The 70,143-nt window shown below is 39.3% G+C and overlaps 7 protein-coding genes and 1 long non-coding RNA gene across 16 annotated transcripts; 5 read left to right on the top strand and 3 right to left on the bottom strand.

Annotated features, from left to right (window-relative positions):
* Positions 1–7,645: 7,645 nt before the first annotated feature.
* On the top strand, positions 7,646–10,451 carry LOC122090690 (BTB/POZ domain-containing protein At1g63850-like). Its single transcript, XM_042660359.1, has 2 exons — positions 7,646–9,162; positions 9,245–10,451. The coding sequence occupies exons 1-2, from the start codon at positions 8,065–8,067 to the stop codon at positions 10,184–10,186; spliced, it is 2,040 nt and encodes a 679-aa protein (XP_042516293.1). The 5' UTR covers positions 7,646–8,064; the 3' UTR covers positions 10,187–10,451.
* Positions 10,452–15,246: 4,795 nt separating this feature from the next.
* Positions 15,247–22,431, top strand: LOC122091451. Of its 4 annotated transcripts, none has more exons than XM_042661405.1 (5): positions 15,247–15,661; positions 17,363–17,459; positions 17,594–17,920; positions 18,020–20,601; positions 20,700–22,431. In XM_042661405.1, exons 2-5 carry the CDS (start codon positions 17,457–17,459, stop codon positions 22,084–22,086), a joined length of 4,299 nt encoding a protein of 1,432 aa, XP_042517339.1. In that variant the 5' UTR covers positions 15,247–15,661; positions 17,363–17,456; the 3' UTR covers positions 22,087–22,431. The 4 variants fall into 4 exon arrangements, with proteins under 4 accessions (XP_042517339.1, XP_042517341.1, XP_042517340.1 ...); XM_042661407.1 differs by having other exon boundaries at positions 17,363–17,489; XM_042661406.1 differs by lacking the exon at positions 15,247–15,661 and adding an exon at positions 15,683–17,242.
* A 942-nt stretch (positions 22,432–23,373) lies between these two features.
* Positions 23,374–27,430, top strand: LOC122091005. 2 transcript variants are annotated; one of them, XR_006143786.1, is made up of 4 exons: positions 23,374–23,534; positions 23,791–23,962; positions 26,664–26,741; positions 26,851–27,430. It is a non-coding gene; the product is annotated as an uncharacterized LOC122091005 (long non-coding RNA). The 2 variants fall into 2 exon arrangements; XR_006143785.1 differs by having other exon boundaries at positions 23,374–23,962.
* On the bottom strand, positions 27,255–29,574 carry LOC122091004 (phosphoglycerate mutase-like protein AT74H). Its single transcript, XM_042660804.1, has 5 exons — positions 28,737–29,574; positions 28,490–28,609; positions 28,122–28,335; positions 27,769–27,849; positions 27,255–27,667 (listed from the first exon to the last, which is right to left on the bottom strand). Exons 1-5 carry the CDS (start codon positions 29,311–29,313, stop codon positions 27,559–27,561), a joined length of 1,101 nt encoding a protein of 366 aa, XP_042516738.1. The 5' UTR covers positions 29,314–29,574; the 3' UTR covers positions 27,255–27,558.
* A 7,988-nt stretch (positions 29,575–37,562) lies between these two features.
* On the top strand, positions 37,563–41,122 carry LOC122091157 (homeobox protein BEL1 homolog). 4 transcript variants are annotated; one of them, XM_042660998.1, is made up of 5 exons: positions 37,563–37,757; positions 38,904–39,549; positions 39,619–40,004; positions 40,206–40,266; positions 40,344–41,122. In XM_042660998.1, the coding sequence occupies exons 1-5, from the start codon at positions 37,753–37,755 to the stop codon at positions 40,860–40,862; spliced, it is 1,617 nt and encodes a 538-aa protein (XP_042516932.1). In that variant the 5' UTR covers positions 37,563–37,752; the 3' UTR covers positions 40,863–41,122. The 4 variants fall into 4 exon arrangements, with proteins under 4 accessions (XP_042516932.1, XP_042516931.1, XP_042516934.1 ...); XM_042660997.1 differs by having other exon boundaries at positions 38,898–39,549; XM_042661000.1 differs by lacking the exon at positions 37,563–37,757 and adding an exon at positions 37,819–38,613.
* Positions 41,123–53,044: 11,922 nt separating this feature from the next.
* LOC122091686 (probable receptor-like protein kinase At5g24010) lies at positions 53,045–56,186 on the top strand. 2 transcript variants are annotated; one of them, XM_042661746.1, is made up of 2 exons: positions 53,408–53,576; positions 53,678–56,186. In XM_042661746.1, exons 1-2 carry the CDS (start codon positions 53,542–53,544, stop codon positions 55,767–55,769), a joined length of 2,127 nt encoding a protein of 708 aa, XP_042517680.1. In that variant the 5' UTR covers positions 53,408–53,541; the 3' UTR covers positions 55,770–56,186. The 2 variants fall into 2 exon arrangements, with proteins under 2 accessions (XP_042517679.1, XP_042517680.1); XM_042661745.1 differs by having other exon boundaries at positions 53,045–56,186.
* A 3,642-nt stretch (positions 56,187–59,828) lies between these two features.
* On the bottom strand, positions 59,829–61,877 carry LOC122092077 (probable receptor-like protein kinase At5g24010). Its single transcript, XM_042662389.1, has one exon. The coding sequence runs from the start codon at positions 61,609–61,611 to the stop codon at positions 60,184–60,186; it is 1,428 nt and encodes a 475-aa protein (XP_042518323.1). The 5' UTR covers positions 61,612–61,877; the 3' UTR covers positions 59,829–60,183.
* Positions 61,878–64,613: 2,736 nt separating this feature from the next.
* On the bottom strand, positions 64,614–69,386 carry LOC122091618. The gene is made up of 3 exons (XM_042661634.1): positions 67,989–69,386; positions 66,679–67,221; positions 64,614–64,879 (listed from the first exon to the last, which is right to left on the bottom strand). Exons 1-3 carry the CDS (start codon positions 68,910–68,912, stop codon positions 64,775–64,777), a joined length of 1,572 nt encoding a protein of 523 aa, XP_042517568.1. The 5' UTR covers positions 68,913–69,386; the 3' UTR covers positions 64,614–64,774.
* Positions 69,387–70,143: the final 757 nt, after the last annotated feature.

Raw genomic sequence — 70,143 nt, 5'->3', positions numbered from 1 at the left:
AATGGTCTATTGTCTTAAGTCTAAGGGTGTTAATCGATTCGGTTTTAGTTCAAATGATTCGGTTCAATTCGGTTCACATATATTTTGGTTGAAACCAAAACTGCACCATTTACTAAACGGTTGCACTTTCTAAAACCACAATCATTTAGCAAACAATTTCGATTTCCAAGGTTTTTAAACGGTTTTGATTTCACGGTTTTAAATGGTTTCGGTTTCGATTTATTCCATGCGGTTTCTAAACGGTTAACAATTGATTTGCTAGTTTATTCGCATGTTTACTAAAATTTGCTTTTGGTGTTACACGATTCAATCTTGAGAATGTGAAATGCAAACCATTATGTTTTATTAAAACAACCAAACAACTAAACAAAAGAAAATATCTTGATAGAAAATAGTTTCAAGCGCATCTAACAAGTCAGTAAATAATGCTTGCAACAGGGATTTTCTTCTTCTCCTCCCCCCCCCCAAAAAAATAATGTGTTATAATATTATAAAATATATATTTAATATGCCATGGTATAAGCAAAAATTGTATTTTTATCAATATACACTCTACTTAGTGCGTTGGATTAATTTAATCGACATTCAAAACAATGAGTAAGCTACCTTTAGAATTATTTGTAGGCTTGCAGCACTCAATCTATGAATGAAATGAGATACTAATGATTTTTTGCAACCACCTTATTTAATCTTTAAATGGGTTAATAGGATCGGTGTTGACAGTTTAAACAGTTCAATTTTCACGGTTTCAATTCAGTTTGAAACCAACGGATTAAATGGCCCAGTTCGGTTTCAACCCATTTAGCTAATTGACCTGAAACTTAAAACCATAACTGAACCATTTACTAAACGATTTTATGATTTTGGTGTAAAAACTTGAATTGCTTTCGATAAATGATTTCAGTTTCAAATTCACATCCTTTAGTTTTAACTGAAATTTTCTTCACATAAGGGTTTTTAACCTGTTAATCGTTCAAAATTACTACTCCACCAGTGATATTCCCATACCCAGTTTTCTACATACAGGGAATCCCATCTGCTTCAATTTTCTTTTCCTTTTTTTCATGAGCAACAACACCTACGCCCTACGGGTTGTTTTCTGTGCATAGCCTTTGTTTAACCGTCCACCTCTCTCTCTCTCAGATAGAGATAGAGAGGCAGTACTGTGTCCGCATATGCTGTCTGCTTGAAGTCATATTACTTCTAATATTTTATCATAATCTTCCCCCACCCCCACAACCACAGAATCTTTATGTCTAAAATTACGTTATCTTCTCTTGAAAGTGGCCACTGTGGGTTGTACTCGGTTTTTGAATGTTGATTTAGATTTTTTCGTTAACCTGTCTTCATCAATCCTTTGTTCTAACTATCTCTATTACGACATTTATTTAACATACTAACCTTCCCTCTCAAATCTAATCTACTCTTAATCCAGACTCCCATGTACTGTCCCATCTATACCTTAAACTTCAAAGAAAATACTAATAAGGCCCTTCAAAGGTGTTTATCTTGTCAGTTAGGTTTGGGACATACAATCTTTCATTTTTTTTTTGCCTTTGTAATAACAAATGTAAATCAATCAAGGACACTGAAATGGGTTTTTGAAATTCATTTTTTTGGAGGATTTTTTTTGCATTATAAATTTTTTCCAATGAGACTTGATAAATTTGTCCTATTGGGTCTTTGCACACCCAAAAACAATTAACAAGGGCTAGTTGATCAAATAACTTATCTTTGTGGTAGCCTTTAAAATTATTTTCAATCATTTCCCTTCTTTTTGGCTCCCCTTTGTTCCTTTAAGGCAACCATTAATAAGGGTCTAGTTCATACCCTTTAAATAAAGCTATGACTTTTCTTTTGTCCATCTCCCAAAATGTGAGGGGGAGAAAGAAAGAAAAGATCAAAAGAAAGGCCATACCTATCATGTTTATTTTATGGATTTGATTTGATATACTAGACTTCCCTTGCACTCTAAAATAGAAGGGAAAGTTTGTTTTGGTGGTGGGGACTTGGGGAATGGATCCAAGTTGATAGCAAAGGCTTTTCCACATCTCATGATGTGTGGGTGGGTGGAAGGGTGAATGGGTTTGATTTCCATGTCCACATTTGTGATGAGATGATAAAGACATTAACCGACAATGGGTAAAGTGCAGTGGGACATGAAGCCATATGGGGATGTTGGGTCTTCTTTTGTAGTTTGTATCGAACACTTTCTCTTATGTAAAATGTGATTTGTAATGTATCTAATTCAATCTATCTATACTTCCACAATGTGACAAGATAGGAGCCTTTCTTTTTTGCTTGGTTCTTGACCTTCAACTAGTTGAAATTCTGACTTCTTCTATTTCACTTGACTAGTTATTCACATTAATGATATTGTCTGGTTCATCAATGTTCCTCGCCTTTTCCTTCTCATCATTCTACTATTAACAGTCTCTTTTAGGAGTTAAATAAAGTAGGATACTAAGAGCTAGAGATCCAAGTTTGGCCCTGTATGCCCAAGCATTTTTCAGCCCATGAACTGAGCTAGGGTTGACGTGTATATATATAAATATAGATAATGTTATCATACATTCAGTCAAAAAAATAGAGGTTACTAGGATTAATTCAGCCCAGCCCCGCCCAATGAAGCTTAATCAAGCCAGTTTGGGTTGGATTGGATTGGGTTGAGCTTGGTAGGGGTGGGCTGGCCTAGGCTGCGATATCCCAGCCCAGCCTAGGGCTAGGATGGGGCTAAGTTGAGCTAATTGAATAAAAAAATATTCACTTTTAGAACAGTTTTTTCCTTCAATGATGGTTAAAAGAAAATCTATTCAAAAGATCAAACCCTCAAATTCGGTATTTTGGACCTTTGTCAATAGAGGGGAAGAGTAAATAATGAAACTTATTGTTCCAGAAGTCCAAAGTATAACATCAAATCACCCTAAATGAAGATTCTTTCTTCACTTGGATGAAACTTTATTCGTTTGTTTTCATGTAAAGAGGTATTAAAAAACAAGTTCCTGTAAAATAATATTTTTTTATTTTTATTTCAATATAAGATGCAGAAAAATGCATTGAAAAATAAAATTGTAAAAGAAAATCATTGATATGAAATTTTTTACAACTAAGTAAACAAAGGTTTAAAAGAAAATAGAGCTTTGGAGTTTCTTAGCACTCCCTTCCCCTTTTTACATTTTAGGGATTGGAATTGCTTGAAAAAATATCTCTACTTTTAATTATATTTTTTGGAAAGTACGAGGGAATGGCTATCCATCCCATTTAGTGGATTCCTTCAAAACTCCTGGTGGGCTTGCTTCCAACTTGTCCTATGGGTTGGGTTTGACCCAAGGTGAGGTATGTTGGATCTCGCTACCAGGCCCACTGTATATATAGTCAACAAACTGAACATCTACATGGTTTGGAGGTCAGAGGTGAAGAGGGACACCAATGGGATGCAAATGTAGCAATACGAAAAGAGAAAAAGATTTAGGTTAAGGCAGAAACAAAATTGTATCTGTCAATCATGTTTGAGTAACGTGAATAACATAAGATCAAACCCTCGGCCCATGAGAAAGCCTACAAACAAAAGCCCAGGAGTTGAGGTGCATTTTTCTTCTTGATTCCTGACTATGTTGCTATATGGGCTTTAGCCCTTGAATCAACCCAACAATTGATCAAGCAAGATTGCTTTGTGGGCTCTGGGCTCTGATCCTGGGTCAGCCCAAGCAAGATTGCATCAAGCCTCTCTCTCTCTCTCTCTCTCTCTCTCTCTCTCTCTCTCTCTCTCTCTCTCTCTCTCTCTCTCTCTTAACTCAGACGTTCGATGGTTAGAAGGAGCTTTGAAATAGTCCAAAGGCATTTCGAACTGTTGTAAACGGATCGGATATGGATCGAATGTGTTCGGATCCAGATATTTTATGATCGGATATGGATATCCCTAAATGAATACAAATGCTAATTGAATTTGGATTTTCAACTATCCGTTTACTCTTTGACTTGTGTAATCCTGACCTTCCTCCCCCAATGAATGTAATTTGCTCTTAATCCATCTTTCTAGGTTGTTTTAACTCTTTTCCTCGGTCCCTAGATCCTATTTAAACTTCAAGTACCCTCAAAATCATTAATTGATTATTTAATCGGATTGGCTAATTATTTTTTTGGATAATTCGGATTTTAATCTGGATACCCTTATTCGGATATAGATACCCCTAAACAAATACGAATGTGAATTCGAATTCGAATTTCGACGATCCATTTATTTCCCTGTTTCGAACTCCGTAAATAAGAGGCAAAGAGAATAGTACACCCCAGTGGCTAAATCATATTCATCAAACATAGCTAAGTAGCATAATATTGGGATATTGTTTACACTTTACACACCAAACACAATTCCATGAAGTATAGAGGGGGGCACTTTTGCATTTTTCTTTCTTGACCAAAGTTATTTTTTTCCCACTTCTTCTATAGGCTTCGTCTTGTTGCAAGAAAAATTAAAGGGAAGAGAAGTGAAAAAATTGGAAACTTTGGTAATCATTATCAAACTTAAGTAACATGATTGTATACACTACTTAAATTCCTTATCATATTTAGTAATGATATTTTAGATGTAACTATTATTTTAATTTTCAAATCTAAGGGATCTAGATGCAAAGTAAAGTGGATTTTTAAAATCAAATATGGAATTATTTGGAAAATGGTAATACATTCATTTGGGACAAGTAATGATTGCAAAAGATTTCTTTTTAGGTTTAAAATTTTCATTTCCCTTTAAGTTTTCATTGCAACCAAACGGGTTGCAAGTTTAACCTAACAATCCTAAGCCCGATCGAAGCCCACCTTGAGCCCAGAAGGATGACTTGGGATGTCCAGTTTGGGATGTCCAATTTTATTCATGTTCATCATATTCTCTACTCATTCTCTTAATTTTCAATGTGGGAGCACTCATGGGCCTTGCTCGCTTGAGAGATTGTCCCATGGCTAATCAATGGATCAACTCCTCTCAATTTGCACTGGTAATATTATGGTCTTTGGGCTCTTGAACTTTTTTTACGGTAAGATGGGCCCTTGAACTTGCAAAAGAAATAATGTGGGACAACAAAAATAACTATTGCTCCAAAGGAGAAGAAAGGACTAACGGAATAGACTAACTTCTAATCCTACAATCAAAATTTAAGATAAGAAAAGGGAACGAGAGCCTATAAATAAGAGGGAGAAATGGTGAATATTTTCAAAGTTGATTATTTAACATAAAGGGATGTCTTGGTTGGCAATGACCAACACTTCACAATTGAAAAGTCACGCGTTCAATGATACCCTAAGGCCGGCAAGGTCGAGTCAAGGCTGAAATATATCAACCTAACATAGAACCGGATTGGTTTGGCCTAGGTTTTAGATAATGTGGCCCAATCCAACCCAACTCAACCCAATCCACCCTACCCCTAGTTATCCCAATATTAAGATACTAGTTTTTTTTTTTTGGATAGGTATCCCTCTCCCTTTCTCTTTACCAGTGGAATTTACTGTAGCTTTATAATTACAGAGAGGATGGGAGTTTTTTGCTGCACTAATCCTTAAAATAAAAAAAGAAAAAATCAATAGAATCACAAAGGATGGGCCCAGGCTTGGTGGTTGACTAGTGAATAGGATTCTATCCTCTGGTCAATCTACAAGTCCACGAGGTGAAGACAGGAGAGTACACAAGGCACTCCCTAGTCCCTTCCCCTCTCTCATTTAGCTGTAGTTCGCATTGGGCGGTTAAATAGATAGGATAGGCTGGAAAAAAAAAAAGGAGCTAATCATCATTACACTCTTATTCCCTATGGCCAACTGACAGTATTAATGTCATGGTGAAGAGAAACCTAGTCCCTAGAATTATTCAAGGATTTGTGTGTTTTTCGCTTTTCTACAATCAGATTTAAGGCCCTAAGGCCCTATCATCTCATAAATTTGTTGGCAGGGTTTGAGGAGAGGGGTGGAGAGAAAATTTGGATTCATGATCTTTCACAGCCAGAGCAAGAATCTCACCTCTGAACCTCTTCTTATTTGTATTCAAAAATATTAGTTTTATAGTAATTTTCAATTATTTGTTTATTTACCACATTTCAAACCATCCAAACTGGACATCAGATTGTCAAATTTAAGTCTCATTCCTTAAGAAATATTGATACATAATGTGTTGGTAGTTTGGGGATATAAATGGATTGGGTTCAGATCAAGTTAAAGTCCATCTGAACTTATAGTTCAATATAAATCTGTTGGATCTGAATTCTTGATCAATCCTGCATTGTGGATGTTCACCATTTTGTTAATTGGATGATAAGACATTTCTCAGTATGTTCTCAAATTGTGTGCTTCGGCAACCTCAAACCCTCGAATCAGCCTCTCTGAAATACTTAGAATCAGGATCAGTCATGGTCGATTCCAGTCCTAATGTCTAAGAAGGAAGAAGCATAAAAAATTACTACCACCCATCAGATGACTACTTTCATGCCATGCGCACCAATCAATATCGTAGAGTGTCTCCTAAGTTTTGCATATCTGACCTTGAAAAATAATATGAAAAGTTGCATAATAGGGTTCGTTAACGGCTTTAATAATGCAGGCTTGGGAGCTGTGAGCCTGTGATTGTCTTGTTTAGTTGGGGGTCAAGATATGCTGTAAAGTTGCATCTCCAAGCAATATTTTTTTCCTCAGGGAAGATGGCTTTAAGAGAAAATAAATAAAAAAAAGATTGAAAAAGAGACTGCACATGGTAGATGGTGTACCCCAGAGGTATAAACAAAGTGAAAGAAGCAATCAAGCATTAGAAACTGAGACATAAAGAAATTTCATAACTTATCCCACTAAAGATATACCCCAACTAATCCTCTTTCTTGCTTTTCTTTTCTTTTCTTACCGGTTAGTAATGTATTATGAGACTTGGGACATAATTAATATAAGGTTTTGAGTATTTTGGTCCCTTCTGCCTTCCATTGGCCACTGATCTTATGGTGGCAACTTCTTGTGCCTGGGATGAACCAGCCCTACCAGAGCCAGCCTATGAATGTTGTTCCTCTGCCAATGGAAGCACTCATTTTTACTTAGAAAGAAATCTTAGGTTTGTCGTTTTAGAGAGAGAGAGAGAGAGAGAGAGAGAGAGAGAGAGAGAGAAAGTGATAAACTCTTTTCTTGTTTGCATAGCTTGATGGGGCAATAGGAACACTTACCATTATTTATCCTGTGCTGGGACTGGAAATGACCCAAACAGGTTCTTTTTTTGGTGTTCCCAAGAAAAACTGGTTCCCATTGGCGCCAATCTTCAACCAACCAGAGGTCGGACCAACACAGTCAATAAAAGAATGGCAGGCATGTTAATCAGTTGGTTCGGTCCAGTTTCAATTTAGCCAGTAATGGGTCAAACCAAACTATTAAGTTGACGTTTGGTTTCAATTGGTTTCAATCGATATTGATCCTTTGGTCAGTTCAATTAATTCGATTTCTACCAGTTTCATAACAAACCAGACCAGAGCCAGCCCGATTAAGACATTTTGTTGGTCCAACCAGTTCAGGTTGAACCTTGACACCCCTAATAGAATCCCAATGACAAGGACTCTTCAAGTTTAAAGACTATAAAGACACCACAGGTCCACAGCGTGCGAGATAAAAGTGTTTCAATGTGTTTTTGGGTGCTTCTCTGGCTTTGAAACTACCAAACATTGGCCCAGATTTTTCTTTTCTTCTTTCCCTCCTTTCCTCTTCCACAGAGAGCCAGAAACTGATTACATAGTCTCTCTCTCTCTCCACCTACTTTACGTGATAGAGCGCAAATGCATTTAAATCTACCTTCATTGGATTTCTACTTATAGCATCTATTCATCTCCTTCGTTTCTCTCCATTAATTCTCTGGTTTTTCTTTTTATGGTCCATTAATTCTCCGCTTTGTTGGAGTTTTTCTTAGCCCATCTTCTTCACTCTTTCCTTTTTTAATTGGACTTCACCTTATCTCAGTACAAAAACCCAAGTGAAGTAGTTAACAGATCTCTCTCTCTCTCTCTCTTCCCCACTCCGTGCGGTGTGGTGACTGGTGAGGGGGTGACCTGTGCGATGCGCGATGCCCTAAAGGACAAGAAACAGCGACTCATGGCAGCAGGTGCTCATCTCAAAACCCAGATCCAACCCACCAAATCCAAAAGACGCAAGCGTCGCGAAACCACCATCTCCGCCGCCGCCCCTAACTCCCCGGACCACTCCTCCTCCTCTGCCAGAGATCTCACTCTCCACCTCCGTAAACGTGACCCTCCCAGTGCTCCCACCATCGTCGCCCTTGACAACTCTTGGTGTTGCGCTGCTTCCAAACCCAACGCCTCCTCCTCTGTTCCTCCTCCACCATCAACTCAGCATCGCCGTACAATTGCGACCACCGCTGCTACTACTCCCACACTCCCTCCTCCAGATCGGATATCTGAACCGTTTCCTGTCACCATTACCGTTAACTCGACGTCCTCTACCTCGCAATCGCTGTCGGAGTCATCAGGAGCAGCTTTCAAGCTTGGCTTTTCTCCTGGTACTGGTTCACCCGTTATGATGGATTCCTCCATTGCCGCCGCCAGCGTTTGCAATGGTGGAAATAATTTCGGTTCTTTCCCTTCCAGTTACAGTAAATTCAATTCCGCCCTAAACGCCGGCCTCTTAAATCCCATGTCGCCTCCCCCGCCACCACTCGATAAGAGCCGATCGAGTCCGACGCTCTTTGAAATGATGGCCAGCGAACCCGATTGTCACCCCAGGAACTCAATTCCAGTGAGTCATGCCCCTGTGCTTCCCGTTAAACCCCAAATCACTGCTCAGGATAAGCAGGCACTGCTTCAGCAGCGAGTGGCGCAGATTTTAGGAAGTTGCAGCCCGGGGAACCAATTTAATGATTCCACGACCAGCGATATTAAATTGACTCTGAGCTCCAAGGATGGGTTAACCGTCTCTATAAACGTGCATCGCCATATCCTTGTCGCCCATAGTCGGTTCTTCGCTGCGAAGCTCTCGGATCGGTGGTCTAAGCAGCAGCGATCACTGCCCCACATGATTGAAATCTCAGATTGCGAAGATATCGACATCTACATGGAGACATTGGGTTTGATGTACTGTAAGGATGTTCGGAAGAAGCTAACGAAGGAAGACGTCTCCAAAGTACTCGGCATCTTGAAGGTAAGCTAACATTCCACTGCTTAACCAGGGTTTTGGTCGGTGTTTTCTTGATATTGATTTCGTTTCGGTTGGATGGTTTTAGGTTTCGGCTGCGATTCTGTTCGATGCTGGAATTGTATCTTGTTTGGAGTACTTAGAAGCAGCTCCATGGGCGGAAGACGAAGAGGAGAAGGTGGCTTCGCTTTTGTCGCAGCTCAATCTGGAGGGGGCCGGAGCAGGGGAAGTTCTGAAAAGAGTTTCAGTGGAAGCGGCGACGGGGGCAAAAGTCGGGAACAACAACGAGGAGGTGCTTCAAAGGCTATTGCAGGTAGTTCTGGAAGGCAAAGATGAGAAGGCTAGGAGGGAGATGAAGGGTTTGGTCTCCAAAATGCTTCGAGAGAACTCATCCCAGAATGACCTGAGCAAGGAATCTCTGTACTCTGCTTCCGACGGATGTCTACAACTCCTTCGCGTGCATTTCCTGAAGGCAGCGTCATCAGACCTGCAAGACGCAGGTCAGATTGCTCGCCAAGCTGACAATCTGCACTGGATTCTGGACATCTTGATCGATCGACAGATTGCGGAGGACTTCTTGAAGACGTGGGCATCTCAGATGGATCTGTCAGAGGCGCACTCCAGGATTCCTGCGGTTCACCGGTACGAGGTGAGCAGAGTCACTGCCAGGTTCTTCGTTGGAATTGGGAAGGGACAGCTGTTGGCTTCCAAGGAGGTGAGATGCTTGTTCTTGCAGACATGGTTGGAACCATTTTACGACGATTTCGGTTGGATGAGGAGGGCTTCCAAGGGCCTCGACCGTCACCTGATCGAAGATGGTCTCAGCAACACCATCCTCACCTTGCCTTTGCCCTGGCAACAGGAGATTCTGCTGGCCTGGTTCAATCGCTTCCTCAACTCCGGTGAGAATTGCCCCAACATCCAGAGAGGGTTCGAGGTGTGGTGGAGGAGGGCTTTCTGGAAACGAAATGGCGGTCCTGAACGGCCTCCACAGATCCGAATTGCCACTCCCTCTTCCGACCACTCATGAAAGGGGGAAGGAAAGACAGCTGCATTACTGATACGACCCCGACAGCTCTTTCCTTTTCTTCTACCACTCTTCATCTTCCTTCCTGTTTCTGTTATGAAATCTTCCTAAACTGGGCCTGAGGGTTCTTCCCAGATTTTTTTGATTTGGCAGAGAGGCACACATCCTTAACTCGTTAGCAAATTCGAATTTGGGAATAATTTTGGAGGAAAGTGAAGAAATTTTTTGAAGGGAAGGGAAGAAAAAATGGATGTAATTCACTCTGCAATAGATTTTTTTTTTTTTTGGCGGGGGTGTGGTGGTGGGCTGTGGGGAAGAGGGAAGAGGGGGTTTCAAAATTTGATTATATATGAAAATACTTGGAAATGGATCGAATCACTAATTTTCTTTTATAAGAAAACGAATTAATTCAGGTAAAAGAAAAAAAATCTTGATAAGCCTAAAAAAAACTTGAGATAGAAATTTTTGGGGAGAATTTTCGGAGCAAGTGGCATAGAGATAGAGATTAGAGAAGTCCACCAGGGTAGTGATGACGTTTTATGTGAGGAAAAGAGAGAAATGCAAAAAAATGCTAATTTATCCTGTGGCTTAGGGAATTTTTTTCCAAAATTTTAATTTAGTTATTTGGTATTTTGATTTTTTAATTGAAGTTTTGTTAAAAAAAAAAAAAATCCTTTGTTAGAGAAGAAAGGGGGAAGAAAAATTGTTGATGCATTCAGTCAATTTTCTTTGTCATAAATGAACCACTCTTACACATACACAGGCTAATATGTGTATCACTAGTGATCGATATTGGTGTCGATGTCAGGAACAAAATCCTTATAGTTAGACATTAAGCATGGGAACAGAACTCCATTCTATTTCCCTTTCTCTACACTCCTTGTGATATTCAATTGTTCTCCTCTCTCTTTTATTCTTAAGAGTTAAGAATGCACTTTTTTTCTCTAATTTGAAAATCATGTTTCAAATAATGACTTAGTTTTCTTATCCCCACCCACAGTGAAGAGAGAATCTCCTAATCAACCTCATTTTTGGCTACCAGATTACAGTTACGATAATAGTAAAGAGCATTTTGGATCTTTACCTAGTAAGCGTGGAGTAATTTTGACCCTCCATCCATGGGTGAAGAGTATACACACGTAAAAGAAAAACTTTCATTATTTCGCATTTGGTTTTTCTTATAACATATTTGTCCTTTTCACATTTGATACTTGCAATGAAATTAATTATTTTATTTAGTTATAAAGTAGGTAAAATACATGAATCATATACATATTTACATTGGCTATATACGTGCTCTTTGACTTACAAATGCTATGCTATAACATATTTGTCTTTAATTGTTAGAGAATGTGATGCGCCCCCCCTTCCCCCCCCTCCCCTCCCCTCCTCGCCCTCCCCTCCCCCTCCACCCCTCCTCCTCCTCCTCCTTCCTCCCTCCTCCTCCTTCTCCTTCCTCTCCTATTTTAGAAAAATATTTTCCTTGATGAATCAACATTTATTTATTACATACTTTGGGTGATCATTTGATGATTCAATAATAATAAGTTCATGTTCTTCTCTTGATCATGGATTGTGTGTGATTCCAATTAGTTGTTCATAATGCCTAGGCTAGTTGACGGACACATCTGTCTGTATTTGTCTAATTGAGTTTTATTTATTCAACATACATCTACAAATTTTTAATTTGATTTTGTGTTTTGAGCTCTCAATTCTTTTTGTCAACTAGGTTGTATTCCCCAGACATTTTTTGCAAACAACAGGAGTCGTGGTTGTCAGGATTATATTCATGCCTAATACTTTATGTTTTTATTTTTCCAACTGAAAAATGTTTCCAATGCTTCTTGGTTCCTAGTTATCTTTCTGCAAATTTATTTATTTATTATTATTATTTTTTTTTTATAAATCACCATTTGGGTATTTATTCATTGGGGGTTTTTTTTTTTAATACAATTATTGGAAGATTATTGTGTATAGTCCTAAATCCTAATACCTATTAGGCAAATTATGTGGGACCCAAATTTTATGAGTAAGACCAACCCAAGGTCCATTGCTCATGCCAAGTTTTAATATTAATGAAGCTACTTACATGGAGAATGGAGCTAATAAGTTAACTGATAGGGTAGTTTTTTTGCCAAAAAATGGTTGACAATAGATAGATGATCCATGAATAAGGGAAAATTCTAATATATATTAAGTTTGTGGTTGGATTTAACTTTGAAATTTATCAAGTGACCGAACCACTGTAAATCGTATGTATCAAAGAATTGAAATTGTAACATCACCATTTTTTTTTTTTTAAAGAGTGGAAATTTTCCTTAAACCACAGTGAATGAGGATTTCCTTCACCAATGGTCTTCATTATCATGGGTATTTGGAACACTCTAACAAATAGGGGGAGTAATACGACCCTAGATTCGTACGTGTTTTCGTAGTCTTGATGGAAAAACTTCTTTTCTCTGTCATAAAAATTAGTGGAACATGTGGAATTACTGTGATAAAATGTTTTTTTTTTTATATATTATTTTTGTATTTTTTATAATGAAAACAAAAACAACTTTAAGCTAAAGCTGATACAATATACAATACATTCTCAAGAGAAGAAAACCTAATTCTATCAATTCTAGATTGCTCAACAAGAGCTTTCACAAAAATAAATACAATTATCCAAATGTACATTCTATAAACTGAAAATATTATAAAAATAGTCAATGTTAACAAATCATGAAATAACTCCCATGGCCACTTGCTAGCTTAGACTTAGAGAAAAAACTGAATTAACTTCTAAGAATTTGTCCTCATTTCTATGTAAATATATGCCTGAATAACATTCTTTTTTGGAGGCTTTGGAGCAATCGCTTTCCTTTTTGTCTCCACCATGGCAGCCCAAATTCTCTTGAAAAAACAATACAATGATGTCAATCTGATTCAAGCTTGCAATTGCGAAAATAACACATCATATCCCTAACCAACCATTTTGAAAAGAAAAGCAAAAAAATATACACCACTTTTCTCAAATCCCTAACTATCATACACAAAACATCAATCACTTTAGGACAGCCAATCTTTGAAACATCTAGCTTTGTTGTTAAAATTCTAAATTTTATAAAAGGATAGAAAACCATACTATATTCATAATTCCTAGTACAAGAAACATGCAAACTAAAGATTCCAAAGAAGTAATCCAAAGATCAATCCAAATCCTAGTAAATCTTCCACCCCTAATCTTAACACAAACCAAGCTTACCTAAAGAAATGTACCTAGCTCTTAACACCTAGCCCAAGCACTACTAGGGTTAGTCAAAAGCTACCAAGCTAATTAATTTGGTCGATAGCGCAAGACTGTGGCAATTAGCTGATTTCAATCCAATTTAGCCAAATATATATATATATATATATATTCTTAATCTCAGTGCCTTAAACTTTTTGAACAATATAGCTTTTCCAAGTAATCTGGTGAGCATTTTTACTAAAAGGAGATGACCCACATTAGAAATTGAAGCAAATTGAGTCTAAATTATGACATACACTTAAGCAAGGATAAAAAGGTGTATTTCAATCCTAATTACTACCACAAGTCTTGCAACAAAAACTTCCTCTCACCATCATAGTACATATAAATGTGTCAATTCTAAAAAAAGAAGAAGAAAAAAAAAAAGATTTCAATAAGTTCAATTATGGTTGAATTTATATTTTGACAAGGTATAATTAAAACTGAATCAAATAGAAATCAATCAAAATCAGAAGAATGTTGCATTTTGTTCGGTTGTATCGATTTTGATCTAGTTTTTGTTTTTAAATTTACATGTTATTTGTAGTGCTAGTTTTAGAAAACAGTTTATAATTTCAATTTGTAATTTGTTTGATTTTGGTTCACATTCAATTTACATATGGTTTGTAATGTTGGTTCACATCCGATTCCACCTTTGTACCCATTAATTCAATTATTTTTACAATTAATTTAAGAGTACGACATATAGGTTTAGAATAACTAAAGCTTCCATCTCAATTTGTATCATTGATTCTCTTACTGCATATTATAACAACATAAAAAGCATTTGAATTACAGTCCTTTAGAAACACAAAACCATCTTTTTTTTTTTTTTAAATACAAGGCAGTGCAAAAATTTAAGTTTATTCAGTCCAATTTTATCTATTCCTATTCAATTTAAAAACATTGATTCTATGGTGCAAATCAAAACTGAATAAAATAGAGAACCTATGAAATTAAAAGTTATTCATTTCTCGGTGACCCGAATCAGTTGGTTTTGATTTCATTTTGATACCTTTTTATATATTTACTTACATATGAATGGAGGAGATCCGCTTTACTTATATATTTGCTTACATATGAATGGAGATCCGCTTTACTTTCTATTTTATAGATGAGAAAGGTAATTCTATAAGTGGTTTGGAGGGAGAGGTTACTTTAGCACCCTCCCTTTCATGACCTAGATTGTAACCAAAAAAAAAAAAGAAAGAAGGAAATGACCTAGCTGACCATCCTATGTGCCAAATCATTCCACAACCACTTGTTGGTGCCCTCCACTATTTCGCAGCAAAAACACAAGCCATCCCTATTTTTAAATAGATTTCATATAAACAATTTTATAAAATTCATTCGAAAATAGAGTGCTATCAGGTCCGCCATATATACGTATGCACCATTGAAATGCCTTTTGTGGGACCCCAGTCACAAAGTCCACCTATCATCGGATGTTGGTATCCAATCCTCTGGAGGTAGATGAATGAGATCTTGGGAAGCTGGGTTGGGACATCTCCATGCTCAAGAAACTGGTGGCCGTCGGATGTGCATCTCTATGGCTATGTAGGAGGATCAGAGGGTCAGTGATGTCGATGATGCATGTATTTTAATGCATTTATTTATTGTATTTAATACAGCCTTAAGAGTCCACAAAGTGATGATCGCAGGTGTTGACTTGAATACCGATTCGCGATTGTCGAGGGCGAGGCGTTTCTGAGAATATCATGTTAAGATCGAGGGTAGTTTGGGTAGTGAAAGCACCATAAATACGTGGCAAGGGAGAGCAAAGTATAGGTTCTTCTTTCTTACGAACAGGGAAGGAAAGGATTGCACGGGATTGGAAAAGAAGCAGGGTCGGCGTATCGGAAAAGGAATGTGTGGAAGGAAACACCAGGGGAGAATCCGAATCCCTCCATGATCGAATCGAAGCCAAGGAAAAGAAGAAAAAGAAGGAGCAGATAGAAGAAGAATCTGATTACATCTCTTTCACAAACCCACCCATACGATGCTTTTGAAGATGTTTTGAAGAAGTCAGAAGATATATATAATACACATCTGGTTGCCTTTGTTTGAACTCCGCCTTTTTTTTCTTCTTCTCTTAAGAGGCTCTGATTCTCTCGTTTTTGTGCAATTGATTGGAAGTTTTCGTCTTCGTAAGGTTCCGTTCACTTCATCGCTGCGATTTCTCGAGCGATCGGGGAAATCGTTTTCAGGTATTCAAACCCTAGCTTTTGATTTATATATTTTTGGTTGTTTTCCGTCGATTGAGAAACAAAAAAAAATTAATGGGAAAGGGCAAGGGTTTACCATCTCGAACATGGATTGCGCCGTGGAGTAGAAGCTCTGCTTGGTCCAAGCCCAAGGTAGAAACTTTGATAGTTTGCAGAATCCGAGAGGTCTCCTTTAGTTCAGAGGAAGGCATTATCAGTTTGAAGAATTTGAAACAGGTTGAAGAAGACCATGGAGGGCAAGGCATTAATATTAGGGTTTTGCTTTGGCAATCACTGTTGATGAACCGGCGCCACCATCCTAAAAGAAGCTCTGCTGGTTAGGGTTTTTTATCCCTAGATCTGTCGGGTCTGAAGATTTAGGTTTCAATGGATTGATTAAAATGGGAGCCGCATACTTGAGGCGGAGTTACGCAGTTTTGCGTCGGGGCGTGGCGGTGTTCATATTCGGTTGGTTGGTTTCCTGCTTTGCTTTGCCTGCAATTACTGAGCTCGGGCACACGCAGTCTCCACTCACCCGATAAGAGCTGGCCTAATCGCTCCCTCGTGCACTCCTTGGAGAGACGCCTTCATCCTGGATCTAGGTTTTCACTGGGGCGTTTGTGTTATTTTTAGGGTTTATCTTTGCTCCAGAGAAACCACGTTAGGTTCCTTCTCCGCACACCATACACGCTTAAGGCGTCTTAACCTGCTTGGCTGAGGAGTTGTTGGTCATGGTTTATGCCAGCCTGCGTCTGGCAATTCGATGTAGAAAACACTCAATCAGCCCAAAATAGTCTTAGGTCCACAGGATCTATTATCTGCTACTACTACTTATTTGATTGGATCTGTTGATTAATGTTGCCTGAGAAGGTTATTATTCCAGCAGGACACTCTCTCTCCCATCTACTAGTCTATGCTAAACCTTAGGTTTCCCAAAATGGAAGTCTATATATCTTGTGGAGTTCAGGCGGTTCCTGTTCTTCATCCATATCCTTGCAGTCCTCCTCTTGGGAATTTGGTTGTTCTACCGACTCGAAGGGTGATTGGAGTGTGGGAAACCGTATGTTCTTGGCTTCTTGTAGATCAATCATTCCTTGATTATCAACTTTACATGGGATGCCGACCTTCAATCTGTAATTATTGAGGCTGAGTTATAGAAGGATCGGTCCAAGCTTTTTAGAAAAAGGAGATTAGTTCCTCTGTGTATTGAATGGCTTCTCATGGATAAGCTTCAGATCACCTGACAATAGGTCCAAGTTGCTAATCTGTTTCTTACTAAGAAAATAACTAGGATTTTCTGCCCTTATAGGCATAATCTGAATTAGCAATGATTGCTTTGTTACTCAGCTAGTATGTGGTGGAAGTTATGTTGAACTGGAGAACCCTTTTCGAGTTTCACCTATGGGTGTTAAGCCCTATTTTTGAAGCGATAGGGTCATGGTATATTGGTATTTTCCTTCCTGTTTAGTTGGCTGAGAAGAAGCCCTCACTCCAAACTTAGGTTACTGCCATATCAAAAGCTGCACTGTCAACTGAGGAGTTTCATGCTGGCCTTGAAGGCTGGTTAACATGATCTGCCTCAAGGTAATGGCCTCTCTAGGCATATCTGGCAGTCCTGTTGTCAGCTTTAGGTCTCAGTAAGGCATTGGTATATATTTAAGTTCTTTTATGTTGCTGTTGTTCTAAATCTCGCATCTTTTGCAGGTGAGTTCATTTTGGATCCTGCTGTGGGTATTAGGAGGGGGATATTATCCATCACAATCTCTCAATGAGCTAGGACAACGAGGGTTCCGATTTAATGGTGGGTAACCCTTGTTTCCACTTATGACATGTGAGCTCAGATATATCTAAAAACTTGGAATGATTTATATATCTTTGGTATGGATGTTTATTAATCTACTTTATTTCTAAATGATTTCCTTTCTATTTTCACAGATTCGGCTGTGTTCGTGCTCTGGGGGGTCAGCCTCTACTATTGATCCAATTAGAAAACGAGTAGTTACAGCATCCTGCAAGACTTGTGGGGGGAAAGCACTGGTTGATGGGAGAGGGTCTCTATCTGGTAGCATGCTGAGCACTGGGGCACTGGAACTTACTAGTGTTATCAATCCTGAATTGACTTGGAAGACAATTTCAAAAGGTAACAGAAGCGCATCAAGGCGGGCTAGAAAACCCATTTCAAGAAACTATAATAGTAGTGGAGCTCTGTTTGATAGGGATCCAGAAAAGGTCGAGGAAATGCCAGTTTCTGAATCTGAGAAGGTATTTATTGCATTTCACATGGTTCACTTATTAGCTATTCCCAGTGGAAAGTATGTACAGTTTCTTTGGCTTGTTTTAATCCTCTTCTCTATTTTGCAGCTTGGAGTAACTGTCCTTGGACGTCGGTTCAGTGACAAAGTGGAACATATACCGATTAAGAAAAGGAGATTTTTGTTTCGGTCGCCATCCCCACCACCTCGGGCATCATCTCCACACCCAGAAGAGTCTGATCAACATGCTTCAGGTCAGGAGTCTTCTCTGAATGCAATTGTACGAAAAAAAGCTGTGGCAGCAGATGCAGCTGTTCACTTGGGTCAAGTCGTTGACACTGGTATTGCTAGTGATGAAAAATACTTGAAAGAGATTAACGGAGATCTTGGTGAGAGTGAGGACTTCTCTGGTATTTCAATATTGGCGGCGGCTGCCTGCAATAGCAGTATGGACGGTAGCACTGATAATGCTGAGGATGGTTCAGCCCTTGAAGTATCTTCTGTGCAAGAGAGGTCTTATGATGTTCTGATGAAAAATGAATCACGTCCTGTGGTGAAGGAACCACGCAGGGGCCATGGTCTCAACTGTGCTGAAATTTCAGATGAAGGAACTGGCTCCCGTATTTCTGCGATGCGTGTGGAAGAAACAATTGCCTCCTTGGTGACAGCCGCCTCCTCCCCAAAAAATATGGCATGTAAAACAAATGCCGAGGCCCCTGACTCTATGGACAACCTTTTGTCTGCAAAGCAGAAGCTTCCAAGTGACGGAAATGAAACAAGTTCAAAAAAACATGAGACTTTGCTAGATGATCGATCACAGTGGGACTTGAATACTGCTATGGATGCTTGGAAGAGTCCCTGTGATCCTGCTGTGGATTCTCAGGAAGATGGAATTGATGATGGTGGACGCAATGAGAAGCTAGGCAAGTTGGAAGCTTGTGAGCGGAAAAGGGAGCCTGCAGATACGAAACTTGACATTGCAAATCCAGTGCAGCCTGTGGTTGGCAGTGTCATGGGTGATGGACGTGAGGGCATTTGCTGCTATACAGACTCAAGAAGTTCGACGGTGGGGACTGACGAATCAAACAGAGATGACCATAAAGTAGATGCACATGATGGTGAGGGAAGATGTGAAAGAACAGCCTGCTTCCAGGTAGAACCTTCTACATCTGAGATTGATAGTGCTCCACATTTGGTGGGCCTCGATGGGTCAAAATCTTTGCATAATCAGGAACCAACCACAAGCGTCGGTGCTCATCAGTTTGTTGACAAGGACACCTGCATAAATCATTCTTCCCTTCCTGTAGCTGATAAGGGTAGTGATACACCAGTTTCAGAGGAAAAAGGGCATGCAATTTCTGCTGGTGCTACTGGTAAGAAAACAGGAGATGATTGTCCTGCTGAGGCAGAAAGAGATGAACATATTTGCTCAAGTCCTCTGTCTGGGAGGCACTGCACTACTTTGTCTTATGCAGTCATTCCTGGAGACATGTGTGGAAACAAAAAAGTTCCGACTGAAGATGGAGAGGATGCTGGTGGAACTTCAGGTTTGCATGACAATGGAAACTTCCCCAATAAACCACAAAGCACTGACCTTATGGCATGTGATCCTCTGCAGTCTGGACCTTCTGATAGTGTCATGGATCATGCTGTTGGTGATCGTTCCCCATTGACCAGCTGTGAAGAGTTGTCTGGTTCAGGGGAATCTGCTGAAAGTAGTGAACATGCTGTTGGTGTGGGTTTGAAGGTACAAGATGCCAGAGATTTTGTAGCTGATGCTGCTGTGGATTATCCAGATCAGATTGAATCCAAAGAACTCTCATGTAAGACTTTGGAAGCGACTACAGGGACAGTGGAGGCACCAGGTGGCATCAGTTGTCATGGGGCCTATAGAAGCTGTGCTGATGATCTTCTAAATATTTCTGGCAGTGTTGCTCCTGAAGATGATCATTTTGATGATGTTGATTATGGTTCAGATGTTTCTCAAGATGATCCCCAAGGGATGGAAAAGGACAACGAACTTCAGGCAGGTTATGATTCTCAGTACGAGGATGGGGAGTTCAGGGAGTCTGTTCTACATAGTTGGGAAGGGGATGCATATGAGGAAGGGGAAGCTGAACATGTTGACCATGGATCTGACAACAGAGAAGCATATGACTTTGAAGCTGCAGAAAAAACTGATTGTCCTGGTTCCGTGTCTCTACAAATTGAGGATCTGGCTGAATGCCATGGGGGAAGATCTGCTGAGATCAATGGCAACTGTGAAATAGATCAAGTTATGGAGAGGAATATGCCAGAAAACAATGTTCTAGGTGCAGGATATTGTGAGAAAAGGTCAGGAACAGTGAGTAGACACTCAAGGGGGCAGTTTGGTAAGAGAGATGACTTTAGTAAGGTGAATGGAGATGATGAGCTTTATGTCGTTGGACATGCTGGGAAGGACTCAACCCAATCAGCAAGTTTGAGGATGAAATTTTCTGGATGGGATCAGTTGCCTGAAGGTAGCAGAGGTTCTGTGGATACAAAATTGGAGGCCAGAGATGGTCACTTAAAAAGGCTTCATTCTGTTGCTCGTATGGATGGACATGATTCTGGGGATTCTGTTGCAAGGATGGCAACAACATCTAGGCGGGAGTTGCATTCCCGTATTGAGGGTCCCACATCTTCTGATGTTTTGCATAGAAAAGATAGGTATGTTTGTGACCTTTGTTCCCTAGTTACTTCTTCATCTGTTGGTTTGTCTGTTTTAAGGTGTAAATGTTTGTCACTAATCATTTTTATGTTTCCAGATCCAACAAGCTGGATGATTCAAACCGTAGAGCTGAAAGAGAACTTGTTTCTGCAAAATCCATTGGAAGGGGTGGATCCTCTATGCCGCATATGCATGGCGGGGGGCGGGGAGGTGATCGTTGGGTTGATTCTTCCCATTGGGGTCCAGAACGTCATCGTTCACCTGGTTTTGGGCACCCTGGGCCAAAGAATGCTGCAGCAGTAGCTGCTGCCAAGATAGAGAGCAGTGGTTTTGTTGTTGCTCCAGATGGTACAGTGGTAAAAGCTGGTGGTTTGGGACGGCGTAGACAATCTGTAAATGCATCTTCAGAAGGTGTGCGCCGCTCTCTCGCCCGAAGGGGATCACCATCAGACAGGGATGAGGCTCTTGGCATGCATATGGAACTTGATCTGGTGGGTGAGATGAGCCCTGATAGGAGCATTTCTGTCGGAAGGGATAGGTCTGGAAGATTTGGCCCACGAATGGTGGCTTCCAGCATCAGGGGGAGATATCAAGGACCTGCCCCTGATGATTCCTCCTTACGCATGCAACATCCTTTAGTCACAAGAGATCGGAGCTATTCTCCCATTCAAAGAAGAGGGGCTCCCCATATATCTCGATCCCGTACAAATTCCCCATCAAGATCTAGAACCCGTTCTCCCCATGCTTGGCCTTCTCCAAGGGGAAGAAATGGGTGTGGTATCAGCAGTGGTCCGGTTTTAAGACATCACAGTAGAAGTCCTCCAAATTTCAGGTCTGAGGTTAGAATGGACAGAGTGAGGTCACCTCATCGGCGGCCAGGTTTTTTAGCAGATCATGATCCAGGTTTTGCCCCAGCGGCCAGAATCCGTGGTTCTCCACAACATTCTTCCCGATGGGTTGAGAATAGGAAAGATGCAGTAGATCATTTTCGGGAGCAAGGGTACAAGCAGCGACTACAGGATTCAGAAAGAAGATTGCCTGGAAGAATTTTCCCACGAAGCCATAGGTTTGATCTGGCGGGTTCCACGGGGAGATCAAAGCTGGATGGGTATTATAGACCCATGCATCCTGGGAGGTTTACTGAGATGGTTGGAGCTGGAAGAGGGTCTAGGTATGATGAAAATGATGATGATAGAAGGAAACATGGCCACAGATATGAGTTTGTTCATCCTGTGAGGCGTTATGATACGGATGGTCCTGTAAAGAGGTTCCGGTATGATGTGGAAGATGGTTTTGCATCGCACGACTCTCATAACAAGGAGCCAACAGAGTTTCATGGTAGAGAGAGTCCTAAGACCTATGGCAGGGGTATTGACAGCAGGCTGGGGGATGCACCTAGGAGATCTAGAGAAGACAAAGGCCATTTCAGATATGGTCGAGACTGGAAGTGTAATTCCAACTCCAAGTCATTTGGAATGCGATAATGTGATGAAGATGGTTCTCCAAGAAGGAGAATACCTTCATGACCTTTGTACCCTTTGTTTTTTCTCCCTTTGGGTGCTTTGGTTGGTCGACAAAGAGATGTTGAATCTGGTGAATTTTCCTCCTTTGGTGGGGAAGCGTCTCAGTTCTCCCCCCCCCCCCCCCCCTCTCTTATTACAGTGCTTCTGGAACTATTATCACTATGCAGATGGCTGCTTATACTTCCTTTTTTCTTCAGCCCTTTTTTAGAAGATTTTTTCAGACATTTTTCTTTTGGCATATTCTGAGTTATGTAACCTCTTCATGAGGCCACTGAAATATTATTAATCAAGTGAAAATTCAATTCATGCTTGTTATGCTTGCTTCAAAAGTGAAGTTGATGGTTGTTTATGTGGTTAAGGGCCATTCATGGCATGAGAGTTACTTTAAGAAGCTACTTTTTTCTTTTTTCTTTCCCCCTTACCTAGTGATTGGCAGGTAATGGCTGATGTGAAAAATTCATTGTTATTTGATTAAACATCCACCTGACCATCAGAAAAGATTGCATCCCCCCCCCCCTCCCAAAAAAGTAAAAATAAAATAAATAACTGATTAGTTAGATAAGTTAGTGGTTTGGTGAATAAAATCATTGAAATAGAAGTGAGGAAATTCTGACATCACTAATAGCATTGTATATATGTTCCCTTTGTGAGGAAATAAAAATTGTTAAAACGTTGATTCCTCTACAAAGAAGTAGGTTTTTCAGTATTTATTCCATGGTGGACCCTCTGTTCAGTACTTTAGGTAAAAAATGTGCATGCATATTGGTAATTATAGACTTAAGCCCCATATTTAAGAATTGAGATTACTTCTCTTGTGGCAAAGGCAGCGTTGTGATTACAATGCATGCTTATTCTGGTTATGATGATAACTTCTCAAATTGTAAGCATATTTGGAAGAATTTTGTACCTTTGTAACAGAGACAGTGATTTGCTATTAGCACATGTTCTTCTTCTTCACATTAAGTTCAGATTGTGCATTTTGTTGATGCAATGAAATTTGGTGAATTCTAATTTTTATCCTCAGGTCAAGCAAAGTTGAGACAAGACCCCCAAGTTCCTGTAGCAATTTTTAGCAATCATGTTTGTACTTCTTTTGTTATAAATACAGGGACACGCACAGGAACAGCTGGATGCACTCATAATATGTTCTCAATGTTTACTTCAACTTTATTTCATAGCAAGGAGGATTATGTAGTAGCTGAACTAAGTCAATCGCACATGTTTTTCTTTCTGGGTGTTGCAGGTTTTCCTCGTTTGCTTGATGGTGCTTAAACAATCTGGTTGGAGGTGCTCTTAGGACAAACTATTTGCATGTATGTTCTTTGGTATGAATCAGGATGATTACCTGAATGGCTGAGATATCTTCCTTGCTTTCTAGATCTGCTTGGAGGCTTTCTGAGGACAAATTGGTACACCTTTAAGTTTCATGCCCAAGAAAATGATTTGCAGAACGGTTTAATATTTTCTTTCTTCATACTTATTTTAGTGAATCATTGATTGTTACAGTAAGGGAATCATGTGGTTGTTATTGTCCAAGCACAGGAACAGCTGAATGCACTCATAATATGTTCTCAATGTTTGCTTCAACTTTATTTCATAGCGAGGAGGATGATGTAGTAGCTGAACTAAGTTAATCGCATATGTTTTTCTTTCTCGGTTTTGCAGGTTTTCCTCATTTGCTTGATGTGCTAAACAATCTGGTTGGAGGTGTGGAGGTGCTCTTAGGACAAACTATGTGCATGTATCTTCTTTGGTATGAATCAGGCTGATTACCTGAATGGCTCAGATATCTTCCTTGCTTTCTAGATCTGTTTGGAGGCTTTCTGAGGACAAATTGGTACACCTTTCAGTTTCATGCCCATGAATGTGATTTGCAGAACGGTTTAATATTTTATTTCTTCATACTTATTTTAGTGAATCATTGATTGTTACAGTAAGGGAATCATATGGTTGTTATTGCCCTCCTATGATTTTTGCCTAGTGTTGCTCAGATTTTTTAGCAAAATTCCAGTTGTACTATCTGCAAGATCCTTGTTGGGAAGTTTTAATGAACTAAATCTATCTTTTCTTAATCTTTACATTTGAAATCCTTAAAAGGTTGTTCTATTATATATCTTTTTTCTTTTTTTTTGGGGGGGGGGGGGAGTTGGGGACACTACTAGGATGATTCCCTCCTACAAAATATGCTTAAGAGCCCAACCGTCTGCTAGAGTTGACTCAAGAACCTCTCTTGGGAAGTCGCTTTCTTGTACCAGTTTTTCATGGAACCAGTAGTCTTTGACGTATATGTTCTGTTCATTGGCCAATGAACTGCATTCTTAAAATGTAAATTTTAAGGTCATGCTGGATGCCAAATCATTGAAAGTTCCTCCATCTGTTCGCAGACTTTAATTTCTGATACTGAAGCTTCTTAAAGAGCTAACCTATTTTCCAATGAATCAGGAGGTTTCCAAATCGATGCTCTGAATTTCAGATGGTTCCACCGTTTTGAGTTACTGGCCTTTTGCTGCCACATCTACAGTGTAGTTGATGCAGATTGTAGGTACTTACAGAAATACCGTCGCTGGAAGAAGCAACCTATGCCAGGACCATAGCTTGTGGTTCTGGTTTGGACCACTTTGAACCAGTTTTAACTGGTCTGCAGTTCACATTCTAGTTCACCTAAAGAACCTTTAGGACTGGTTTCTTCTTATTTTATTGTTTAATAGTTTCCTTGTAAGGCCGGGAGTCCTAGTTGGTTAATGACTAGGGTTTGTGAGGAGTTATTTTTAGTTGGCTCCTTAATTTCAGAACTTGGTTTCCCAGTACGAGACAATTTTCAGCATATTCTTCCACCGAAAGGACTCAAGAGGCTGCAGTGGCTTGTTCAAATTGAAGTCCAGGGCCCTGTCTGAAGCTGAATAGAAGAACCTAGTGCAGAATCACTATTAGCTTCTTCATGATGGACGTCTTCTCTCTACATTCACAGCTGCATGTAGAATTCCCCCTAATTTGCTCCCTAAACCATGATGATGGAGCAGCCTCTTTCCTCTGATCCTGCCTCTGCTCATCCATTACCTTATGTGAACTGTCTCCTCTACCACCAGCACCATTAGAAATTAACAAATGAGTATGTTGCTCCATTTCCTTTTGTTCTTCCTGTTGGGGATATGATGTATTGTATTCCAATCACATGGATTTGTGGGTCGATTGTAAAGTGTGCCTAATGTGAACTGTCTCCTTTACCTTAGAAATTAACAAATGAGTATGATGCTCCATTTCCTTTTGTTCTTCCTGTTGGGGATATTGATATATTGCATTCTGTCACATGGATTTGTGGGTCGATTATAAGGTGTGCCTATGTAGGTTTCACCATTAATTTATAATGATGATTCATTCTCTGTAAAGCTGAGAGAGGCACGAGGATGCTGCTGTAACCCTATTCTCCATTGATAGATCTCATTTCACCATGGATGTAGGCAATCCTTCTGAACCATGTAAAATTTGTGTTGCATCATCTGATTGTCTGTCTGCGATTTCATTCGTTTCCTGTATCGTTTTAGTTTTTCATATCTACACTTTTCTTTTTTCACCGACTGCTATCTGATACGACAAATTCTGACCGGCTGGATTCCTGTGCTAGAGCTGAAGTTCGAGAGTCCTGCACAGAAGCACTATTTCCTCCTAAGTCATCAGTGCAGCAACTCGGCAATGTGACTGAGGAGACAAGAGAGGAGGTAGGCCAAGAGAAAACCGTCACGCCTTGAAACGAAGGAGAAGGAAGCCCCTGTGGTCCCCTCTTCTTTTCCTTTGAAACTGAGGACAAACAGTAGCTCCTTGGAATTTGGAAAGTTGAAACTGCTTCTGCTTATGGCTTTCTCTCTCCCCTCCGTTCAACCTTCCCATGTTTCTCTCAGTTCCTCTTTTAATTAATAGAAGTTCCTGGAAAATCAATGAATGCTGTAGGCTCCGCTTGGTTTCAAAGGAAATATAAATCATTTTTGGCATTTGGTTGTGAGGAAAATGTAAATATATCCTTGGGAAGTGAAATATACTTTACAGGAAATGCAAATATTTCCATTCACTTCCCTTTTCCAATTTCCCGTGTAACCTAACAGAGCCGTAGCTTTTGCCTCCCAGCCAATAATATTATGGGAATGAAGTGGGGATGGGACTTAGGTTTTCTGACAGAATTAAATTTACCTTCTTTGTGATTTGGTCAAGATCCTTGACAACATTTACGCCAGTACAATCTTCTTTTATTTGATGGGTATGCTGACTGGCTACACCACTCAAAGCAGTGTGAAGAATACACTTTACTATTTAAACAAAGAAAACTGAATAAGAGCGGCTGAAGACTTCATTGTTGAGGAATCTATGCTTTTAATCCCCTCATAGGAATCCTGGCTCTGCCTTTCCTCTGTATCTCGTTATAGTTGGGAACGCTTACTAATATTGAATAGTAGTAGAAGTAAGGTCATCTTCTGTTTGCCTTACATTCAAAGGGATCAAAATGTCGTTTATCACTTGCTTGGTACTAATTTGGTGGTTGGAATCAGGTGGGTTTGACATTTGCAAGTTTAATGGATGAAAGAGCTTGCCATATTGCGACGTTGATGATGGCATGAGCAACGCAGGTTTGAGCAATTACCGTATAGTGAATGTAAATGAGATATGCTTCAAAGATATTGGTTGTGATGTGGACATGCCAAGTGATTTAGTATTTCATCCTTGGTGTAATTGCAGTATGTGGAAGATGAAGGTTGTGATGGTCCGGTGTGGATTTTACTTGAAGGTTGGGTTATCGTTCTGTCCTGTAATTGCGATTATATGCAGGGTGGGTCATGCTGGTCCTCTACTTTAGTGATGCTGAAGTGTCAACTCTCAAGAAAGAAGTTCTGATTAAGCAAAGGCTCTTCGGTTCTACTCTGCTGAATAGGTTGCCTTGCCTTTACATATGCGCCTTTCTGGAGCACTGGTTGGATTGAAAATGTCACATGGAAGACCATTATAAGCACCTGTAGAAGGGTTATCATAAAGGTATTTGTTTTACAGGCCGTTGCTCATTCTGATCAAGCAGTTAAGAGAAGCTGTTCTTCAGGGTGTCGAAAGCTGTCCCTGGGCCAGGCAGGGAATTGACTTGGAGAATGTTTCAGAGAACGGTAAATATGATTTGATAGCCATTACTTTCCATTGTTTACTTACAATCTGGGCGGAAGGAAATATAAAATAGATAAAGAACTACACATGCATGTCTCTCTCACAAAATATTGGTACTGCAAATGGTCAATTTACATCAATACAATCTGTTGTGGTCATGATATCATCATTCATTACTGGTTGGTTTTACATCTGATAGTATTAATGGTACTCTTTCCTGGAAGTTCAACACCAGTGAACCATGTATGTAAGCTTTGTCAGGAACTCAGCATCGATCTAACCCAACGTGAAGCTTTAGGAGCCACCTCTTACAGGTTTGTCATCTTCAACATAGTGTGTGAAAAACGATGGTCCAGATGTTAAACAGTCGTAATTTAATTCGCCTGGTCTAGCAGTTTTTTGCCTGGATTAATATCCAAAGAACAGAATGATCAGTGTAAACTTGAGGAAATCACTCATTATTAACACAACTCTACTACCACAAAAGAGGCAATAATCGATTACCATTCCTGATCAATGAGCATTGCATCTGTTAAGCCAAACTCTCTTAGCTCTTCAGGGCTGTGATGGACCAGCAAGCTGTACCTGTTGAGAAGGAGAATTTGAATGGAATGACATAACCCATCACATACTAAACAGATTTTCTTCCAACCTCTAAAGCATGAAATGTTAGAAGCAAGATGGAATTTAATTGTTGATATTTTTGTGCTTACTAGATGGATTTCATTCAAGTAATAGTTTTGATCAAGAATCCCATTTCTACTTTTTTGTTTCTACAAAATTTTATTTGTATGAGATTCTGATGGACACACGCATGACCAGAGAGAGTGAGATGAAAGGGAACAATCATGAATCACCTTCCCCCAGATCCTGTTTGCATAACAAGCGTGCCTCCGTTGGAGAAATTGGTGAGGCCCTCAAATTGCTCGACAGTCCATTTGTACCATCTCATCAGAAAGACTCGCAATGTGAGACCATGGGAGACGATTACTAAATTCATGTTTGGGTTCCTTTGACCAGGTGGCTGAAAGCGTCCAATGTCGATGTCCGCTCTCAGAGTTTCCCTAAATCCTGCAACAGTAAATGCCCAATAAATTGGAGACTCATTAAAAATATTTTTTAAGTAGTAATCTCTGTTCTGCTCTGCTCCGCTCCGGTACTCTGCAACCAGGAAGGAACCAATTGAGACGAGGAACCCTAGAGTACAAATCACTCAAAAACCGACCTGTTATTCGATCATAAACATCTGCAGCAGATTCGCCATTGGGAAAGCGATAAAAGAAACGACCGTAGAGGACCCTGAAAGCTTTCTCAAGCCGCATTTTCTCTCTGTCCTGAAAATTCCCTTTGTACGGATTCAAATTCAGATATAACAGTAATAAGAATTGACTCAAACCCGACAGGTATTTGCTCAAATTACTCAATGAAATGAGCCTGGACTGGGCATTCATTATTCACTCATTTACACATACCAAAGTCTTGCTCACGGAGACGAGGCTCTTCCCTGACTCCGGCGATCCTGGATGGCTCGAATGCTTTGCCCAAACCACGTAGCGTCTCAAGAGTTCTCTTATAGGGGGAGACGTAGAAGTAGACCTTCCAATCATCCACACCATCTCCCTCAATCAACTTCCTGATCCTCTGCCCGCATTCCTCTGCTTCTCTGAAACCCTTCTCTGTCAAGCTGATCTTGGGGTCGGGAACCCGAGTGTAAGCAGACTCGTCCACATTCCCTTCGCTCTGCCCATGTCGGACCAGAATTATGCGGCGAGGCCGAGGGGGCAAGACCACAGCTGGGTTGATAGAGGAAGTCTTCTCGGGGAATTTGGCCAAGCCGCCGTTGGTGTAACCGTTGGTTTGGGTCAATCTGGATCGGCCTAGCATATCCTCACAGCACCTGATGTAAGGAGGAGGAGAAGAGAAGTGCTTGGGGCGGGAGACGGGGAGATACAATGAAGGCGGTGAGGGTGAGAGCATGGAGGCCATTGCGTGGGGGAAGGTGAGGGAATAGTAGGCAGGTGTGGCCTTAGGAATGAAACGCTTATACATCCTTTGAAATTTTGGAATTTTTATTAGTGTTGTGTTTGTCAGTGTGTGCGCGATGGGCAGCCGTTCACGTCTACGTCTACATATGACTTACGTGAGATGTTCTTTGGACGGGTCAAAGCTTTTGGGTTGCAGAGAGGACAGTGGAAGTGTTTTTGTCTGTTCAGGTCATTGTATGTTCATTCACCTTCATCTCCCCTGTATATGCAGTTACATGCAGATGGTGGAAAAGGTAAACGAGATCTACCAAGAAAATAGGAATTGAAAACCAGAGAAAGGGGACCATTAGTGGACCATCGATTGGAATTATGATGGGGATATGATGTCTTGTATTCTGTCACATGGATTTATGGGTTGATTTTTTAGGGAAATGGGCCCAATGGAGTCTAGTCCAATTATTAATTTGACATTTTATGGTGTTTAGTTGTAGCCTGATGAAAGTATGATTGAAGCTAACAATTTATAGTTTGATATACAATACTGATTTATTGTCTTTAAATGGACTAATTGGGTTATTAAACCGGACTAACCCATTTAATGATGCGAAACTTTAAATCGGTTGGACCTAAGATAAAATTTGGAAAGTGTTGTATCGAGAATTCGAGAGGGAGGATCATGGCTTGTGAAGAGAAGTTCAGTTACTTCCACCATGTTTGACTGTAAAGGAAATTAAAGGGAATGAAAGTAAAAAAAAAAATTGAGTCTAAAATATAAACTTTTGTAATTGTTTCCTTATTTAATTGTATAAAGTATAAAGGTACTTAAATTCCTTATTATATCTAGTATTAATATATTTTACATGCAATTTTTATTTTATATTTTTAAATCTAGATATTTTAATGTAAAATAAAATATAATATAATAATTAGATATGAAATGATTTGGAATAACAGATACAGTTAATGATTATCAAAACTTTATTTTTAAAATTTATTAAAAATTCAATTATTATTATTATTATTATTATTATTATTATTATTAAACTTCCCTTTAATTTCCCTTTCAACCAAAGCCCTACTAGGTTACTACTGAAGAGTAGATAGTGGGGACCACATAATTAGAGAGTGGAAAGTGGGGGCACATTATTTACAAATAAAAGGGTGGGGAAAGGAAATGCCTTTAAATTGCTCAATCCTCCCCCCTCGACCCGCACACCATGCATGTCTCATGTCTTATGTCTCGATTGTTGGACGGTAGGAAACCAGGAAAAACGCCCAACCAGAACCCAGGGTTGCCCCATATTTAGGATCCTCCTACTTTCCAACTCTTTGTTTCGTTTCATGACTTTTGGAGCAATAGTGAACCTGGTTCGACCTACCCAACTATTTTCTTGCTCCTTAATAGAAGAGAATGGGGTCCAATTGTCCATTGTCCACAGAGGAGGGCAATAACAAATGAACTGGCCGTTTTCTTTCTATCAATACTACCTCTTCTGTTGTGTGAAAAAAGTATCAGTTTTTACATTCGCTTTGTCCTAGGTTCAGGAGCTGGTCACTCATTGCCTCCTCCATCCATCTTGTAAACTTAATCCTATGTATGTACCTAGTTTATCCATACCGATACTTTCATATCAATTTGGTGTTGGGTCATATCAGTGAACGTGTATCACACCGATACCTTGATCCATGATAAATGGTATGGACTCGGGGTGTCAATCGGTCAGGCCTAGTGGGGCTTGACCAATTGGAAATTTTGCATCGTAAATGCTCGTTTAAGTAAATGAGCCTAGTTTTGGAGGGCATGGTACAGTTTATAATTGGCCGATCGATGTCGAGCTTCAATTGTGCTACCTTAAACAGGTTTTAATTGGGTTTTGGACCTATTTAAGTCTCTATGTGCTTACCTAAAATTCTGTTCTTAAATAGGTTGAAGGCCCATAAATGTTTCATTTGAATATTAAATCACTATAGAAGTCATTGCAAAATTGACTACATTAGAAAATTGACATTACCCTGGAAGTCTCCATCTTACGTAAAGAACTATGACACCCGATTTTCCATTAGAAAATTGACATTACTAAATTCCTCAAGAAATATTGATTGAATTTTCTCAAATTCTAAGCAAGATTTCTCATGAATTGAAATTATGAATCATCTAGGTGGGTTATAATCATTATATGTTGGCGTGAATTTCCTTGCTTTCTTACTTGGAAAAGCAAGTACAACACAAAGGCCGCGCCATTGCAAAATAGGAATTTTATGTAGTATTAAAGGGGGTCAGGTTCGATCGGGTTGCAACAAGTCAGTTCAAGTTTGGCCATAAATGTGTTGGGCTTGATCGGACGCCCAACATGCTAGCTACCTACACCGTGCACACCTATTTATAAATGTTCATTAATCCAACCAATCCAGGTCAAGCCATAAATGTACCGAGTTCGATCAAGCCTATCGGTGCCAGCTCAAAATTGACACCCTTAATATGGATTACCATTAGAAACCAAAATCCCACCACTTTTTGAGTATTTTTCCATAAATTGGGATCTATCCATCCACAAAAGTTAGACCCCACACGAATTACCATGTGGCTAATACTAAGACCTTACTATAGATCCCTTTTGGAAATCCACTAGAGGAACCCCTCCCTTTTAATCCTGGCTTAGTAGGATGCACGGGTTGATCTAGGATTTATAGCTGTGGCATGAATGGTGTTTTGGCATTTTTGGTTCCTTTCTATTTGTGGTTGCACCACGGACCACAGTATGAAAAATGCCATACAATATTTAGAAAAAGTAAGAAAGGAAGATGAGTTTCCACTTTCTTCGAAAAGATCAAGAATCAAGAAAATCATTGGTCTGTCCTCTTTTATGGATCATTACAAATAAGCAATGGTTGTTGGTCAGCCATTTGATGAATTCTGTTTAGGAGATTTATAGTGTCTTGGTGGGTCACACCACATTTGTGTTCTCTTCCTTTCTCTCACTAGCAAATTACAACCATCTGATTTGTTGCATATTTTTTGGATTGTTCAAAAAAGTTTTGGGCTTCACATATTTCTTGCTGGATTTAGGTCCATCAGCCCATGTATGTAGTGTATAATCTAAACAACACCATATAAGAGGGATTAGATGATCACGATTCCTGCCGTTCCGGACCGGGCGATCCAAATGGAGTTTTTAGGGTTAAGGAGGAATCTGGTTGATCCGATCAATTTCTACAAATTTTGGCCGATCCAGATTGGAATCGGTTGGACCTGACTCAGATACCGATTCCATGTTTAAAATCCTTGGGGAAGGAAATGGAGAAAGGAAGGGTGGGTGGGTGGGGGGGGAGCATATATTATCTACATTGGATACTTTATTTTTCAACTTTTGTGTAATGTGCATCTCTCTACCTCTAACCAAAGCCGGTAGCTTATGTTCTAATTCTAGAGTGTTCTTTTTTTCTTTTAATCGATTTTTTTTATCAAAGCTTACGTGTCCTTTTCCCCTTTTTTTTTATCCCATTTGTTGGCAAAGAAGCTTTATGGGCAAAAACACTTTTATTAGGCCTTTTAATGGACAAGTTTTTATCTCTAGGGGAGGTCCATTAAGTATGGGTAGCGGAAAAAAATCTTCTGCAATTTCAATCTCGTACAATTCCGTGAAATACCACCTTCAGGGGGTGACACCTGTATTGATACCAATGCAATGGTCCAGATATGATTTAAATGCCTCTTCACTGATTTAATGTTTTATTAGTTGTACCATATCTGGACCATTGTATTGGTATCAATACACGTGTCATCGCCTGAAGGTGGTATTATACAGAATTGTACGAGATCGAAATTGCAGACGATTTCAACCCATGGATAGCACTAAATTAACCTTTAAATTTGTAAACATGCAATCAGTGCAGTGTGGACCCCAAGCCCATAAACAACACAATCAGGATGAGTGCTTGGGATCCAGTGAGTTTGGTTCCAATCAATTCACAGTTTGAATTGTTCAGTCTCTCTCTCTCTCTCTCTCTCGTTTAAACGGAATTGCTGTCTTTTTTTTGGCTGAAATTGAATTGTTGAGTCTTGGAGATATATGTACTGGCACTTAGGCTACGGCATATTTGAGCCAATCTGGCAATTAGGGTTAGGTCATTTTTGGATTAGATTCTTATTGATTCTACATTGACCTTGACTGGTTTTGATCCTGGTTTTGATCCGATTCAAATCAGAATCAAACTGAGACTGATCTGGATTCTGATTTGATTTTGATTTTGACTTTTTTCTTGGGTTCATTGCAATGATTTATTGGCATATGTCGAAGTCCACCAATACATTTGAAAAGAGTTGATCAAGTGATATATTCTCAGGCAAGTATTCCACTAAGTGGATTCAGCTAATGTAATGACTATATCTATCAATTCAATCCGGATAGGTCACTTTTACCCTTTACTTTTCAAGAAAAAAAAAAAAATTATAGTTTCTTTACTCCCTTGAAATGATACTAGTAATCTAGTAATCGATTCAAATCAATCAAATATCAATATCTGTCTCCACCAATATCAATACGGTATGACTAATACAACTAATCCAACATCAATACCTATAACGCGAATACTGCAAATCGCTAGAACAAAGCCCAGGCGTGCAAATGAATACATATTGGACCCTATTGAAGGTCAAAAGAATTTTCAATGTCACAAACGAAGAGCTCCATGCCCTACTGGAGTCCATGGTCCTTTTACCGTGCAAGAAAGGTCAGAGTCTCCCTTTGGTACTTGTCTTTGGCATTAACTTTAGTATGGAGGTTTTAAGGTATTGATAGATGGGGCCACCAGTGGAAGGGTCTTGGGACCCATTTAAAAAAAAAAAAAAAAAGAAGAAGAAAAAAGTGGTTTTCTTGGTCACCATTAATAGAAAAGAATAAGAATCATTATAGCGACAAAGTCATAATGCATTAGTATAAAGGTCCATCATCATCCTTTATCCTTGACTGGGAATCAGATTGGAAATATGGAATAGGCCTACCCCAATTTTGTTAGGACGGATTTCTAAACACTTCTTATGAATAAAAGTTTACAAGTATTAAATATTTATTTTTTTACTAATTTTTATATATTAAAATGGATCTAATTTCTTTTATCCATGGTGAAGATAGAACCTTCTCACCATTGCCATCCGTTTTGGGAAATAATGTTTTTAGATCATGTACAATAGTTGGGAGTTTATTATGACACAAAAGTTAAATCACAAGTTGAAATTATCAATGAAGAAGGGATTCTCCTTTTTCCATGGGTGAAAGAAAAACTATACCTAGTAAAATAATAAAATCAAATGGAATCAACAAGCTCTTTAGTAAATGATTTTTTCTTATTTTAAAAATGAAACCATTTATTAACGAATTTGACATGTTTTAAATCACTAAATTGATGGTTTCAAATAGTATAAAAACTGAGAAACCAAATACGAACCAAATCATTTAATCAATCGATGAAAATGGATAGTTGAAATCTGAATTTAAATTCGTATCCATATCCTTTTAGGAGTATCTGTATTCGATCAAATGGTATATCGATTAAAATTCAAATTAACTAAAAAATAATTATCCGATTCAATTAAAATATCAATTAATGATTTTGAGGGTTCTTGAAGTTTAGACAAATTTTAGAGAATGAGCAAAGAGCTAAGATAACTTAGAAAGATGGATTAAGAATAAATTATATTCCCAAGAGGGAGGAAGGTTCGGATTACATAAATCAGAGATTAAACGAATAATTGAAAACCCGAATTCAATTTGTATCTGTACTCATATCTGATCAAAAAGCAAACTAGCCCTAAAAAAACAACTGTCAATCTGAACCATCCAATGATATTAGTGGGGCTGTGCTAAGAAATGTACGTGAGAGATGGGGGTGGTCGACATTTGGCATGGCCCCACCAACTCTCAATTGTTAGTTAGAATGATGGGAAGAACATGTACATTACTATGGAATAGTGGGGACCACACCGTACATATACATAACACATACAGTCAAGAGAAGAAAAGAAAAGAAAAAAGAATCTTGAAAAGAAATGAAAAGAAAAGAAATATTTATACTTGTTTGGTTACTCAAAGAAAAGAAAAAAAAAAAGAAAAGTATTTTTTAATTACCTCTAGACATCATATCCGATACACTGAAGTTTATTGGAGCTTTCCTCATTAGGCGAAGAAGCAGAACAACAAGCAGCAGCATATTGAAGGGTAGCAACACAATCATTACACCTTGTTTCAAGATGTAAGCCAACGCCTCAATACTCCAAACATAACAACAAACATAAGAGGGTTTCATCTCTTTATACACCATTTTCTTTGATCCAATCCGCTTTCCATACCAAAAGCTGGTCTGTGTGCACCTTCTTCCTCCACATGCAAGCGCCTACTTCAAGCAAGATTGAAATGGAATAACCATACAAAAACCCACCCTTTTGCCTGTGAGATTCTTCTCCCTCCTAAATGAACTAGGCACTTTCCTCTAAGCACCACTGAATCTGGAAAATGTTCATCTTTTAACTTGTCCCTCTATATATTCCCCTCTCTGTGAAAAAGTTTAGATCAACAAACTTGAATTATCTCAAATCCAACAAATATTTTTCCAAAAGGGGGAAAAAAATGCAAATGTAGGCTTTAAGCATGGATGAAACAGTACAACTTTTCCATTCTAAAAAGACAGAAAACCAACTACTCATACTGAAATACTAATAATGTTAACCAAATGTGAAGAATTGATCTAGGGTTGGCTCGCAAACCCTTCTATAAAATACGAGGCAATGCCAAAAACGGAGAATACACGAAACAATCAATCCTGGAATAGGAAAAAAAAATGATATCTTTAACATCATTCAACAAAAGATGAAGTAGATGAGGGATTTGGTGGAGGATCTCGATCAGCGTTCACAGTGGAGCCTTCACTCATAGCCCCTTATTTCAAGAAGTAGATGAGGGGAAAAAGAAAAAGAGAGGTAAGGGAGACCTTTCTTCTCTTTTTCTCTTGAGTAGGGTTTAAAAGGTGAACAAAGCTACCTCTAGACCCCAGCCACCCTCTGCCTCCTCTCTTCCTTCTCCCACCATCCCTTCACTCGTGTCTATTCTCTCATTTTCAGCAAAAAAAAAGGCCTATTCTCTCATCTCCTCCCTCCGCTACCTCTAAAGATTGTCTCTGTCGACATCATCTATTTGGTTCTTCCACTCCCCTTAACCTGTCCATCAAACAATCGCAGAACTCTCGTTTCGCTTCAGTTATCGAAAATCTCATCATCCACGGCAACTCCATGCCCTCAGCCTTGTAAAACACACTATTTTCTCGACTTACCCTATTGTCTCATGGTATAGACGAGATTTTTTGGATGACCACGGTAGAAAATTGCATGATTCCCAAGGCAATTTAAAATTTAAAACCTAGAATCTTCTCGCCGTCATTAGGTCGTCCAAACACTAAGATAACAATGAGATCTGAGAAAGTTGTACAAACACATCCTAAGAGAAAAAAGTACAATTTTTATACTTTTGTCCTTTGGTTAAGAATTTTTCTTTGCACTTGATATGTCTTTATCCAAGAGAAGATTCTTTTTTTCAAATTCAAAATTACTCTTGAGAATTGTGAAATTTTTTTTTGTTTGCCCTAATTTTTTTTTGCCAAAAACACAAGAAAATATTAGAAAATATGAAATGATAATTAGACAAAAAATGATTAATTACACAATGATTTTCTATATGTCTATCTCTCTCTTAAAATTCAAAATTTTTTAATTTTTTTTTCTTCTCTTGATAATCAAATATACATAATCTTTTTATTTTCTCATCATTTCTTCTGTTTTTATTCTCGTGGTTGCCAAGCCTAAATGTAAAGTACCGTAACACGAACGCTTTGTAGCCGGCACCTTTTTACTCCGCCTCTCTTTGGCGCCCCAAGGCTCAAGCCTCTCTCTCTCTCTCTCTCTCTCTCTCTCTCTGAGTCTCTGTAATGTAAGAAGCCCAATCCACCATTATTGGATGTCGTCAGCGATTTATAGATTGGATGGATAGACTTATAGCTAGCTATAGGGGTGTGGATAGGCCATAGGGAGGGAGGGAGGGAAAGGGTAAGATAAAAGGCAAGCGGCGGAGAAAGTGTGACAGGACCACCTGCTTCTAAAGGAGCCAAAGAAACAGAAGAGCAACTGGACCCACTTTCTTCTTGCACCAAATAGGAACAAGAGCGAGAGGATCTCTCTTCTCTCCTCTCCTACCCTTTTATTAATGGTGGCCTTTATTAATATGAGTTTTAATTGGAATTAGTTGGAAACAATGGACCACCTCCTCTCATTTTCCTCCCCAAGTCTCCAGTACCTACTTTTGGAACATTTGCATCATAGCCACCAAGCATCTCTCTCTTTCTCTGTGTTTTCTGAAAGTCACTGAAATTTTTTTCAAAGAAACTACGAGTTTCGATTGAAGATCAGTATCAAATTTCAGACCCAACTGTGTAAGAGAAGAGAAACCCATCTGATTTGATGAGGTCAGGTTGAACAATTTTCACTTATTAGGATATTTGGGGATTTGGGTTCATCTCACACATATGATGAATATTTTCGCCTCTTTTTTCTATTGATTTCTTTGAACAGAAAAAGTCCAGAGTTCTACACATAAAGCTATTATAAATTTATAACTGAACCACCCCCCAACCTCACCATTCATTAAAAGAAACAAAAGGTTTGCATTAGAACTTCTTATTCATGTTTGTGATCACAGTTTGGTCATGTGGTGGCGGCTTGTAGTTTGTACTTTTTATAGCAGTCAAGGCTAAGGACCATTGATCTTTAGTGCTATTGCTGCTTCTTTGGTGGCATTAATAACCACTAGCTGCTGCTTTTGTTGCTCTTGCTCTTCTTCTTAATTTTTTTTTTGTTTCTCAGCTCCTTTTTTTATAGGGTAATATTCTTTCCAAGATTATTATTATTATTATTTGGTGATCTTTCTGATTTTATCATTAGTTTAGTCAATTTTAATAATTTGTTTGGTGTGGCCCTTGGTATGAAATAATTGAGACGATTTGATTTTGGGAAACCTACTTTGGATGTATTTAAATCATGGAATAGCCTATAGAGAGAGAGAGAGAGAGAGAGAGAGAGAGAGATCAAATCATGGCTTGGTGGTCATCATCACCTCTCTCTGCTACTATTCTGAGGAAATGTTTGAATTTACCTTCCTGTATACTATGTTGAGCTATCGGAACAACTTATGAGAAGCGGATGAAAGTCACGAAACCCAGTGGCAACCTCCCCTCCTCCTCCTCCTCCTCCTCCACCATTGCCACCACTACAAAAACCCTCCACCACAACTCCGGCGACTCTTAATCTTCCCTCCCGAAGACTGTAAGGCTCCTCCATCTCTCTCTATGTCTGGCTTGTTGATTTCTTGCCTCTGTATCATCTCTCTCATGCAAATCCCCCACCCATACGTACACAGGCACGCCCGCACGTGCAAGTACTAAATAAAAAGATAAAAAAATGCTTGCTTTGTAGATCTTTGTTTTGGCTCTTCCCGTTTTATTGGTGGGTTTTCTGTGGTTGGCTTCTGTGGGGTTCTTGGGCCTTCGTTTAGTACTACTTTGTAGAGGTGAATTGGAATTAAATCTCCTCTTTTAATGGAATTTTAGTTGCAGGATCAGAAGAAATCCACTGACTTACTGGGGTACCTCGTCTGATAACCCAACCATTAATATCGCGAACCAGATGCAAAGTTACGAATCGGATTCGGAGCTCTTCAATTTGACTACAGGTATGGAGATGTTAGGGATCCCCTATCATCAGCCCGAGTTCAAGAAGCCCAATATCTCAACTGGCTTCTCTGAAGAATCGTTAATGGTGGACGATTCCTCTTTGAGATGCGTGTTTCCCTGCGAAGGAAACGAACGGCCGAGTCAAGGACTCTCGCTTTCTCTCAGCTCAAACAAGCCTTCTAGTATCGGATTACAATCGTTCGAGCTCAGAGAGACGACGAGTCATCATCATCATCATCAGCAGTTTATTCCTTCCAATTCCAGAGATGGGTTCTTCGGGAAATCGGCCATTCTTCAAGAGCAGGACTTCGAGCTCAAGAGCTCAAAGTACTTCGTTTCCGCACAGGAGCTTCTGAACGAGTTCTGTAGCCTCGAAATAAACAAAACTGATCCACCGAAACAGGAGCCCCCGAAGACCAACCAATGGGAGGACGGCAGTAGCTCTTGCAAGCAATCTCTATCTCTATCCACTTCAGAGCTTCTCGAATTGCAGAAACGAAAAGCCAAATTGATTTCCATGCTGGAAGAGGTATACTGTTTGATTCCCCTTTTTTTTATTTTGGAAAAATTTTCATTCAACCCTTATTCTGTTGCTTAGGTGGATAGGAGATATAGGCAATACTGTGATCAGATGAAGGCAGTGGCAGCATCTTTTGAAGCGGTGGCCGGTGCCGGAGCAGCGAAAGTGTATTCAGCGTCGGCGTCGAAGGCCATGTCGAGGCATTTTAGGTGTTTGAGAGATGGGATTGTGGGGCAGATAAAGGTCACCAAGAAGGCAATAGGGGAGGAGGACCACCCAGGTACATCAGGAACAACCAGAGGAGATACACCAAGGCTTAAGCTTCTTGATCAAACTCTTAGGCAGCAAAAGGCATTTCAACAGATGGGTATGATGGAGAGTCATCCTTGGAGACCTCAAAGAGGCCTCCCTGAACGATCTGTTTCTGTTCTTCGTGCCTGGCTCTTCGAACATTTCCTTCACCCGTAAGAGAAGCTAATTTAAACAACTATTTCTTAATTCAAAGTTCTTTCATTCTATTTCCATGGAGGCTTAATCATTTTCTTCAAAGAACCCTACTGCTTGGTTGTTTCTATCCATCACTATTCCAATGCCAACTTGCATTTGTCATATATTCTCTCTCTATACCCCACTCCCACCACACCCTTTCTTTTCTCTCTCTACAGGTATCCAAGCGATGTGGATAAACACATCTTAGCTCGCCAAACTGGTCTCTCAAGAAGCCAGGCACGTCCATTTCTCTCTCATCTATATTCTATAAGTTAGGTTCTTTTGATTTATGTTTCCACTTGTCACCACTACAGGTCTCGAATTGGTTCATTAATGCAAGGGTTAGGCTATGGAAACCCATGGTGGAGGAGATGTACTTCGAAGAAACCAAGGAGAAGCAACAAGACAATGTAGGCTCCTCCTCATTAGATGGGGTTACAGGCCCAAGCCATAACGACAACTTACAATCTCGTTCTGGGGAAGACATGAAGCCCAGGATAGAGAAACTAGTTCGTGGCAACTCAGATTCACAATCTTTTATCATCAGCAACCCAGATAAAGAAGAAGAAAATAGAAAACACTTTGGTGTTGGTGACTTGGACTTCTCCTACAATAATCACATGGCCATGGCCAACACAGTCTCTTACCCTGGGACTGGTGTGTCTCTAACGCTAGGATTGCAACACCAGGAAGGGAACTTATCACTCTTCTTCCCTAGAGACCAACTTGAAGATTGTCAATCAGTTAATTACTCAATTCTGGATGGGGAAGGACAGAATCTGCCTTGCAGGAACTTGATGGGAGCACAGTTGCTCCATGACTTGGCCGGGTAGGGAGAACAAATGAAGTTCTGATGGCATAGATACGATCTATACATATACTTAGAAAAGTTTCATATACTGTGAAGGAAAATCGGTAGGGTTCTACACTTCTCTATACGTTCCCTTATATCAATGTAGTAGTAGTAGTAGTAGTAGTATATGTAGATTATTAATTATATATACTTTTCCTATGAGTTCTGATTGGCTGGAAATGGATTGCTATTATCATTCTTTAATGCAAGAATATACAGATACTACTTCTATTTCAGTTCCTTGGTGTAACTTGCAAGTGAATCTGTGGTCTTTCCTCATCTGGGTTGGCACTTGGCAGTTCTCTCTCTCTCTCTCTCTCTGAGAGTTGCAACACGGGACCATTCTACAGTCTCCACCCCAAGCTAGGGTAGTAGGTGACTCAAATCACCATAGCTAGCTAAATATAATATATTCTCTCTCCTCCTTCAAGCATCATACTCTTTTCTTCTCCCGTGATTTGAGAAGCAAGAGTTGTCTTAGGAACAGCAATTTGTATTTCCTACATGTGGTCTTTTTATTACCAAAAAAAAAAATGTGATCATTTGTTCAAGTGTTGTATTTCTTGGGAGACTTTGTGTCTGTGGACTAAACAAGTAACCCTAGTATGTAGGCTTGGTAGAATGAGAAAATGAATTCAACCATTTGAAGTAATAACTTGGTCGATATAAACCTTGGATAGGTGAGGGTTGAGGCTCTAGATTAGTAAATTACTGATGTCAAATTTAGTAGCTCATCACTTTTGAGGGGATTTTGAAGAACAATCAATTCCTATAAAAAAAATAAATTACATGAATTCGACATTTGATAAAAGATATTAATTATGAGCATTTTTACTAATTAAACATGGCTGATTTGAGTTTGCAATTGGTTGATTTGACCTAAGTTTTGCAGATTAAGGATCTTGATATAGTATTTTCTTCATTTATCTTCTATTAATAATTATTATGATCCAACTAGAGGTAACCAGATAAGTCCTAGTTAAAAAAAAAATAATAATAATAATAATAAATTCTGACATAAAAATATCATTCACAAGGATATATAACCAAGTTGGGGAGCAGCTTGATAATTCACACACTAGTTAGGAAAACAAATAAATCCATCAGACCAACATAAAAACATAACCTACATCTGATAGCATTTTATTTTAATGATTTTAATTTCTAGAAATGTATCATGGCTCAAGACTTTTTGATGTGGCACAATACTCTATTCCTTGAAATCGCAATTGCAAGCTCCTGTTCCATGACTCCTATAGCATCTATGGTGAATGACTGCTTCATATATCATATTTCATCATGCTCATGGAGAAGGGAGCTTTGTTGCTGACCTTTTAGCTTGTTTTGGTTGATCAAACATGTTTTTTTTAGCATGGGATCTTAATCCTCCTTGTTTATCGTCTTTTCTTTTAGTTGATGTTTTGGGATACTTTCATTCTCGTTTTGTATCTTTTTTTTTCAGATGTTATATAAATGTTTTTCTTTAATAAAAAAAAAAAAAAAATGCTACGATGGAAGAAAATACAATAAAAAAGATATAAATTGGATTATGTATCTGAATAGATTTTTTTTTACAGATAATGATAAAAAAAGAATCAATCGGAGAAAGAGAGAAGGGTTGTGAAACTAAAAATAGATACAAGCTTCATTTTTTTTTTTTTTTTTTTTTACACCAGTGAAGGTTTTTGAGAAAATAAGGTTGATGAGGGAGGGATCAAGTTAGCTGGGTTTTTAAACGGTACACTTATATTTTCCATATGTGAATGCAAATCACCAATGTGATTTTTTAATTTTTTAATTTCTTTTGTACGACAACTAACATCTCTGCCATGACATCAATTACCTAATTTGATTCCTACATTTTGTTTTGTTTTGATTTGATTCTTAGTTTGAAGTATAGTTGAACCTTTCCTAATGTAATGTTCCCTCCCTTTCTTATACTCTAAAACAACAAATATAAATAGTCTTATCCTAACTTAATGGGGTCGGTTATATGAATCCAATCAAAATAGAATAAGACAACTAAGGTCTAAACAAAAGAAGGGGATGAAAAGATGAAAAAAGAGGGATAAAAATTGAAAATGAAAAATGAAAAATGACATTTTATCTGTTTGAATTGTCTTAAGATCAACCTGACTCGGCTTAACTCAATCAGACTCAATATATACATGTAAATCAAGATTACTAGGACTCGATCCCATAGATAATGAGTCGAACCACCTGACTCTGACCCGAGTTTTCAGAACCTGATTGAAACAGGTGAGTCGAAGATGTATATAGAAGTCTTTGCAGATTTCATACTTGAATTAGCCAGGTTCATTAAGGATCACATTTTACCAGTTCTTGGGGATTTTTTGTGTGCTCTAAAAACTTTGGGGGCCTTGTTCAATGGATCAAGCTCTGGCCATTGAGCCTTTTTGCACCTTATCACCAAAGGATGGGCATCCTAAATGGGTCTTCAGTTCAGCCCATTTTTTATTTGTCTTTTGATTCTAGACACGCTAGGAATCCTGTATAGGGACGGGTTCATGCAAGTGGAATGGTCATTTCACTCTCCTTGTACATGGGTTCAGAGGCCACACAATCAAGTAGCAATCTCCCGATTGATGATTAAAAACAGATGATGATGATGATGATGATGATGAAAAAGAAGAAGAAGAAGAAGAAGATGATGATGATATTTGATATATAAGATGGTCATTTCACTCTCCCTGTAAATAGGCTCAATTTTTGTTTTTGTTTTTGTTTTTATATACTAGTACAAGGGGTACTATAACTACTAGCTACTACAATATTTAGGAAGGTAGGGGCTAGGAAGGTTGAGCTATCGACCATCCGTGAGACTTTACACTAGCTTCTTAGTAGCATGCCAATGAGCTAGAAGCATGGTTTGAGCTTTGAGGTATTGGTATCATGCAATCTGCACCAGTATCGTTAGCTTCCAATCTCAATACTGTATTGATGGTGAAATAGTACGGATCAAGGGTAAAATAGAAAAAAAAAAGTTTTTTTTCTTAAAGCCAAGGACAAACTTGTCTGATAGTGGCAAAAGAATAACAAAAAATCTGCAAATGGATGCCTATGAATTTGGAGTATTTTGCCTGTAAAAAAACCCAATAGTTATAAGAGAGAATAAAAATGCAAAAGCTTCCATGGTACCGATTAGAAAAGAGTGTGTTTAGCCTCGATACCTAACTTACCTCATTGAAGGGTGAAATGGAAAATTTGATTGTTGAATACTTTTTTTACAATTAATATCAATCCGATAGTCTCCGCGAAATTGAGATTGTTACTTGGTCATGTCACTTAATATCAAATCTACTCATGCCGAAAATGCCCTTATAAACACTTCCAGTAAAATGAACAAAAGGGACTGAATTTACGCTCCACCTGCTTCTTCTTCAGCTACCCTGAGCCACTCCAGCAATGCTTCCTCCCTCTACAAACTACTTTCTGCTTCTCACTTTGCTAATTTCCTATCCCATTAGATGTCAGAAACCTCTCTCTATTAGTATCTCTCTCTCTCTCTTCATCAATTTTTTCTGGTTCTCTAAATTCTTCAAAACCCAATCCAATTATTAGATCTCATCTTCACGTTCGTGTCCTGAATTCTTGAGGATTTCTTCAATTATATCTGGTCTTTTGTTTTTCTGTGTTGAATTTTTATGTTCCATTATGTTGAAACTTTTTTGTTTTTGTTCTCCATTAATGGTTGCGACTGGAAAAGTTGATAATTCGAAACCAGAAACCCAATTTCCAAAACCCTGCAACTAGAGAGCTCCATGAAAACGATGGGAAAAGAGAGGGAAAAAAAAATTACAAATGAGAGAATATTAGATCAAACACCAAGAAAATACAAAAATAAAAAGACAATAGCTCCGCACGACACAGAGATTTAATGAGGTTCATACACTAGGGTGGTGTGCTATGTCCTCGGACGAAGAAGAAAATGTTTTACTATGCAGAAGAGAGATTACATCCAAGTAGTGGCGAGAAAACTCACCCTGAAACCCTAGCTCGAAAAACCTAAAAATACAATGACTTTCTCAACAAGCAACAGTACATTATATATACTCTAAGTTGCGGGTCAACCCATCGGGTCGTGGTCGATCTGATCGAACCATACCTCGGGGGTGTGGATGATGGGCTCCGGGCTTGGTTTTATCGGCCTAACCCCTCTGCTTCTATCATAGATCTCAGAAAACTTTTCATTCAGATCACCATCAAAATATGTCGGAACGAGTCGATCTTCAAAATGTGTCAAGAATTCAAAACAAATTTAACAGAGAAGTTAGAATCGAAAGAAACCATTATACCATTTATATCATTCATTTCAGTCCACTTCACATGTTGATGTTCACAAGGATTAAATGAAAGAAAAAGAGGAGAAAAAAAAATTAAAGGAGAAAAGACTCAGGAACAGAACAACTAGACCCAAGAAGAGGAAGAGAACAAAACAGCCTCTCTCTCTCTCTCTCTCTCTCTCTCTCTCTCTCTCTCTCTCTCTCTCTCTCTCTCTCTCTCTCTCTCTCCATTCCATGCTCTAAAAACAAAATGTGAAAAGCTTCTTCACAAAACCTAAAACCCAGAGTGAGGAGAGTCGTGAGACCACTCTTGATTAAACTCAAAAGGAGCTCCACCGAGGAGTGAGGACACGATCCAACTACTCATCGTCACCCTCCCTGACTTCACAGTCACACTCGTTGATCCCTTCACAGAAAATGGAAGAAACAGAAAGGTCTCCAACTTTCGGCCACCAGAACTCATTGGGCCCATGAAGTGTGAAATACTAATATTACCCATATCGACACTCGCCATCACAGTCGAAGACGTATCGAAGGAGGGTCCACAGCTCTCTTCGTTGCCGTTGATCGTTACAAACGACGACGATGTAGAGTACATCATCAACGATAAAGGTTAGCATTCGTATCGCCATTATTAGCATTACCAGAGAAGGTTATCTCCTCCTCCAGCACCTTCATCACCTCCATCAGCGTCTCTTTTTCCATAGTTAACCCAACCAACAACAGCTCCTCCTCATCCTCAGAGAACGGAAGACGACGATCCTCGTCCACAAAGGGGTTTCCTTCTGGTTTGTTTAGCAAAGACCCACATCTGTTCAGTTGAACATAAAAAATCAGTCTCTGCTAAATGGTAATACACTCTTTTATTGTTTAAAACTAACAACACACTCACACCATCACTGCCGAGGGAAGAGATGTAATTCCTTCAAACCATTCATGTGTAATCTCAACAAACTACAGGGGAGAAAAGCGTAATTTTCCCAATAATAATAAGAAATCTTGCAAATTCTCTAAGGCTGTGTTTTGTGGATCCCACTCGTCTCCAAGGACTGACGCAACGAGCGTCCAACGACCTCTCAGATGATCGACACGCGACGAGGGTAAATCCAACGGCTCAACATCGTTGAACGTTCGCAGAGCTCGCCGACGAGAAATCGGCGAACTTCGACACTCCTTCCCTTCTCTTATTTTTCCTCTCAGTGAGCGATCGCAGACCTCGCCTAAAATCCTACTCAGTCTCATCTCCCTCTATATTTTTCCCTCTCTTCTCTATCCATACATGCTAATAGCCCTAACCTGCAGAGTGTTTCTCTTATTTCTCTTCTCGGTAAACGATCGCAGACCTCGCCGACATTTTGAAATCGATCTCGTGGGGATTTTCATTCAGAGGTTTCAGAGGCGAGCACCAGCACCGGCAAGAGGACTTTCAGAGATTTGCAGTCGATCTCGCTTCGGGATTTGAAAGGCACGAACGAACAGTAAAGGTTCAATTATTTCTCTCTTCTTTTGTTTATCTGTCGCTGTGGATGAGGCTCTGTTGATTCTGTTGGGTTATGTAAAATATGATTCCTGTATTTGTCTCTGTGGACATGTTGGTTCTGTTGGTTTATATTTTCATTACATACTCATGTCATCCCCAAATTTTAGCTTAACAATGAATAAAGGGAAAATTTCAGTTTAAAAATTGTGGACTCTGATAGCTCTGTTTGGAAATTGTGGACCCTGATAGCTCCTCTCTCTTAGCTTAACAATGTATTCATATACTGAAGTCACTCAAGAGGATACATATACATGGAAAATAATCATCTGTTTTTCTCATCCCTGTTTTTTCTTGTTTTGCTATCTGCAGAACGCGACACGTGGATAACTTTAAGACCAACGCACCGGATGTAATAATCCTCACCCAATCTTGATCGTTGGTCTCCTTGTTGTCCACGTGTCGCGTTCTGCAGGTAGCAAAACAAGGAAAAATAGGGATGAGAAAAAGAGAAGATTTTGATCCCATATACATTCAGGTCTTACAGGAGTTTGTCGGATTTTTCGCCGGCAAGCTCTGCTATCGTTCAGCGATAGGAGAAATTAGAGAATGAGGGTTGCAGTTCGTTGAACCATTGGATTTGTCGTCTCCACGTGTCGATCATAAGGTCGTTGGACGCTCATTGAAGCTGGAAATGAGTTGGATCCATGTTTTGTAGCCAAGAGAAGAAAAGAATCAGGAAAATAGAAGAAAATAATAGGAATGAAATGAAATGATAAGAACACAGAAAAAATATGTATGTTTAGGAGAGAAGAAAAGAAAGAAAATAAAAGTTTTTGTATTTTCTTTTGTTTTTGGTAAGATTTTATTTTATTTATTTTATTTATTTTTTTACAGTAAAAAAAAATTTCGCTACTTTTGAGATAAATTTTGACATTCAAAAAACAATCTTCTCTTGATTCGAATATATCAAACACAAAAAGAATTTCTTAAAGACAACCTTAGACTTGGTTAATTGACCATCATAATGGCAGATCAAAACCAAAAAATAAAATGAATAAAAAATAAGGCATCTAAATTGAAAGGGGAACTTAATATTAATTAATTATAATTTATAAATGCAGCTGACTTAAATTGAAAAAATTTGACTACTATCTGGGTTGCAATCCCTTGCTGGCAGTCAAAGAAATGAAATAATTCACTTCCCCTTAAGGTTTACATGTACCTTCTTACATTATGGTATTTTCGAAAATATCCTTCGGATTCCATTTCTTTGGCTGATTTGTACTAGCACCGACTAACGTGACAAAGTGGCAAAGTGGAACGTGGGTACCACTTCAAACTTCAAAGTGACCGGTCATTGACTCGTTGTACCTTTCTTTTATTAATAATAAACGCACACAACGCAAAGGGGAAGGACGTTATTAATTTGGTTTCCTCCTCTCAAGTCACCCCTCCTTGTTTGACTTCTTAATTCAACTCATTTTTATTACCTAAAAAGGAATCTTTAACACATCCCCAACGAATTCACCTGTTCAATCTACAGAGAAGCAGAAACAGAACTTTCTCTGCTAATTTCTCCATTAATCATCTATATATTCTCTTGAATCAACGCAAACCAATTCACGCACACGAATAAAGAGCAGCTCTTTTAAAAATTCACAATCACATCTCTCTATCTGCAACAGCAATCTTGATGGAGCCACAGTTCGGATCTTCAAGCTATGATGTGTTTATCAATTTCAGAGGCAAAGACACCTACAAAACATCTGTTGGTCAACTTTACAGTGCTCTTAAGGATCGTGGAATCCATGCTTTCATCGACAGCTTCTTTGAGCAATTAAAGGCTCCAAACTCTCCATAGCTATCATCAGTGAAAGATACCGGAGAAAGCAAATGGTGCCTCCTGGAGCTCGTTCAGATGTTGGAATACCATAGAAACAACGGTCAAATCATTTTCCCCATTTTCTTCTATATTAAAACATCGGACGTCAAGAATTAGACTGGATGTTTTTAGATTTTGCCTCACAGACATGGCAAGGAGACTCCCGAAACTCTGCAGACATGTAAGGACGCTTTGCGAGCTGTAGGAGACAAGAGTGGATGGGTTTTTGATGATGGGGAGGTCTCACTCCCTCAAAAAGTTATTTTTCATATCCATCTTTTAGGATTTTTTAAGTTTCACTTCCAATTGTATTTGTGAGTTGTGATTTCCATTTTTTATACGAAACTAATTGCAGGGATTAATCAGAGTTAGTCAGTTCAGTTGTTCCAAGAGCTTGGATTCAATTGAATATGGACTAGTCCTTGATTGGTTCTAAACACCCTATTGGAATAGAATCGCGGCTGAAATCTATATTATCTCTACCATCAAATGGCACTAGTTCCAGGGATGTTCAGTTTCTAGCGATATGTGGTACTGAGGGCATTGGGAAGACAACCATTGCAACAACTTTATACAATCATATCTTTAAAAACTCTAGTAAGAGTTGTTTTCTTGAAAACGTTAGAGAGGAAGCATCACGCGATGGTATAATATCATTGTAAGAGAAACTTCTTTACAATAACTTTCGTGAGGAAATAAAAATATGCAGTGCTTGAGAAGGATCAACATTGATAAAAGAAAGACTTGGAAAAATAAATATTCTTCTCATTCTTGATGATGTGGATGATCGCACCCAGTTAATTAAATGCATTGGCTGGTGATCTCAATTGGTTTGGTCATGAAAGTATGATAATTATAACAACTAGAGATCAAAGTGTTCTAAGTAGAATCTCAGAAAATAATAGAAAAATATACGAGCCACAAGGATTGAACGAGGAAGAAAGTCTTCAGCTTTTTAGTTCAAATGTTTTTCAATGGACAAAATTCTGGATGATTATATGCCGCTTTCAATTGATATAGTACGCACTACAGAAAAGTTGCCCTTAGCATTGGAGGTTTTGGGTTCTGATTTATCTTTTACAAAAGATGGAGTATGGAAAAACATGCTTCAGACATTGACACAAATTCCACATGATGATGTCTATAAAAAGCTTAAGATAAGTTATGATAATCTACGTGATGTTGAGAAAACAATGTTTCTTGATATTGCATGTTTATTCTTACAATGGGATGAAGAAATTGTACTTACTATACGGGGGACTTGTGGCTTTGAACCGAGACATCGCATAGGAGTTCTCAAAAGAAAATCCCTCTTAAAAATTAATAATTCAAATCAATTGGTGATGTACGATCAGATTCGAGACATGGGAAGGAGAATTTCCTACAATGGAAACCCTATGAAACCTAGTAAACGTGGTAGATTATGGTCTAATGACGATATCATGAAGGTAACAAACAATCGTAAGGTAAGAGCACATTACAAGAATATTTTTCTTTTTTCTTCTTATTTTTCCTCTACTCTTATTATAATTAAGTAAACATTTGATCCCCTAATATATATATATATATATAAATAGATATTAAATAAATTGTATTAATAGGATAGTATGGATCGTGTAAATTAACAAAGCCTCACATTTTTATGTTTATTGATTTTTATTTACTTGGACTAATTTTCTTCCGTGGGGGAATGATATGGTTGAAGGTATCCTTGGATTTAATTTAGGTTTCAACGCTTGTCTACATAGTAAAGCCTTTAAGAAGATGTCCGAATTAAGATTACTACAAGTTAATGAAGCAACCTTGGAGGGGAGGTTTCAATGTCTTCCTTCTCGGTTAAGATGGCTGCGTTGGGATCATTGTCCGAGTAAACTACCGGCTGATTTTTATCATGATGAATTAGCTATGCTCCGCTTGAGTAAAGGCTACTTTAGACAAGCTTGGAATAACTGGCTTGAAATAAGGTGTGTGGTAGTATAAGTCTTCTCTTTTCTCTCACTTTACGTACAACCAAGTATATCACTGGACTCACTAATATTTTATATTGATCACTCTTAATTTGTTCGACACAGCTGTTTCATGAATTGAAAATTCTGAAACTCAGTTATTGTTTATATTTGGCTGAGTCTCCCTGACTTCTCAGGATTTCCTCACTTAGAGAGCTTGTATCTTGATGGTTGCAGTTCTTTGGTTAATTTAAATGAATCCATTGGACAGCTTCAACAGCTCGTTTACTTAAACTTGGAATGTTGCTTTTCTCTTGAGAAACTCTCAAACAGCATATGTAAATTGAGTTCTCTCCAAAAACTTGTTCTCAGTAAATGTGACTCTCTCGATGAGTTGCCTGAGTCTATTGGTGATATAAAAAAAATCTTTGGTTGAGCTTTACTTGGACGGAACTAGTATTCAAATGCTGCCTGATGGCTTTGGACTATTAAAGAAGTTGGAGGTATGGAAGCTTTGACTCTTCTATGAGAAAGAAAGGTCGTCACTGAGGAATATAATGACATCTTTGCATTGTATTGAACACAGATCTGGACGCTTGGAGGAACCAAAGCAGAACACATTACATTCAACTGAAAATCGTGTTATTTGCCCATCATTGACATGCTCACCAAAGCTGCTCTTAAATTTAATTGAACTTCGTATTTTATGCCCAGAATTGGCACACTGTTGAAAATCAAGTGCAAGGGCCACGAAGGGACAAGTGAAGATATAGTCTACATTCATGAATTCCAAGGGTTTGATTGGTTTGGGTTTCAGCTGGATGAAACTGCAGGCCTCCACTCATATTACTGTTCCCCTCCCCTATTTGAAGGATTTTCCCATACTACACCCTCTTCTAACCAAAACTTCACCAGGAGTCTGAGGGGACCCTCCCCTTTTCTTTTTTATGATTTTTAGTTTGATTAATGGAGAAAATTATCGCCAGAAAAAATTTCAAGTAGCTCTATGGAGGAGGGGAGATTGCATGCATCCTATTTTTGGGGTGAAAAAATTTTTTGGTGACAATATTCTTTAGGGGGTGGGGGTTGCATCCAATGTTTAGTAAAGAAAGTATTATTATTTTAATAAACAAGGATCAATTTATATAGTTAGGTGGAACTAACAAAATATCTAAATCATTTTTAACGATCATTATCAATTAGCTTAGTTATCTCGTAGAGATAAAGCTTAAAAACTTTGAAAGTACAAGTATAGTAATTTTGGCTCGGGAGAAAGAACCATGCCTATTGACACACGTACACACCTAGACACAACAAAGAGAAAAGACCATGCCATCCCACGTTGAAGATGCTCACATGTACCCTCTCATTAGCCCTGTGTGCTGGCATATATATTTGTGTTAGCAGGTAGGATTTTTTTTCCCTTTCAACTCAGTTGTAGATTAAAAAATGATAAAGAAATTCATCAAATGAATAAAAAAATATTAATATTTTGGAAATTATTTTATATTGAAACAAGGTTTGGAAAAGGGAGTTTAAAGTTTTTCCAATTATTTTCTATCAACTGAGTGGGGAGAAGGGTACCCCAATGGCCCAATTAAGCTAAAGGACACTGGGCCAAAACTGATGATAGGATATATATTTGTTCTTGAGTTGAGTGAGGCCACCCTAACTCGAAAAACAGATGTAATGTGAAACCAAAAGAACCATAAAAAAGTCAACAAAACTAGATCCCAACAGAAATGGATTGGATTTCAGCAAGTCCCGCAGACTCTTTCAGCAACAAAAAAGAGAGATATGGGTTGAATCAACGTTGGTCGTGATTTTTTATATATAAGACATGTGTCATGATCAAAGGAGTCGTTGGAGACGAGCCGGATCAGGAGAGGGGTACCCCAGTGGCCCAATTAAGCTAATGGACACTGAGGCAAAACTGATAATAGGATACAGATACTGATATATTTGTTCTTGCGTTGAGTGAGGCCAACCTAACTCAAAAACAAATGTAATGTGAAACCAAAAGAGCCACAAAAAAGTCAAAAAAAAACGAGCGCCTATGAATTTGGAATTATTTTGCCACTTTCCCTAGCAAAGTGGGTTACAGCACTCAGCCACTCATTGGTCCCCCAACCCACTCACCACATCATCTGTAATCTCCTCTCTGGGAAGAAACCAGTAGTGTAACAGAAGGCTAATAAGCCTTTATGGTTAAATCTGTAAGGAAGGGCTTTTATTGTCCAGTTAAGGTTTCACATGCAGCGGGGACCCTCCATGGCCACTTCTGCCCTTTTTTTCTGCTATTAGTGCTTCTTCTCCCAACTCCCACCCACCACTTACTATTGTCATTGATATTTTTCTCTGAATTAGTGATGACTTTCTTCAAGAAAAAAACAAATTGTCAATATTTTTTATCCGTTAATTAATTGACTAAATAGAAATGAAGAACTGGCAATGATTGATCCATGGCTGTGTGCTGGTAGATTCTCATCTTCAAATCTATCGTCCTCCCTTGGTCCATAAAGACTCCTTACCCACCCCTCCCCATCCACCAAAAAATAAAATAAAATAAAAATAAAATAAAAGGAAATCTATACTTTCTCACTGACAAAAGAAAGAAGTCAATCTCTGTACGACTTTTACTAGCGGTTTTTCCTTCTCCAGTCTTTACATTTCGTCAAGCACCTCCTGAGATGCATTCCACCGCTTCATTTTCTCCTTTTAAGCTACTCAGCAGAAGAAACAGAGGTAATCTCCATTAATGGACAAGGAAAAGCTTCGAATTCTCTCCCTTACTCTTCAATTGGTTCTCCAATTCACATGCCTTCATCTTCCTTCACGGGCTTTTACTCCTCCTGACAATTACCTCATCGACTGCGGTTCCAACGCCAACACCACAATCGACAACCGGGCCTTCGTCGCCGACTCCACTCACCAGGGTTCGATTTTCCACTCTTCTGGTCGAACGGTTGCTCTGACGGACCCAAACCCATCTCCTGGATCATCATCTTTGTACCAAACAGCTAGAGTTTTCACAAGGGATTCCAGCTATGAGTTCGAAATCAAGAAGAAAGGCACCCACCTCGTACGTCTCCATTTCTACCCCTTCTCTTCTCAGGGCTACGATCTTAGGTCAGCTCTTTTCCATGTCTCGATTCCTGGGTCTGACCTTTCGATTGATTTTAGCTTCCACACTTCTTCACCCGTGCTCAAGGAGTACATATTAATGGTGGAAAAGGAAAAGCTCGAAATCTTGTTTGCCCCTGTCGGCGAATCTGGCTTCGCGTTCGTTAACGCAATTGAGGTCTTCTCTGCTCCTCCTGATCTTATCCTTGATGTGGGAGCTCGGTTTGTTGGTGAAGCCGGAATCGAGGATTACAGTGGGTTGCCCTCGCGGATCTTGGAGACTGTTCACAGAATCAATGTCGGTGGTTCCAAAATCACGCCTTTCAACGACACTCTATGGAGGACTTGGCTCCCTGACGAGGAATTTCTGGTCTTGAAATCCGCCGCCAAAGCTGTTTCTCGAAGTCGCCCACCGAATTACCAGAGTGGAGGAGCTAGCAGAGAGATCGCTCCGGATAATGTTTACATGACCGCCCAAGAGATGAATAAGAACATGTCTTCTTCTCTGATGAAATTCAACATTACATGGGCTTTCCCTCTGAGCTCCGGTGGAGGAAGGCACCTGGTTCGGATGCATTTCTGCGATATCGTTAGTGCTACTCTTAATCTGCTCTACTTCGATGTGTACATCAACGACTACTCTGCTTACCAAGATCTCGACCTCTCTGCTCTTACAACTCATTTGCTTGCGGCCCCTTACTACATCGATTTTGTCACAGACGCAGACAATTCTTCAGGGGTTATGCGGGTAAGTGTTGGCCCTTCTGATCTCAGTAGTCCTTCACGAATTAACGCTATCCTGAACGGCGTAGAGATCTTGAAGATGATCGATGGTGGGGGTTCGATTTCCCATAAAGGATCGAAGAACAAACATGTAGCAATTCTGGTGGGTTCAGTGCTTGGAGGCTTTGCTCTTGTATGTGTTTGCATCTTGATGTTCGCTGCCCTAGGATTCAAGCGCAGGAAGAAGAAGAAGAGAAGTGTCTCCTGGTCACCCCTGCCCATGAGCAGAGGTGGAGGGAGTTCCCACCGGAGGGTCTCTGAAGGGACCAACAGTATATCCCGTTCCTGTGGCCTCAGTATGAACCATGGCTTGAAGATTTCTTTTGAAGAGATACAGTTTGCCACGAACAATTTCGACAAGAGTTGGATCATCGGTTCAGGTGGATTTGGTTTGGTCTACAAAGGGGTGCTTAGAGACAACACGAAAGTTGCAGTGAAGCGTGGTGTGCCGGGATCCAGACAGGGGCTCCCTGAATTCCAATCAGAAATCACAGTCTTGTCCAAGATTCGCCATCGACACCTTGTTTCCCTAGTTGGGTACTGCGAAGAACAGTCTGAGATGATACTGGTATATGAGTATATGGAGAGAGGGCCATTGAAAAAACACTTGTATGGTTCAGGATTGCCACCATTGTCATGGAAGCAAAGGCTTGAGATATGCATTGGTTCAGCCAGAGGGCTTCACTATCTTCACACTGGTTCAACTGAGGGAATTATCCATCGAGATGTGAAATCCACTAATATCTTACTTGATGAGAACTATTTGGCCAAGGTTGCAGATTTCGGGCTTTCAAGGTCTGGCCCTTCTCTCGACGAGACTCATGTAAGCACTGGTGTTAAAGGCAGTTTCGGGTATCTGGATCCAGAGTATTTCAGACGGCAGCAGCTCACAGACAAATCAGATGTGTATTCATTTGGAGTTGTTCTTTTGGAAGTGCTCTGTGCCAAACCAGCCATTGATCCTTTGCTTTCGAGGGAGCAGGTGAACTTGGCTGAATGGGCAATGCAATGGCAGAAGAAAGGGCAACTTGACCAGATCATTGATCCCCATCTTGTCGGTAAAATCAATCCTAAGTCTCTCAAGAAAGTTGGAGAGACAGCCGCAAAATGCTTGGAGGATTATGGTGTTGATAGGCCTACAATGGGTGATGTGCTGTGGAACTTGGAACATGCACTACAGCTTCAGCAGACTGCAGTGAACACAGAGCCTCATCAGGATAGCACGGATCATGCATCTGAGCTTCCATTGCCTCCTGCTGTTCAACAGGCAGCGTCTATTAGGGCAAGGGTTGAAGAGAACAGTGATGGGAGTTCTGAGCTAACTACAACTCGAGTATTTTCACAATTGTTGACCAATGAAGGTAGATAGTAGTTTGATCTATTTGATGCGGATAGATGATCAGCCACGGTTTATGCTTTATTCAGACTCAGATAACTATGAACATTCCCCCAATACATGAACGTAATCCATTCATATATTAAGGACCTCTTCATCCTAGTCCTGGGAGTTCTCAGGGACAGGTATGCAAGCCATGTTTCTGTAGTTGCTCCACCTACTATCATCAATCTATAATGGGTATTGAAGGTAGACCCATGTTTATATTTACTTATTCTCCATTAGTTCTTGTACTAGTACGAGGTTGGAGATATCTTTTTGCTTCCTACATAATAGTTCAGAATAACAGAAAGTGCCCAAGCAATAACGAGTGAACTCTGTAACTTTACATTCATGAATACTATTTAGGTTTATCATACATTACCAATGTGGAGTCCTCTCTTACTCGAATGGATTGATTGCACTTGCTAAAAACTGGTACAAAATAGTTGTCATTTCAGTAATATGAATCTACTGCAAACTTATGAATACAGGATATGTCTCTTACATGGTTTGAAGGAGAGTTCTTGTACAACCTGATCTTGTAATGCACTCTTCTAGGTGTTGAAATGTAGGTTCCATGTGTATCTGTCTCAGTATTCTGTAAGATAAAGAATATGGAGATTTCACTTGGTTCTGTGACTTCTGTCTGGATCCTTAGAATTCAGGAAGAGATGCTACTAATGAACTAAATGGTGATGTTGCTTGTTTTATGTCAATGGTGTAAACTTGAACCAGTAAGGGCAGGGGTGAATATGTTGCTTGGGCTTGGCATAGCCTATGAAAGAAAATTTCAGCATCATCCATCGTCCTACTTAGCACTTGGAGGACAATACCAAGCCTCACTCGTGGACAAATCTAATTTCTTTGGATCTTTCCACTTCCAGTCTGTTATTTCCATAGATCCCCTACCTGGGTTTGACTCTACCTAGAGGTGTAGAGTTGATAGAGACTTAGATTTGTTTAGAAGGCAAGCAAAAGAAGAAAAAATTAATAATAATAATAATAATAATAATAATAGAAATAATAATAATAATTAGTTTATGTTTCTTTTTCTCTTGTTAATTCTGACAATAATGATTAGTTTACGTGTCTTTCTCTCTTAATATTTTGTTTTTTTCTTTTCTTTCCTTCCAAACATAGTGTTGGGATTGATGTGGATGGGTGGTATTAGTGGTTTTGAACAGTTGAATAATAATTTATTCAAGCTTTGAAAATGCAATTGAGATATGCTTGTAATCTAAACAATTTGTTTATAGAGTTCAAGGCTATCATGTGTGGTCATATTCATGATGGAAAATGTTATTAAAACTAGATTCTCTATTTAATGGGTTGTTTGGAGAAATATGCATTTTAAATGGCTTAAAGAAAAAGGAAAAATTCAACCTTCATTTCTTTCATTTTCTTTTGGTTATAAACATTTATGTTAATAGAGAATCTATGAGCCTAAGCTCTTACTAATGAAATCAATCAAAAAGGAAGTGAGGAGTCAAAAAGATGACCCGAGTCAGATGACCTGACATAGACTAGAAAATCAAAGTAGTAGGAGTGAAAGTCAACTTGTAAGAGGGAGGGGGGAAAAAACTGAATTAACTAAAACGAATGAAGGTCAACTGGTCCCAGGAGGGCAACCAAATCAAAGTAGATTGCGTGGCTTGGTTTATTTCCTGCTTGATTCCCCTTGCCTCTGTTTCTGTAACACTTCCTCCAAAACCATGTTATTGGTCAATGCCGGACCGGTACAACTGATTCGTATATCGGCAACAATTGATATCAGTGCCTTAACTGTGAACTAAAACCTTGGGTGTGGGTGATAGCAATTGGATATTTGAGTGGTTGAAAAGAGAATCTCCTTGATTTGCAGAGGGGGGGGGGGGTGAAACATTCATCATCCTGATCAAAATAACACATTATTAATATTGAGGATGGAAGATGCAAGTGAAGGTGTGAAAATGAAGGAAACCATATTTTAGTTCCAACTGAATATTTCCTAGAGAACAAGTGCTTCAGATTCAGTGTGGGAATGAAGATCAGTCCATTGCTTGAATGATCGAACTTTTCTTTTTCCTGATCTCAGAGATTGCTTCCTGTTCTTCCTGTCTTCATGCTTCTTCTTCTTCTTCTTCTTATCTCTCTCTGTTGATTCCGCTTCCAAAACTCCCAGAGGTAATAATGCAAAGTGATGCGGAACTGGGCCACAAAACCCTAATTATAATGAAGTTACCGAAGGGGAATGGCAAATTTGTAATAAAACAGAATTTGAATTTATTAATCAGGGGTAGATTTGGAAGTGGGGATTGTATTTATTAATTAGGGTTTAGACTTGGAAGAAAGTTGAAACGAAGGATAACAGCGTATCATCTCCTAATTAAGTGAGTCCTACCTTTCAATTAACAGCAAAGCAACGATGTGGAAAACTAAGTCACAAGTAATGTTTCAAAAATCGATGAATCGGATCAGGAATCGGGTGATTCACCTTGGAAGATTTCTATTTTTTTTTTTTGGGTGGAAACCTTGGAAGATTTCTACCGTTAGGAATTCCGGTAATCCTGTTTCTTCATATATTGAGTTCAATTAAGTTATGCCGAAACAGGATGATTTTGGGATATTTTCGAACAGAATCAATGGAGACCGATCACAGGTTCGGTTCTAAGTTTTTAAATCTTGTTTTAATAAAAAATAACAATAAAAAAATGGTTTTTTTTATTTGTTATTCTTTAACATTTTTTTGTCTACAACTGAGCTTTAATTACTAAACTTGTACTTTCAACTAATTTTTGTAGGCTTAATATCTCCGCGAGGAAAAAGATAAGACAATGACGTTAACAATTGGTCTAGACATTTTGTTACTCTACCTAACTTGATAATTATTTTCTCCATTAATTACTCAAAAAAAATTATAAAATAAATCAAGTTTGAAATGTTTTTAATGGTGAGGGGGATATGGTCACCCCACAACCACATGGACTCAATTATATTGGGTTTGCATGAGAACCATTCAATTTTCACCAAATGCAATGCCGAGCACTAATGTCCCAAGAAAGTAAGAGGATTCCCGTGGCGAAGATCCCTGCCAACTTGGCTACCCCTTTGAGGGTAAGTGATTAAGAGTTCAATCCATGTGAAAATCACACTAAAGAACTTGCATTAAATCCACCATGCGATGATAGTGCATGGTTTGCAACTATGCGCCAATAAAATTTGAAGGGCTTTCTGTCTAGCAGATGCAACGACTATGCGCATTGCCAGTCCTGTGGTTAAGCTCCTTGTCTTGGTGAACTGAGTACCCTTGCAGTCCAGCACCCAAAGAGACAAGGTTGCCACCATCAATGGAACTGCTAAATGTATCAATCCTGATCACCATGAATGCAAACCTAGGTATTGCAAGATGAACAACCTTCAATATTCATTTTAATGCACAATGAGACCAAAATCCTTTGTTTCCCTAGCATGCAGCCATCATGTATAAGCAATGTAAAATAATATGGTGGATGACAGCTTAGGAAGAAAAGATGATGATGGAGAAGAAAGTTCTTTCCATCAAAAACAAAAAAAAATTAATTGGTTCTGTCCATTAATTCATGTCCAATCTACAAAATTTTCAGAACCAAAACAGAGTTAGAAAACAATAACTCTTTTGTTCACGTACAAAACTTGATGTGGGAGAAAAAAGGACCATCGTATTTGGATGTTATTAAATCTGCAGTAAAGTTTCCACCAAAAGAAAAATCTGCAGTAAAGTGCTCATAGTAATATAGCAAGAACACATTTTGGCTTAAAATGGATTTTAGCCCAATCCCTTTTGACTTAAATTGCAGTTTTTCTGAAGTTCAATTTGACAAGGTATAGTTTTTAATTGTATTGACGAATTTCACTTACGCGATTTCCATGTGAACCAATTACAAATTGCAGTTTATAAAATCATATACATGTAACATGGAGATCAACACTCAACAGCTTTCCATGTTTCAAGTTTTGAGTTCTTTTGAACAAATTGTATCCTCAAAGCTTTAAGTTTTCTCCTTTAAATCACCACATTGATAGATAGTAAACTTAACAAATACTGATTTATTCAGAACTGAAAAAAAAAATAAGCAAAAGTCATTATTAATTTCAGATGTACTAAAATCTGACTTTAACATGCAGCATTACACGTTCAAACAAGACCACTCAAGTAATACAAACCACATCAAACCAAAATCCAAACAGAATTTGTAGATTGAACTCTATTAACAAAAGATACTCTACATGCACTTGCAACTCCTTTAGGCTTGAAATACAAATCTGGACAAATGTAACAAACCAAGTCATGGAGAAACTATAGTATCATTGCTACAAATGCCACAAGTAAGATACATAGTTACATACCAAGATTGTTTAGAAGGGTCTAAAAATCACTTGGAAATGGTTAGCTTCTATACATTGAATTTGAATTGCTTTCTGAAGCATCCACAGGCAAAGGTGTCCATGCCAAATAGTCTCTGACCTCAGTCTTCCTCCTGTACACAACACCAGCAATAGCAATCATCAAGCTTATCCCAACGACCGAAGGCATAAAACCACTGGTGTTTCCTCTGGGTGAACTCCGTAAAATAGGACCCAAAGAGACCTCTCCATCCAGACTACCCATAGAATTGTTCAACTTCATGATCTCCACCCCATTCAGAATTGCATCGACTCTAGACGGGTTGCTCAAACTCGAAGGTCCTATGCTTATGCTTAAAGCCTCTGAATTAGCTATGTCAACCATGAAATCCATGTAGTAAGGAGCGGCGAGAATTTGGCCTGTAAGCTCTGAGAGGTCCAAATCCTTGAACGCCAAATACCCATTGATGTAGACATCAAAATAAAGCAGATTAAGGGACATACTGGCAATATCACAGAAATGCATCCGAACAAGGTAGCGATAGCCAGAGGTCACAGGGAAGATCCAGGTAATGTTAAAGTCAGGCATGGAAACACCAGGATTATTCATAACTCGCGCGGTGTTGTAAACGCTGTCAGGAGCAACCTCACGACTTGCCCCTCCTGGGAGGTACTTGATCCGGCCGCTGGTGTAAACAGCCTTAGAAGCGGCATTCAAATGCAAGAAGCCATCATCAGGAATCCAAGTTCTCCACAAGGAATCATTAAAAGGGGTCACCTTGGGACCTCCAACATTGATCCTGTAAACAGTCTCCAGCGCCTGCTTTGTCAGGCCCGCGTAATCGTCAATCCCCTGAGGTTTTATCAACCGAGCAGTGTCGGCGATGAGATCCCCGGGGGCAGAGATAACTTCGATGGCACTGACAAAGGCAAGAGAAGATTCGGTGGAAGGAATGAAGGAAATCACAAGTTTATTACCATCTACCCAGATGAGATATTCCTTCAAAACAGGATTTCCAGCCGCAATCTGACCAGTAAAGTCGCTCAAAAGCAAGATTTGATTGGCGGAGACATGGAAGCGAGCATCGGAGAGATTGAAGCTTGATGAAGACAAAGGACGGAAATGGAGACGTACCAAATGAGTGCCCTTCTGCTTGATCTCGAACTCGTAATTAGCGGGTTTGGTGAAAACCCTAGCCGTGTGGTAAAGAGGGGAAGCACCCAGAGAAGGGCTTTGATCTTCGAGGGAAATGCTTCGCATAGCAAGCAAGAAACCCGATCCGAGCTTGGAGGAGTCGCCAAGAAACTTCCGATTATCAACGTTGACGGTGGCATCTGCGATGGATCCGCAGTCGATGAGATAATTGTCTACCGGAGAGAAAGCGGAAGAAAGAAACGAGAAGAATGATAACTGAAGAAAGGAAAGGAGAAGAAGAAGAAAAAATTTGGACTTCTGTGGGAAATTATCCATCTGAGAAGCTGAAATTCGAGGTTTCGACCACCAAAAAAAAAAAAAAAAAACGTTTCAGCGAGGGAGGTGATGATTTTTTAGAAGAGATTCTCCTGCATCCTTTTCGGCTCTTCTGTCTTCCTCCTCCCCTAGTTTTGAGGTCAGAAATCTGTTTGGGTGGAATTTGATAAGTATCATACTGGATTTTGCGCGTTCACCCAGCTGTAATAGCCTGGTAATGGAAAGAGGAATTCGCAGAAACTTCCTCCATGAAATTGATGATTCATGAAGGATCTTGGTGAATGGTGGTGATAGGACCAAGTCCAGCCAAACTGGACCGTTGGACTCAAGATGGGCTTAAGCATAAGCCCAGGTTTTAAAACCATTGTTCAGGTATTAGGCCCTAATCTTGGACCAAGCCCACTCTGTGGAATTTGAGTATAAGGGTGTCAATTGGTTTGGTTTCAATTTTTTTCGTTTTGTTACAGTTCAAGATACAATATGTATAAATCGAAACAGAAACAAAATTGAATAATTTTTATAATTTCAAACCGATTCAATTTTGTTTTATTTGGTTACAATAATTTGGCTCACTTCTTCAGTTCGTACTAACCTATCAAAGATGGAGGTGGAAGTGACGAAGTGACGAAGTGAAATTTGAAATCTTAGAACTCCTCTTGATATAATATTTTAGAATTTAGTATGGCTTGGATTTGGTTTATTCAGTTACACTCATTCGTTTTCGTTTGGTTTAGTTCAAACAAGGAATTTTTAGCCTAAAACTAAAGATCAACCCCTTGAAGATCTCAAGTCTAAAAATTGTGATTAAAGAGAATGAACTATACAATCATACTTCGAAATCAATATAGACTTATTGAATATAAGATTGCTTTCAACATGATTTTTTTGGAATGCAATGTTGACCTGAATGCATTCTAAAGCTGCATTTAGTTTGCATTCTTGGTCAATAATGCATTACTAGAAAGAAAATGAACACAGCCTTAATTTTAAGAAACTCCACTATACCATTTCAAAGGCTTTCAAAATTCAAATTAAAGTTGTATTCATTTTGTTTAATCACGATTTAGAGTTTGGATCTTCAAGTTGTGATGTTGCCAAGACCCACAAAATTTTGGAAAAGATCTTCTCCAATGCCAACCATTTACCTTCCACCCATCCAACTGTTGAGACGACTTGGACATAAATAGTGGGATGCCCAAGTCATTGGAGAGGAGCAATCTTGAGGTTGAGTAGATGAGATGACAAAGTACATTAAATAAATAGTTGGTCCATATGTTTAAGATCATGGATGGAAGACTAAGGCTGCATTTAGTATGATTATTGGAATACATTATTGATCTAGAATGCATCACAGGAATGTATATCTAACTCAACCTAAGAAAACATATCACATGCCACTTGATATTGGAACTGGGTACTAGTGAGTCTACTATTATGGGGTTTTTTTTTTTTTTTTTTTTAATGGTAGAAATAGATTCATTCACAAGTGACCAGGTCAAGTATCTAAATTACATAAATTAGACATCCAAGAAATGGAAAGTTGCCGAGGTTTCTTACACGCAATGAACATGGTTTTTCGAGCCAATGAGTCAACTTCCTTGTTAATCTCCCTAGAAGTGGAAAGTTGCCAAGGTGTCCTACACGCAATGAACATGGTTTTTCGAACCAATGAGTCAACTTCCTTGTCAATCTCCCTTAGTAATTAAAAGGAACTGAAAGAAGAAAGATTGAGAGTCTGCTATAATGCTTGAGTGGTTTACAAGCTATGGACGTTTAATCACTGCTTGACAATATTGCTTATCAAAAACAGAGAGAAGAGTACAACGTTTGTCAGAAAAAAATGGAAGATTCATTTGCTCAAGAGTTGATATTATTTCATACAATGCCTCATATGAAAACGATGTTTTTTTTCTTTTTTTTTTTCTTCCCCTTAAAATGTAAACTTTCTCATATCTTTCTCCCTTAGTAATTCAACCCTAATTCAACCCATTTGCAGCATAGATGAAAAAAGTAATAGTCTATTGTGTTTTGTATATATTTTTTGTTAATAAAACGCATTGCAAAATATCAATATCAAACGCAACCTTAATTTAAAAAGATCCGTTATATAATTCAAATAATTTTAATGTATAGTTGTATAATTAATTTTCTTCAGCCACATTTATATTAGAGACAGAAGTCTTCATGGATAGAGCACCTAGGAGCCTCAAAATGTCAAGTTAAGAATATGAGATGACAAATATATGATAAATAAATAATAATCCAACATTTAGGATCATAGATGAAAAACTAAGGCCACATTTGGTATGATGTCTTAGCATGCATGCATTATCCACCTAGAATAATGAATTTAAAAAATGCATACTAAATGCAGCAAATCTTCCCTTTTATCATGTGAGATTTAAGGTCATGGTAATTCATATGGCTACAGCACTTCACCGGAGCACCGTGAACCATAATAAGAAACCATGCAAGGCACGAAAGATTCTGGACAGACCATGAAAAGGAGCAGAGCACATGAGAGAGAGAGAGAGAGAGAACACAGATCAGAGGTTGACCACCTAGATCTCAGGTAAGAAGGGCTGCAGAATATGATGTTTTGAAGATGAATAGAAAGGGGTGGTGGCCCCCTTCTGCTTCGTTTTCTTTTGCTTCTCCCTTCCACATTTGCAACTCGAAGAATTAAACCACGAAGAAGATACAAAACTTAAAAAAGAATCCAAACAAACCAATGGTTCAACTTGGTCCTGTAACTGTCCACATGACCAGATTCTAGATCTTTCCAAACCTCTCTAGACACCCTTCCTTTCCCAGGGGGTGCGGATTAATTTAAAAACACAGTGAGTCCTCTCTTTTAAGTTTCAATAATCGTGTTTAACAGTCAAAATATTGTTTAATAATCCATCAAATAAACAATGAAAATTATGAAATATAAAAAAATAAAATAAAAAACGTTTCTCTACAAAAAAGACCTTTTTTTTTTTAAACAATGGAGATGCTGATTAATAAATAAATCATACTGAGATTCCTGAAAGATTGAAGAATAATAATAAAATTACAGGAAAGAGAAAAATAAAAGAAAGAACCCCAACCCCACCTGCTGTTTCTTTTACACAATTGTTAGATCTCCCCCCTCCGTGTTTTTGTTCACACTTAAGCTTCTTTACATTTGACTAATCTCATCAGTCTTACATACCCCCACATGAATCGAAATTCTCCCTCTGCTACTCTCCGAAGCCAATATCCTGCAACAGTTTCTTCTCGGAGACTGCCCCCATCACAACACAAACACAAAACACAAACACACAATCAGACAAGTTTTAGACTTTTACTGATCCACATCACATCACCCCAAACCCATTAATCTAACCAAACTACTAAATAAATAACCACACCAAACTCTATTGAGAGTCTTCACTGAGATATCATTCCTTTCACAATCCACACTATGGGGACAAGAATGCTTCCTCTACCAATGAGATGATGCCTACACATTGTCAAAGAAAGAAATATCACATGGTGGAGCATGAGCACCATTTCAGCGCTCAGTCCACACCGGTCCAGATCTCACTCCCCCGCTCCATCCCAAGTGTGAAAGGCCCCATTTTCCCCAGTCCCAACCCAGACTCTCACTGGAGGCACGTCGGAGTTGGACCTGGAGGGGACCCACCCACGACCCACCAACCCGGAGCATAATGACCATATTCAACTTCAATTGAAAATTTTACTACCTAACACTCTTTTTACTCTACTACACAGTTACTAAGCTACTTAGTCTATAGGTAGATGACAAATCAGATGACTTTATAGGACTTGTGGAAGTGAGTGCATCATCCACCACCCACAATCCACTCACCCCCACCTACACCAACTCAAAGTGAATTTGTAACTTAATTACACCACATTTCTGCCCAAAAAACATTTAATTGCACACATCATATAAAAGAGAATGGTATAAATGACTAGGATCTCACTTTAGCCTCTTAAACCATCCACAGACCATGTGGATCACTTGGGGTCTCAACCGATCATGCCTAAATGGTCTCACAAATTTAACGTCTGCATCGTTATCAATCGTTTAGATAATTAGACCTCGTAACCTATGGCATGAACACGTTTCTATTCAATCGAATCAGGCCATAATTGGGCTCATGATAATAAGGATCTAAACAAGCTAATTGACTTCTTCACCTACAATTGAGTTATAAACGGATCTTAAATAGGACATAAACATGCTAATCAGGTTATAAACAATCGATCTCAGCTGGGCACCCATCAGGCTACATCCAAACACCAACACTGATTCTTTCTATGATTGGGCTACGCCTGACAATGGGGCGTTTACTACTCAGATAGTCAGGTTTCATGCTTTAGCCAACAATGGGCCCACCTATGCAATGGTGTCAAAAAGTTGGCTTGCACTGGTAGGCTCAATCTAAACCAAACAATTGAAACTCAAGACCGGCCCAACCGATTACAAAAGATGTCGGGCTCAAGCATTGACTACTGATAACCAAGCAGTACCAATAAAAAGTAGTGTCTAACAATTGCCCGATCGGACAGACCAAATATTGTAAGTGATCAAGAATCGCCTGCTTATAACCCAATTGGCTTGTTTAAGCCTATTTAGCCCGATTATATCCGTTTAACGACCATTTACTCAATCAGCCCATTTAAATCTTGATTATATCCCTGTTATCCCAATTACCTTGCACTCGACTATGGACCAAAATTGACCGACCAAATAGAAACGTGTCCATGCCCTAGCCTACAAGGCCCGATTACCTAAACAAGCGAAAACGATGCAGAACCTTAAATTGGTGAAGACCAATTAAGCCCAACTAAAACTGACCAAGCCCTACCAATTGACACCCTTAGATCAATGCACGTGGCAACTGAGATAGTCAAAGTAGCACCAAAGTCCAAACCCATGAATGACCCTCGAAAAGGGTAGACCATTTGTAGTCCTTACCATCAAAGATCAACTACTTACTATTTTTGTTACTACTTTAGTTACTACTATTCCTGTAACAATTATAATAAGGCAAAAAGAAAACATTTAATTACCTTATCCCAGAGATGCGGGTCGGGTCTCTTATAAACCACAATTCTGTCAACGACAGAAGGATCAGCCATCTTCCACTTGCAGGCTGGGTGAGGGACCCGATGCCGCACATACTCCGTCACCGTCCGCTGCGTGTCGTGATCAAACCTAGACTTGTTGAGGTAGAAGACGAAGGGCTTCTGGCATGGGTTGCGGCTAACGGGTCGGGTATTGAAGGCGTAAGCAGTGTAGTCAGCCCTTCGGTACCAGTTAAGAAATGTCCTAGACGGCATCTCCATCTCCCGGGGCGAGAAAACTCCCCTGAATATCTGGACAGCGAAACCCCACGACACCGACACCGTCCACGTCTTCTCTTTGTCGTAGCATATCGACTGTTGCATCAGCCCAGCCGAATCCAGCTTCATGGGCTCCATCAGCCGCTGCAACGCCCCCACTCGTGTCACGTTCGGGAATATGGGTTCCACCACATCCAGATGGTGCACCGACACCAGCGGCGCCACCGGATGAGCTGCCAACAACCCGAACAGGTTCCCATACACGTCGTACTGCACATATCAACTTCATCAATCAATCTCCACCATTCACGCAACAAACACAAAAGGGTAGAATAACAGCTTTAACAAATTGACTATCTATGGAAAATAGTGGGTCCCTCTTCCCAAGACCCGACCCGACCCGATTTGGCACGTGTACCCGTAACAAGTAAGTCAGTTTCCTCCAGTTGTAAAGCGTGACGGTGACCCGAAAGTGGAAAATTCAAGCACAATGGACAGTGGGCGGTGGGCCCAGTGTAGAACGTGATCTGTGAACAGCTTCATAATTCATTGGGCATGGGACAATTAAGGGCCCAGTGAGGCCCACCCACACTGTCGGAGTGTGAGCAAAAAGCAAGCCTCTCACATAGACCTCAGATACGGTCCATGAGAATTAGGACCATCTATCATCGGCATCGATTCATCAAACCACTCAAGAGAGGATCCGGTTAATGATGATGATGACTTGAGTAGTTTGATTAAATCTTGTAATTAATGTAGCGTAAGGGTAGGATTAGTTTATACTAAATATAAATAAGATAAACTTAAATCATATCGCCCGAAACATGGCGATATTTGTGGAGGAACACATCAACAGTGACGGTACATAGAGAAGAGCGACTCTCCGGCTTCACCGGCAGAGCTGCCGGAGAAGAAACAGAACCCAAACAGATAAGCATCCCTAAAGAACCCTAAAAATTTTCGGGAAGAGGAACGGAAGAATCTAAGACAAAACTTGTTTTTTTTTCCCCCTTCTAAAAGGTGGAAGAGGCACAAACCTGATGGAATCCAAGCTCCTTGGTCAGGGGAACGCCGAGCTCGGCCATGCAAGCTTGCATCCGGTCATCGGAACCATATAATCCTGGGTACCTTTGGATACATTTGTCTTGCATTCTCTCCAGAGCCTTCGCTAATGGATAACTAATGGCAAACCCTCCACCGCCGTAAGCCATGCCGTACGAGAAGTAAATATTCTGCAGATGGCTTTCTGATAAGCTTCCAATGTAATAAAATTGAGTGTGGTCGTATTTTGATAAAACCCTAACCAGGTTCTCCGGGATGAACACTGTGTCATCATCTCCCATCACGAACCACTTCACGTCCTTCATTCCCAATCTCACCGTCTCCGACACGATCCGCGAGATCCTAATCGCAGAGCGGTGTCCCTGTCGATTTTTGTAAGCAAACTGCGACGTGTCACCGGAGATCTTCAAAGGTGGGAGAGCTTCGTCCCGCTGGGTCTTTACAGATTTATCCAACCACACAATCCCCCTCATTTCGTCGGGTCTCCACCAGAGCTTGATGTAGTTCTTCCTCTGTTCCCACAGCCTCGCCGAAGCTGCAATGCCAAAGACAATGTCCTGGAGCCCTATTTTTTGGGAGATTTTGGGGTTTTCGATCTGGCGTATGTATTGAAGCGTCCTATTCTGAATCGCCTCTGCAGAGGAAACTCTAATGTTGGACACTCGAGATGAAGTGGACCGAAGGTGGAGAGGACCCAAAGAATCTTCATTACAGTTGCATGAAGTAGAGACGAGTTTTAAGGTGTAAACGATGTAGGTAAGAGAGATGAAAACGATAAGCCAGACCATGAGCTTCGAGAGATATCGAGATGGACTGGAGGAAACGCCAATGGGGTTACCAGAGTTGCTCCTCATCTGATCCCAGACTAGCTTCTCTGAATCCTTAGGTGTTCCTTTCATGGTCTTAGGGTTTGTGGGGTTTTCAAAAAAGGATTCAAAGCAAAATAAAAAATAAAAACTAAAAAAACAAAAGCTTCCCTTACAGAAGAAAACAATCAAGACAGCCGATTGTCGAACATTGCTTTGAGCAATCGGTTCCGCTACTCACAGCAAAACTCCATACTCAGATCTGTGTCACTCCTCAGTGAAACTATTTCAAAGAAATCGAAAGAGTGGAGGAGAAGAAGGACACGAAATCCTGGAGAATAGGAGAGAATGTGAAAAGCCCAGAAGGGTTTCAGAGAAGAGAGAGGCGGACATGCACTGCGGCAAAGTTGCGCATCCTCCCTGTCTCAGGTCGCCCTTCCCTTTGTGCTTAATGGCTAACGCAGAAGCTTTTGAGAATATATTAGAGCCTTGAAAAGCACAAGCCATGAAAGATGTATCAATTTGATGTCTTCAAGGAATGTAAAAATTTTGCTATTGACCATTTCGTTTCCCTGAAATTTTCCATTCATTTTAATCTGATGTTGTAGTTTATAATTACGAAAATACCATGGACAAAACCGGAAAAAAAATAAATTCAATCCAGTCAAAATAAATCCTTCCCAATAATACAAGTTGTGGGTCCCGGAAGATGATGTTGTCCCTATGCATGTTTACCACGATAGCTAACAAACATATGGTCGTCAACGTTCGAGTACAAATCTGATGGTTCATCGCCTGGTGATATTAGTTGTGTAGAATGTTACAGTTAAATATGGAATTAGAGTAACTTCCCTCTTATATATGAAATGGGGGAGAGGGTTGGATGGAGCTTCTTTGTGGCGTAAGACAGTGTTCGACGTACATTCAACGACCAAAAATGCCTTGGCAAGAAGTTCAAGGTGATCACACACAGTCCAAGCGTTGTTAGGTGTTGGATGTACACCGAACATTGTCTTGCGCCACAGAGGAGCCAAATCCGAAAAGGATTCTCTAAGCAAACGGTATAAAGGAGTGCACATACTAATAAGGTATCATATTTAGAAGAGTAGTGAAATCATTCTATATAAGGAAGAGAGATGAACACAAACAAAGTAGTGTATCATGCACAATCTTCTGGAATCAGAAGTTTTGATTCCGATTGGGTTGAATTGAAACACCCCCATAATTGGTGTTCTAATGCCCTAACTCTTATTTTCATGCAAGGATCAAACATGTTGAATTGGCCAAAATGAATCGATTGAATTGATGTTGATTTAGAAATCTG

This window comes from Macadamia integrifolia, chromosome 10, assembly GCF_013358625.1.
Source record: "Macadamia integrifolia cultivar HAES 741 chromosome 10, SCU_Mint_v3, whole genome shotgun sequence".
Classification (NCBI taxonomy): Eukaryota; Viridiplantae; Streptophyta; class Magnoliopsida; order Proteales; family Proteaceae; genus Macadamia; species Macadamia integrifolia.
This window is presented reverse-complemented; position numbering and strand designations above follow the sequence as displayed.

Excerpts from the sequence above, each read along its gene's own strand:
- LOC122090690 (XM_042660359.1), top strand. The coding sequence starts at position 8,065 with ATGCGCGATGCCCTAAAGGACAAGAAACAGCGACTCATGGCAGCAGGT. Across the intron at positions 9,163-9,244 it reads AAGTACTCGGCATCTTGAAG|GTTTCGGCTGCGATTCTGTT; the intron begins GTAAGCTAACAT and ends GGATGGTTTTAG.
- LOC122091451 (XM_042661405.1), top strand. Across the intron at positions 17,921-18,019 it reads CAGTTTCTGAATCTGAGAAG|CTTGGAGTAACTGTCCTTGG; the intron begins GTATTTATTGCA and ends TCTATTTTGCAG. Across the intron at positions 20,602-20,699 it reads GTTTTGCATAGAAAAGATAG|ATCCAACAAGCTGGATGATT; the intron begins GTATGTTTGTGA and ends TTATGTTTCCAG.
- LOC122091004 (XM_042660804.1), bottom strand. The coding sequence starts at position 29,313 with ATGTATAAGCGTTTCATTCCTAAGGCCACACCTGCCTACTATTCCCTC. Across the intron at positions 28,610-28,736 it reads TCTCCGTGAGCAAGACTTTG|GGAATTTTCAGGACAGAGAG; the intron begins GTATGTGTAAAT and ends ATCCGTACAAAG. Across the intron at positions 28,336-28,489 it reads TGTTTATGATCGAATAACAG|GATTTAGGGAAACTCTGAGA; the intron begins GTCGGTTTTTGA and ends TTACTGTTGCAG.
- LOC122091157 (XM_042660997.1), top strand. Across the intron at positions 40,005-40,205 it reads TTCGAACATTTCCTTCACCC|GTATCCAAGCGATGTGGATA; the intron begins GTAAGAGAAGCT and ends CTCTCTCTACAG. Across the intron at positions 40,267-40,343 it reads CTGGTCTCTCAAGAAGCCAG|GTCTCGAATTGGTTCATTAA; the intron begins GCACGTCCATTT and ends TCACCACTACAG.
- LOC122091686 (XM_042661745.1), top strand. The coding sequence starts at position 53,253 with ATGGACAAGGAAAAGCTTCGAATTCTCTCCCTTACTCTTCAATTGGTT.
- LOC122092077 (XM_042662389.1), bottom strand. The coding sequence starts at position 61,611 with ATGGATAATTTCCCACAGAAGTCCAAATTTTTTCTTCTTCTTCTCCTT.
- LOC122091618 (XM_042661634.1), bottom strand. The coding sequence starts at position 68,912 with ATGAAAGGAACACCTAAGGATTCAGAGAAGCTAGTCTGGGATCAGATG. Across the intron at positions 67,222-67,988 it reads AGGAGCTTGGATTCCATCAG|TACGACGTGTATGGGAACCT; the intron begins GTTTGTGCCTCT and ends TGATATGTGCAG. Across the intron at positions 64,880-66,678 it reads ACCCGCATCTCTGGGATAAG|TCTCCGAGAAGAAACTGTTG; the intron begins GTAATTAAATGT and ends TGATGGGGGCAG.